Here is a 60,948-nt window from a genome sequence, read left to right on the forward strand (position 1 = left end):
CGTTGAAGAGTTAGGGTTCTGGTGGCTGCCACGTAATAAACCAATAATCCACGATGGCTGTCACGTAATATGTTTTTGACAACTCAGATTGACAAGTAAGCAAAAACATAACGGAGTTAGTGCTCCGTCAGTCGCGAACTGGTGGAAGCAACAAATGTTGAAGTTGGGACCGTTGCCAGCCAAAATGAAAGTTGGGACCAGCGCCGGCAAAAATGAAAAAGTTGGGACCAATAAAAACCATTTTTCTTAAACCAATAATCCACGGTGGCTGCCACGTAATATGTTTTTGACAACTCAGATTGACACGTAAGCAAAAACATAACGGAGTTAGTGCTCCGTCAGTCGCGGACAGGTGGAAGCAACGAATGTTGAAGTTGGGACCGTTGCCAGCCAAAATGAAAGTTGGGACCAGCGCCGGCAAAAATGAAAAAGTTAGGACCAATAAAAACCATTTTTCCAAAAATATAAGGCCCTAATATTAATTCCAATTATTTATTCCATCAGGGGTTAAAAATTATCACTAACAGGTGCAAATATTAACCACAATATAAAACAAAATTTCGATAACTTCAATAGAACAGAATTAAGGTGGTGTTCGTTTTTTGCCAGAAGATCTTAATGTCTGCGCCGTGCAGATCACGTGCAGACCTTTAGGCTTGAAGACTGTTTGTTTTTCTGAAGACATTTAATTAAAAAACGTCTTCGCACCCTCTTATACTAAAAGACATGGACTGACCTCTTTTCACATCTTCTGCATCTTCTATCTTATTCCAAACCCTAGCCCTTTTCATTCTACCTTCTCCTTCCCTTCATCTCCTCCCCTACCATCTCCCATTCATCTCCTCCCCGACCACCACCGCGAACTCCACCACCGACGACCTTCACTGTCGCGTCGCTGTGCCGCTGTTCCACTGCTGGCGACCTTCACCGCCGCTACATCCTCCACCTTCTTTGTCAAGGTAAGCTTCTTGAATATTTATTATGTTTTGGTTTGATTTCTTGTATTAGATTTGTACATTGAAACAATTATTGTTTTCTATCTTAGGATTAACTTATGAATCTTGTTAGATAGATACTTAGGTTTAGATTTTGTTGTTTATTAATGTTAAATGACCACTTGAATATTGATTATGTTCTTTGTTTGATTTCTTGTAGTAGATTTGTACATTGAAACAATTATTGATTTGTACATTGAAACAATTAAGGTTTGAGCGATGAGTTATTTGAATAATATGATCAACCCGATGTGTCATGCAGAAATACTCATGTACACGTTGCCGATGAAGACGAGGTTGAAGCGCATGACATTGCATCAGATTGTGAATATATGACGCATTTGCGAGATGAAATTGCGGAGCAGTTAATGAAAAGTATCGAATAGATTATTTGAAAAAAAAATGTTCTTGTTGTTTTATGAATATTATTGCACTGTTGTATGACTTTTTTTATTTATATTTCAACTTATTTAAAGATTTTTGTTTTATTTTAGCAGTCTGCAGACGTTAAAAAACAAACAGTCTTCTTCTTGCAGGCTGCAGAGGTTTGATCCACCTCTTCTGCTACAGATGACTGCAGATGTGGTTCGCAGACTGTAGACATTTTACCTCTGAAAAAGCAAACAGCACCTTAGTGCTAGATCCCCCAAATGAACAAAAACAAATCATTCTATATTATACAATATACAACAAAATCTTGTTAAATAGAGATGAAATTGGAACACATACCCGAGGGGGAGACGGAGGAGCAGCGGTGGCCGGCGTAGGTGTGTGGCGTCAGCGTGGAGCTGTGTGGTGGCCGACAGAATCGGGGGTGGAGGGGGAGGGACTAACGGGAGGTGAGGGTGGAAGAAGAGGCTATGTGTTTCAAGGGTGGAACATGTGAAATAAGCTGATGAAATAAAAGATGAGAAGAGGCTAGAAGATGTGAGAAGTGGTTGGTCCATGTCTGTAAAAGATGAGTATAAACGATGAGAAGAGGCCACGAGATGTGAGAAGTGGTTGGCCTAGATCTGCGCGAAGAAGAGGGCGCGTAGACATTTTTTTAATGAAATCTCTTCCAAAAAAATAAACAATCTGCAGACCTAAACGTCTGCGCGTGATCTGCGCAGCATAGACAAAAGAGGTAAAGAAGACTTTTTTTGAAAAGCAAACACCCCCTTAGCATTTCTGATCGGTTGCTTTGATCGAGTTTAATGTATAAGCTACTAGTATAGACTATAAATAAAGGGGCGTATGCAATAACTAGGACAACTTTTTAATTATAATGCAACTTCGTTTGTGGGTTTTATCTAATTGTTTGTTAGAATGTATGTCTTCCTCGGTGATTTTATCGCTTCATTTAGTTTTGCTTTGCATCTAACAAACATCGTGAATCATTTGAAACGATATTGCAGCGTGCTTTCTTGAAGAAACTTATATCGAGTAAACCATGCTATTGTTATATTTGAAAATCATTAATTTTGTAATACGGGATTTTAAACAGATTTCTTATTATATATTTCTTTGAAGTCGTCCACATATTTTATTTTTAGAAAGATGTTTTGAAATAAACAACTTTTATTTTCTTAAGTTTAAGAAAGATGGTTTTTAATTAAAAAAACTCAACTAAAATAATAGTTTTAACTTTTTAAGTTAAGATAGGAAGAGGATGTTGATAACGAGGCATCTTGTGAAATATATTGCCTCACAACATTGACATCATGTAAGGGTAATAGTCTACTGAGCTGGTAAAACATAGATTTACAAAACCATCATTTGGGTAGTTGGTAGATGCTTTCGTTTTGTTGGGAAGTCTCATGTTTAACCTTAGACGTCTAGCTAATTTAGAAAAAGAAAAGATGTAGTTTACTAGTTTCGTAGCGGTGTAGTTAACTGACCAAAAAAATCAACATTGCATAACCAAATATAGAGGTAGGTAAACCAGGTTTTTTAATGAACTAGGAAGGAAGTAAGTAAGAATGGGTTCTAGGCTTGGTCAACAAAGACAAGAACTTGGCCAGGTAGGATTGTAGAAACATATTCCAGGTATAATTGAGTTTTTGACCGGTTTTACGGGTTTTTGTCTGGTTTTGGCGGGGTCGGGTCTCCATGTTTTGCCCGGGTAGAGATGAAGCCGGTTCCATTTCGGTTTCTCTAAGAAACGTAACATGGTTTGTACCGGTTGGGTATACCGAGTTCAGTTCTGAAACCGGGTTTTATGCCCTCTTAACTAGATCTTTAAATTCGGCCTCTCCTAATAATTTTGGGGCTAACACTTAGAGCCCCATGAAAATCATGTTTTCTTATCTCCTTCGGTGACACATTTCTTTTAACCACTATTAAACCTTTGACCTCTAATTTCATACCCAAATCATCTTACCATCCATTAAAATAGGAATGGCCCTGATACATTTGGTACATATGTGGTAGAGACATATATACATGTGTATATCAATGATGATGCATTGTCGCATTGATTACTAACTTGACGGTAAAGACTGGTTCAGACACTCTTTTAGTTAGACCTTTTCTAACGAGTTTTATGTGATCTGGTAAATTTGAATTTTGACATGAGATAAAGACAAAGTGTGATGGTTTTTCTCTTTAGTTATCGTAAAAATTTGAAGCTTCACTATTCTAACGAACCTTTTAACTTTTAACGTATGATATGAAAACGTGAAGCACATGTCTTATGGATAAAAAGATATTTTTGTTCTTATTGTAACTAGAATACATTTTAACAAATTTCATTATTTTCCATATATTAATTTCCTTTTACGATACAACTAAATTCCCTATTATCCAAGCAAGTTGATGTCCATTCTTTATTCGTTATTATAAGGTGCACCATTTTCATATATTCTTGTCAAATTTGTTATTTTAGTAGAATTTCAAAACCCAACCACAAAACAAGAAGATTTTATTAATATTCGTAAAAACCTAGACTTCACATACGACTTTTTGTTAATGGTCCCATTTTCTTGGCCATTTCGCGAAGCACAAACTTCTGAATTTTCCCCGTAGATGTTTTCGGCAATTCTTCTCTAAACACCACCGTTTTCGGCACCATATAACCCGGCAACTTACCTCTACAATAATCCATCACCTCCTTTTCAGTCACTTTCCCCACCATCTCCGCCTTCAAACTCACAAACGCACACGGCGTTTCCCCCCAAAATTCATCCGCCCTCGCCACCACCGCCGCCTCATTCACCGCGGGATGCGTGTACAAAACCGACTCCACCTCCACGCTACTCAGATTCTCGCCCCCACTAATAATAACATCTTTCGACCGGTCCTTAATTTCCAAATACCCGTCCGGGTGCATTACCGCCACGTCACCCGTATAAAACCACCCATTCTCTCTCATACTTTTCGCAGTCTCCACAGGGTCTTTAAAATAACCCAACATTACACACCCGCCCCGTAACACCACCTCCCCGAGAGTTGACCTGTCCTGAGTCACACTGACCCCCGACTCAGGGCCCACAACATCCATCTCGGTAAACGCAGCCGTCCTCACCCCTTGCCTCGCTTTTAACCTAGCTCTCTCGGTAGCTGGGAACCGGTCCCACTCCCGCTTCCACGCACACGTCACTACCAACCCACCCGTTTCGGTCAACCCATACCCATGACTTATAACAAACCCGATTGCCTCGGCCCGGGCCAGCACGGCCGCAGGCGGCGGAGCTCCCGCCGTCATAATTTTAACCGGATTCTTTAGCCGCTTCACACCTGGGGCGTTCGATAACATGTTAAGCACCACCGGAGCCCCGCACATGTGTGTAACACCGTGTTTATTAATCGAGTCGTATATAACGCCTGCGTCGAATTTGCGTAGGCAGATATTAACGCCCCCCACCGCGGCCATGCCCCATGTGTAACTCCACCCGTTCGCGTGAAACATCGGCAGAGTCCATAAATACACGGGTTGTTTCGGAACAGACCATTCGATAAGCGAATCAACGGCTATAACAAACATGCCCCGGTGGCAGTGAACCACACCTTTCGGAGACGACGTCGTACCGGAGGTGTAATTCAACGTGATCGGATCCCACTCGGATACGGGTCTAACCCAATTAAACCCCGGGTCACCGTTTTCCACCAGTGATTCGTAACTACGTTCGAATCCGGACTTGGGTTTCATCGGTGGGCCGTCGTCGGTAATCAAGACTAGCTTCGGTTTAGGCGTGTCAGGAGAAAACAAAGAAAGAGCATCGAAGACAATAGAAACCGATTGGTAATCGACAAACAGGAGCTTGGATTCGCTGTGGGAGAGGATAACGGAAACCGTGCGAGCGTCGAGGCGAGTGTTAATCGAATTGATAACGGCTCCCGCGAAGGGTATGGCGAAGTAGAGCTCATACATGGCGGGGATATTTGGTGCGATGACGGATACCACCTGTTGTCTATTGATTCCCATGTTGGTGATGGATGATGCTACCCGAAGGCATCTTTCTCGGGTTTGATTCCAATTGTAGGTGGTGTTGCCGTAGACGATGGATGGACAGTCGCCGTAGACGGTGGCGCATCGGTCGAGGAAGGAAAGAGGAGTAAGAGGGGTGGAATTGGCTGGTCTTGGTTGGAATTGATCCATGGGTGGTTTTGGTTTTGGTTTTGGTTTTGGTTTTGGTGTGCATGTGAGGGGTGAGAGACCAGGTTAAAATAGCAAAGAGATCACTGTTATATATATATATAATAAATGAAGGAGTTTAGATTTAAGACTCTGTTAAAAGATAATAAAACTGTATTTGACTTCTTTGCATGTGGATCGAGCGGACAGCAAAGCCAATGGATATGCAAGGATCACGTGTCAGTTGTCCATAAATATTACAATAGATATCCTTGATATGAAAGCGTTGCGATTATCTATACAAATATATATATATATATATATATATATATATATATAATTTGTCAAAAATAATTGGTATGAAGGTACCACACGTATTGCTTATCGGTTTATCATCTACCAAGTAATTGGAAACGCATCGCAAATCGACTCAAAAAAGTAGTTGCTTATTTGGTGGGTTGGTGCCGGATTCAGAATTTTTTTCAGGTGGTGCAAAACCTATAGATTCTTCAATTTCGTAGAGTTGGGTATAAAAAATTCCGGATCGGTTCGATAGTTCGGGTAAAACTCATTACACAATAAAACTAACAAATTAATACTAAATTTAACAAATAACTTAACAACTAACAATTAATTAGCATTTAACAAATGAATGTGAACATACCTTCAAAGTGGGAGGATTCGAGCTTTGAGGAAGAGCAGAAGAGTTGTGTGGACTATGGACGTGTGGCTGGCCGGAAAGCAGAGGGCCAGCGGCGGTCGACGGTGGGCGGTGGTCGGAGAGCAGGCCAGGCAAGCGATGGTATGGACCATATGTCCATATGGTGGCAGCCACATGTGTGTGTGCATGAGAGGCGATGTGTGTTAAAACTTAAAACCCTAAATTGTTTTAAGGGCATAACACATTAACACATAAGGCTTAATTAAATAACTAAATAAATAAGTTCAAAAATAACGCATCAAACCGGATCAAACCCGCGACCTCACACATATAAAACCAGGTTCTTAATTACCAGCAGACCAGCACTGATAATATAATTTAGGTGATTCCTTTCTAATTTATAAGGTGGTCCATATAATATTTTCTATATAAAAGTACACTATCTTTGCGAAACTCGGAAGTCGGAACCACCCATTTTCTATATAAATCCACCCCTATGGTGTCTAGACCGGGCTTATATATAAAAGGGTGAAATATATCAAATAGAAATGAGGGCAGTTGCCCTCGATAAAAAAGGAACGAAAAAAAAACTAGTGTTATTATACCAAAGATCTTGATTGATTGATCCGATAAAATTTTGGATAAGCCTCACGATCGGCCCACATAAAGAGAAATTATTGATGCCTTGAAGGTGTTTGCTGTTTAAACTCATATTCCAAAACATCTAACCCTTTGACTATTGATTCAACATGATATGTTTATGAACATTTGAAATGATAGTTAGCTACTATTTTAAGTTAGAAAGCTCCACCTATGAACACTTAGGGTCTGTTTGGTATAACGTAATGGAATGGATGAACGAATTGAATGGACGTAGGAATAGAATAAACAAAGAGATGAAATAAACCATTACCATTTATTGTCGTGATTGGTTACCATATAGGAATGGAATGATCATCCTTTTTATTATTATTATTATTATTATTATTATTAATATGATAATTCATATTAACTTATTTTTAAAACCTGTGTGTTTCAACGAGATCATTAAACGAATAAAAACAATAATAAAAATGTTGAACCGCGCCTGCGTGTTGTAAAGCGCTGAGTCGTCAAATAATAATACTAATATTAATAATACGATAATAAGTCTAGTACAATAATTATTATATTATAATATACAAAAATAATGATAATATAATAAAATTAATAATAATATAATAGCCTTGATAATGTAATAATAATTATAACAAATGAATGTGAGCATACCTTCAAAGTGGGAGGATTCGAGCTTTAAGGAAGAGAGAAGGCTGAAGGCAGGAACTGTGTGGACTATGGACGTGTGGCTGGCCGGAAAGCAGAGCGCCAGCGGCGGTCGACGGTGGGCGGTGGTCAGAGAGCAGGCTAGGCCGGCGATGGTATGGACCATATGTCCATATGATGGCAGCCACATGTGTGTGTGCATGAGAGGCGATGTGTGTTAGAACTTAAAACCCTAAATTGTTTTAAGGGCATAACACATTAGCACATAAAGCTTAATTAAATAAATAAATAAAAAGTTCAAAAATAACGCATCAAGCCGGATCAAACCCGCGACCTCACACTTACAAAACCAGGTTCTTACCAGCAGACCAACACTGATAATATAACTTAGGTGGTTTCTTCCTAATTTATAAAATGATCCCTATAATATTTTCTAATAAAAGTACACTATTTTTTCGAAACTCGGAACCAGCCACTTTCTATATAAGTTTGTCCCTGTGGTGTCTAGACCAGGCTTATATATAGAAAGGTGAAATATATCAGACAGAAATGAGGGCAATTGCCTTCGATAAAAAAAGAAAGAAGAAAAAAAAAACTAGTGTTATTATACCAAAAATCTTGATTGATCGATCCGATAAAATGTTGGATAAGCCTCACGATCGGCCCACATAAAGAGAAATTATGGATGCCTTGATGGTGTTTGCTGTTTAAACTCATATTCCAAAACATCTAACCCTTCGACTATTGATTCGACATGCTATGTTTATGTACATTTGAATTGATAGTTAGCTACTATTTCTGTTGTGACTTATAAGTTAGAAAGCTCCACATGTGAACACTTAATATGACGAGCAATCGATCCATTTTTTATATAACTATACACTGATCAATTTTTATATGCATATTATATGATATGCCAATTCATTTAAAAACACAATTAAATTGGATAACTAGAGTAAGCATGATATTGTATATACAAGAAACATGTCGATAGTATTATACATTTCGTTTGATTATAAAATGTAATTGATTTGAATCAAATTAATTCTAACCTAACAATAACTCTTCTAAAAATTCTAATTAATTCTAATCAAATTAAAATGTAACTAATTTGCAATTAAACTATGGATGCTTCAACCTAACAATAACTCTTCAAAAAATTCAAGGCCGAATAACTTATATTATATGGTTAATATAGACATTTATCAATCATCATTTATCATAGGAAAAATGGTTTTTATTGGTCCCAACTTTTTCATTTTTGCCGACGCTGGTCCCAACTTTCATTTTGGCTGGCAACGGTCCCAACTTCAACATTCGTTGCTTCTACCAGTCCGCGACTGACGGAGCACTAACTCCGTTATGTTTTTGCTTACGTGTCAATCTGAGTTGTCAAAAACATATTACGTGGCAGCCACCGTGGATTATTGGTTTAGGAAAAATGGTTTTTATTGGTCCAAACTTTTTCATTTTTGCCGGCGCTGGTCCCAACTTTCATTTTGGCTGGCAACGGTCCCAACTTCAACATTCATTGCTTCCACCAGTCCGCGACTGACGGAGCACTAACTCCGTTATGTTTTTGCTTACGTGTTAATTTGAGTTGTCAAAAACATATTACGTGGCAGCCACCGTGGATTATTGGTTTATTACGTGGCAGCCACCAGAACCCTAACTCTTCAACGCTCACTCAAAACCACCGGATCCGCCCTCTCCGTATTCGCTTCCGGCGAATCCCTCGCTGTCGCCGACCAAACTCCCGCCGTCCTCCTCCCCACCCCTTCCTCCACCTCCACCAAACCCCCTTCACACACAAACACCACTGAGTCGCCACACAACACACAGAGAAAGAGAGAATGACGAAGTTCGATCCATGGCCCGTATTCTTCAAGCGAGAGTTCAACCGGAACTGGCCGTTCCTCGTTGGATTCGCCATCACCGGCACCATCATCACCAAATTCTCCCTTGGTCTTATCGGTACGCATCCAATTCCTCTTCAAATCAGATTTGATTTAAAACAGGTTCATTGATTTAAAACAGGTTCATTGATGGAGGTTAACGGCGGCTGTCGGAACCGATCTGGGTTTTGAGCTAGCAATAGATGGAGACCGGGTCGACGGCGCCGGTGGTGGTGGTGGGGGTTGGTGGCGGTGGAATGAAGAGGGTTTGGTGGAGGTGGAGGAAGGGGCGGGGAGGAGGACGGCGGGAGTTTGGTCGGCGACAACAAGGGGTTCGCCGGAAGCGAATACGGAGAGGGCGGATCCGGTGGTTTTGAGTGAGCGTTGAAGAGTTAGGGTTCTGGTGGCTGCCACGTAATAAACCAATAATCCACGGTGGCTGCCACGTAATATGTTTTTGACAACTCAGATTGACACGTAAGCAAAAACATAACGGAGTTAGTGCTCCGTCAGTCGCGGACTGGTGGAAGCAACGAATGTTAAAGTTGGGACCGTTGCCAGCCAAAATGAAAGTTGGGACCAGCGCCGGCAAAATGAAAAAGTTTGGACCAATAAAAACCATTTTTCCTAAACCAATAATCCACGGTGGCTGCCACATAATATGTTTTTGACAACTCAGATTGACACGTAAGCAAAAACATAACGGAGTTAGTGCTCCGTCAGTCGCAGACTGGTGGAAGCAACGAATGTTGAAGTTGGGACCGTTGCCAGCCAAAATGAAAGTTGGGACCAGCGCCGGCAAAAATGAAAAAGTTGGGACCAATAAAAACCATTTTTCCTTTATCATATGAAGAGATAGGGTCCCAAACTCCATGCGCGAGCTCAAGTAAACCACAAGATGGCCTTGAATCGCATTTGTGGGTATGACATTATCGCATTACAAGAAACCCGCGGGGCAAGCTAGAGACCATTCACTTACTAATGAGACAAACAATACACAACGGCAGGTCCACGAGCTAATCACAGTCCAAGATTCACCAATGGCAACAGACAGGATAATAAGAAACCACGATTTCATGATGGACCAAAAACAAGACGCCAGCACCGTACCTCCCGCTTATGGCCAGTGGCGAAGCTTGGACCAAGACACTTGGGGCGGGGGACGGACTCAAAATGTATACAAAAATTCACAAACGATGGGGGGCGGACTCAAATTTTCAGCTGAAAACGTCTAAATTTACAATACGCATAAAAATTTTCAGGCGAAAACAAGTAAATTTACGCTACCATGCGAAAAAACTGGGGGGGGGGGGGGGTCGGGGCCACCCCCCGCTCTAACTAAGCTTCGCCATTGCTTATGGCTATCCACGCCAGCCAGTTGTCACAACCAATCAAAGGCCTCGTACATGCTCTCCCTTGAGAATATAATATTCTTCTGGTTTGTGGCAACCCAACCAACCACCCCTTGACCTCTCCGACTATAAATATGATACTTGGATCAACGGTTTACGGATCCTCTCCTCCATACTTATTATTCTATGCAATTAGCGTTATTGATTCTCATGAGGGTGATTACGAGACGAACCCCCCATCTCTTCTTCTCGTAACGAGATCATGATGTTCTGGTTTTGCAAGTTGCAATAGGATAGAGCTTGTGAAGATTAGATTGAACCCCAACCCAATAGAGGCTTAGCCTTAATCCTTGGATTAAGTTTGTGTTTCTTAACTATTCGACACTTACAATCGAAACACCTTGTTCTCTAACAATAAAGATCGCAAAATGAATTGAAAATATATGCATAACAAAATCCTAAACCCGACCGCGATCACAAAAAACTTAAGCAGAAATATCACCGATAAAAATCTTCATGTGAGTGGTCCCTAGAGCGTAACTTCTGCCTAGAACGTTGCCTCTTGAAAAACTGTCGAAAATCCCTTTATTGGCTTATTGGTTCTTTCAAATAGTAATAAGTTAAACAAGTGTTTGACAATTACAAAAAATCTTTCTTATTTTAGCGTTTCGAAATGGTTAAAAAAATGTTTTCTAAAAGACATAAATTCTGGCTTTTCAAAATGGCTTTTTTGAAAAAGCCAATAAGTCATAAGCAATTTTAAAACTCAATCTCAAGCATGCTTAATAATCGATTCCCATTTGTTGTGGGCCTTGTTGTAATTTAAACCAGCTATAATAATTACTTCGGCCCCACTAGCTTAGTTAACCCAAGTTAATTATTTTTAGTCCACTTTAATTTAACTCCATTACTCCAATGTAGCCCATGAGAACGCCTAAAGACTTGAGACCAGGTATATAATAATTTTAAGTGTGCTCTTGGCCGCCTGCCAGAGGGCCAGTGCCATCCTTTTTTCTTCATTTCGAATTCAAGTTAATGGTTAGATAATAACAATCAAGTTCATAGTAGTTTACTTATGTTTAATTCATATTGTTCTTAAATTAATTTACATCTTCTTTTCTCATTTAGCTCAATTATATTGGTTTAGTTCATGGTGTAAAGAGCCCGATTAATACACACTGTTATATTTGACACATTATTATTATTATTATTATTATTATTATTATTATTATTATTATTATTATATCAGGATGAATGTCAAAAACTTTTTTCAGAATGCACAAACAAAGCATGTTCTTGTCAAATCTTGTCCATGCCGTCCACCCCTCACCCCATTATTGGTATTGCAAGTATGATATTTAAGTAGTATTTTATAATCTCCCAATAAATTTTGGAATATACAAATCATTTTCCTTGGACCGGGCGTAGTCGAATAGCGCCCCTAGCCACATCGCCAGGCAGGGGTGCTTAAAACCATCAAGCATAGGGAAGATGCAGTGTCAACTGTCAAGTGGCTCATGCGCTATGTTAAATGGCGGTGTGAGGACTCCATCGCTTTTTTGATTTAATTTTGTCATCCACTCACCATGGCCGGGCCGTAAGGTGTGGCTGGGTGGTCGACGGTCACAGGCCTGACACCCGCTAGGCCCGAACTTTTTTTTTAAATATATGTATTTTTATTAAAACAATATGTATATATAGAGTTTAAACTCAATTATATAACCACTAGATTGGTTTAGTGACAAAGGGGTATTACTCCTAACCAAAAGGTTATTGGTTCTAGTCTTATTTTGGACATGTTTAATCCTATACAACAGTTTTTTAAACAATCTAAATTATAAACAAATAAGCCCTATCAAAATTAAATTGTTTAAACCTAACAAAATACTCCTTTTAATTAAGGTCCAAAAAATTTTTCTTTTTCGTTCCACATTTTTTTTGTTTTCTCGAAGCCGGCCCTGCCACTCACAAACATCCACGTCACCCATCCTTTTTCTTTATTCTTTTTTTTTAAATTTATTTTAGTTAAACTAATACGTATTTTTTTAGAGAATAGTTTGTTAGAGTTTCATTGCTCACATGATACCGATATAACTGTAACTTTTTTCTAGTTTTATCAAATATTCTTGAACTTGTGGGACTTTCTCGTGTGTTGAAGAGTTTGTTGTGGCAACCCAATAGATAAATAAAACAAAAAATAATGTTTACAATAAAACAAACTTAATCAAACAAAATAAAGTTGTGAGTTATTGCTTTGGTACCGATAATGAAAAATTTACCAACATGGATTACAAAATTAAAAAGTTTACCAAGATGGATTACATCGGGTTTGTTGCTAGGCAGGCCGTACTAAGGACAAAATCAGGAAAAATTACTAAGCACTAGAAAGCGTGTGTCGAGAATCAACATGCCTTCATTCCTTTTGCTTTCAATACGTTTGGTTCTCTTGCCCCTGATGCTGCTACGTTTATGAAAAGAGTTCAGCAGGTGATGCATAGCAACTCATCAACACCGAAAAACGATAACTTTGCTTTCAGTAGAATCGGTTTTGTCATTCAAAAAGAAGGTTGTGACGCAACTTGTTATCCACTTACCTGACTCCCTGTTATAATTTACTCTTTATGAAACACCAAATTTCATTCAAAAAAAAAGTTACAATAATTTGATTACAGAAAGTTCTCTTGCAAGCAAGATAAGATAAAGAAGTTGGGATATGCGACTATTTGCCTATAGATATAAATTTTTTCTTATTATTATATTTTTTTTTTGCTTTTCAAAACCATAATCTAAAATGTAAATAGTTTCAACTCAATACGTCAACTTAAAAAAAAACAAGGGGTTACTTAGAAAAGTTGTATATTCCGTTTGTGAAAAGCAAGCGTGGATCATTAGATTGATTGCAATTATCCATCCAATCCAATCCAATCCAATCCAATCCAAATTCCCCCAAATTGTGTTCTCTCTTTCTTGCCCTAGTTCCTTCCTACTGCAATAATAATAATAATCATGGGGCGAATATCGGTAGAGTCCGCGAAGACGGTGTTGGAGGTGGCCGAAGTGGCTTTTCAAGCGGTCGAGTTCTCTCACAACCATCCGTTCCACAAAAAGAACGGACATCAACCAAAATCCCATAATAAGGAAAGAACAAAACCCTTGGAGGCTAAAGAGAAGGAATTAGAGGCATTACGCTTGGAGAATCAACGCCTTCGAGATCTACTCGAACAGAATCTCAAACTTCTTCAGAATATATCGGAGTCGCCTTGCTTGTTGGAGGATTGTCCTCCTGATGTATGTCTGTTATTATTATTATTATTATTATTAGATAGCACAATTGCACATGGCCTGCTTAATATTCCTCGAATTATTATGATTCAAGTGATGACTGGTATTACTGGTTTAGGTTAAACTTTGAATTTCATATTGATGATTTATTGTCAGTGTAAGCGAAACGAACCACATAAGACATTGTTCATGTTAGTTTCGTTAAGCTTTTGTTGGACAATCGAACGGTTTACCAACAGCTAATCTGACGAAATTTCTTGTTCGAGTTTGTTTGTTAAGGGAATGAACTTGTTTGTGAACGGTTCACGAACGTAAACAGTTGACCGCCAGTTAATAACCAGTATAGGAGAAACCGGTTACTAACTGATGGTTAGGAACTGGTTAACTGAAATAGGTTAATTAGGTTAGTATTAATAAGGTTCTTTTCAATAGGTTAGGTTATTATCCTAACTGGTTTGACTTTCTGAGCAATACCCAGGCACGGTTAGTAACCGATATCTCAAAAACAGGTATTTGCATCTTTACTTAGATATAGATACACAATTGCACATGAACTTTTTAATATTCCTAATATGCGGATCATGTTAAAATTGCGCATGCTTATAATTGGATTTAGATGGAATTGTGATTAAAGTGATAACTTGTATCACTTGATATCTCCAAAAGCTTTGTGTTACCGTTTTAGGTCAAAACTTGCTGGTTAAACTTAAAAACTGATAACTAACCGGTGGTTAGGAACTGGCTATGGATTTTCACATAGAAAATTTCAATAGGTTATTATCGGTTAGCTGGTTTACCCTGCTTGCAGTGCGCCCATATAATGTATATATATGTGAACCCTTGGGTGGGCAAAAGTGAAATTGCACTCATTTTGACGTTATTTTACTAATATCGTGAAAATAACGTTAAAAGTGGCGGAAGGTTAATCAGGCATCATGTGGTGGCGTTGATAGCCGAAAGACAAGGGTACACGCACTAATCGGCTGGTGTCCCGGTGGTTGAGTGTTATGTGCCTTATGTCCAAGGCTTGATGCAAAACTACTATCGAGCCGGGGGTCTCACAGGAAGCAGCCTCTCTATTCATACGGGGTGGAGGTAAGGCTGTCTACATCTTACCCTCCTCAGACCCTACTATAGCTTTGCTATTGGTGGGATTTACTGAGTACGATGATGATGATGATTATCGGTTAGCTGGTTATGACGACCGAATTCGTCACGTAGGTTAGGGATCTTCCACCCAATAACTGTAACCGATTAGCCAAGTATTTGCACCTCTACTTACATATAGATACACAATTGCACATGAATTGCTTAATTTTTCTGATATTTGTTTGTGGATTATGTTTGAATTGCGCATACTTATAATCAAATTTAGATGGAATTGTGGTTAAAGTGATAGCTAGTATTACTCGATTATGTCCAAACCTTTTTATTATCGTTTTAGGTTGAACTGTTCTGGTTTCATTTAGGCAAATTTGGTGGTTTTGTAAGTAATCTGACAGTAGTTTTTATTGCAGCTGCATACTCGTATTATAGATACTGTTGAATCTCCAAAGTTCTTGAGTCAACTTAAGACGCTCCATAAAGATTCAGTTGATGGAATACCTGGTAAATTTATCTTGTTGTTTAATTTCAATTTCCTATTCAGTTATCTTAACTGGATTCTGTTATTAGGAATTGATCTTCAAGTGGATGAAATCTTGATCAACGTTGGTATTGAAGAACCAAGTTTGTGGATATGGGTCTCGGATGAGATGGTGCATGGTAATACTGAAGAGAAAAGTGGGATTGATAATGAGAATTATATAGTTATTAATCAAGAACAAGTGGTTGACGGCATTGCGAATTTTATGGCAAGATGCATTCTTTTAAACCCAAAAGCTAAGGTACAAAACATCCAAATGCTTGATCGTGTTTAAAGTTTCCATAGGTCTCTTGCCGATTTAATCTTTTCTTGAAATGCAGAATTTGACACCAGAGGAGATGCAAAAGAGTAAGTTTGTAAATTGATGTCAATACATGAAATGGTGTGTATTTTTTATTGAAGTTTTAAGTTTTTGAATATGCAGAGCTGACTAAGGCCTTAGGTGGCATGAGCAAGTTTGAGAAGTTACTAGAAATATGGCATTGTGGCCAGATATTCTATTTGATGGCTACTTGGGGACTTGCTTTAGCAGGGTGAGTTTTTTAATTTATTTCAAGTAGAATAAACGATTATGAACTGTTTTCAGCTTAAAAATGTGTTCGCTTTAACAGGCTGTACCAAAGTCGAGCAGTGTTACGGGTTGCTGCAAAGGGAGTCCATGCAACAAGCAAGCTTGCTATGAGGGCACTTTAAGTTGTGTATTCATTCAGGATTCATAAGTGTAAATAATGATGTTTACTTGGAATTTGTATAAATGTTTGTTATCATGGTTCTTATATATATTCTGTTTGTAAGATTGGATTGCTTTTAACATTAAGTTTGTCATTGTAAATATATCATTGGCTAGTGTGTGTCACTTTGGGTTCCTTACTTCCTTTCACTTTTATTTCTGCTTTTTAAAAATCCAAGGTGTTTTGAGTTTGTTTTTAAAATGTGCATGGTTTATGTTTGTACGTTTATTATCAAAGTTTGTGTATACTATTGTAAAGGTTTTGTGAAGGTTTGATAGTAAGGTCGGAATGAGATGCACTAAAATTTGGGAAACGGAACAAAAGGGATAAATTTTGAAATGCTTTTTTAAAAGAACAAACAAAAAGGGATGACTAACAAATAGCAGGCTGCCCGAACATACAAAGAAAGGAAAATTCAACCAATGGCTTAACATGTACTGTTTTAATTAGAGGTGCACAAGAAAACCGGTTCCACCGTACCCTACCTGCGGGTATGGACCGGGCTTTGGGTTTACCCCATAACTGTACTGGACCTGGTGGAACCGGTTCCAAATACCCGGTCAAAACCCGAAAAAAACCCGGTGGAACCGGTTAAAACCCAGTCAAATACCCGACTATACCTGGAACCGGTTTTATTTTTGTTGACCATACTCCGATTCCTGAGAAAAGCCGGTTTGTGCACCTCTAGTTTTAATGATTTTTGTTCTGTTGTGCTCTGGTAAACATGCACATCAATTGTACGGTATGCATTGACTTCATTTTGAAGTCATAATACAAACATGTGAACGTGTTAGCTTCAGAGAACTTATAGATGTTTAGCCGTTTTCACAGAAAACAAAACTGAATGAATTTTCAAGTTTATAATATGCATGTTATTAATAATCAGGTGGGATTAATACAATTGTTACATGTAACGTCATAAAATCAGTTGGTCAGGGGGATTAAATGATTAATACAATCGTTACAACGCCATACAATCAGCTTAGAATATCCTTGATTTTATGACGCATTCGATTTCAAGTATGAACAAATTAATATTTATACTTATTTTATTTTGTTGTTTGCATGGTTTCATAGGCTAGCTGACAATGAAAGATGCGTGAAGAAACCAAAGACACGCATAGCTTGCTGGTGAAGTACTGTTTTTTTTCCAATCATTGGACTTCATCTCGAAAATTTAAGAAAGAAAGGGCATAAGTTCGTAATTTACAGCTTAACGCACGTAGAAATTGTAGATTTTGTATATGACGTGGATGTCTTTCTGAATCGTGTGATCACTTTCAAATTAAAGTATTTAAATTTTACTTTTCATGAAGTCAATTACTAGATGAGACAAAATTTCTTTCAAAGAACAAGAAATTATGATATGTGAAGGTCGATATCTCAAATTGATACTATGGGTTTGACAAAAGAAGGATCTTTTTCTTCATCGTCATCGAGGCTCGGCTAAAAAAACCAGAAATTAATAGTGATCATTCTTTTCAAGGGTATATAATTTTGTATGAAAATATTAGGAGACTTGTAAGAATTATGTTGAACATTTACACCCAGCTAATAAGTTGGGTCTGTTTGTATTTATATGGCCAATGATAATGTACTTAATGTGCTATATTTATGTGGCTAGTTCTAATTTTAAAGTGTTACTGCTTAATCCAAGTGACTTCAACATAAACTGAGCCAAGTTTCTATGCCATTTCTCCAACTGTAGTTGAATAATCAAAGACAAACATCAAGGATAAGTTCTAGATTTTTGAACTAAAGCTAGCATGATAGCATATATATGTAAAGATTTATACTAAGAATTATAGTTTTTAGCAGATGTTTTATACAAAATTTAAGTTTCACTTAACATCGCACGGCATAACATATTACGTGGGTGGCAAACATGAGGAAGTTTTGGGCAAGTTTACGTTAAATGAGACTGTTGATTTGGAAGAAACTGTTGTTCTTTTGGAAAGTAGATTACTTTATATTTCTCTTATTGACTAGGAGTCAACTTGGTATCTTCTTTCCTTAGCAGCCTCATCTTACTTTATTTTGTACCTTTTAATGATTAATTACTCTTTGGAGCTTTTCTAGATATAAGGCTTAATCTGGTGCCTATTAACATACCAAAAATTAAACTTGATCTGTTATTGGAAATGAAGAATCAAGAGTTGATCGATGTGGTGTTCGCGAGGTCGGTTAATGATGTACTCAACAAAGATCTTAACAGGAGCAAGGTTAGTTGTTTTATATGCATAAAAATATAGCCTGGTTTAACAAATAAGAAGTAATAGTTTTGCTCAAGTCTAAATCTAAATTATAATCTATCAACAGGTGACAAAAATCCCACAAAAATTTTCATCCTCAACTGATTACACCAGCTCGTTTATCCAACCACTACTCGAAGAAACCCGTGCACAATTAATGTCCGGTATGAACATTATCTCTCGAGCATCTACTCGTGGGATCAGGGTTAGAATGGAAGCAAAAGATATTAAATTTCCTAATTATCACTCCTATAGCATATCTTTGGAAAAGAAGAGTAGAAGTGAAAATTATGAGCCTGAGGTTGGAGATCTCATTCTGTTGACAAATGTAAAACCAAGATGCATTAATAATCTCAACCCCTATGTCATTGCCGCGGTCCAAAGGGTCAAGAATGAAGATCATGACGCAATCCAAGTTATATCAACAAAGCCCATACCATTTTCCGGGAAATTACAAGGAAGGGAATTCATGTTTTTTGCCGTTCATCTTATGAACTTGACAACGAATACGCATATCTGGCAAGCTTTGAACCCGAGATTGGACGGGAAGAACATGAAAATGATCAATAAAGTGCTTCAATGTGACTCAATGGTAAGAATCCCTTTTTCACATACTTTGATCTCATATGAGACTTGAATTGTGACTTCACAAGGCTAATATATGTGAAGATATACATATACGCCGCATATGTCTTGCATATATATATAGTTTTCTTTTTCTTGCTATTGTAACTTTTCATTCTTATGAAATACATTTATCTTTCTTCTTCTCTACTTTTCTTCTGTGTCATCGTTCTTCAACGATTACATGGTATCAGAGCAAGGTTCTTAATCCCGCTCTTCGTTTCAACTAGTTTCTCTCGTTTCGTCGGTTTTCTCTCTTCGTATTTTTTTTGTTTTGAGCTTTTGATCATTTTCTTTGATCGCTCGTGTTTTTTCGGGTACTGATAGCGTTATCTACTTGAAAAACCACAAATTCATCTCTTTTCTACCTATTTTTCTTCATTTCAGAAGATTTAACCGTTCAAATGTTTCCAATAGTTCACAACATGTCAATTTTTGGTTTGAACAATTTATCAAAGTGTCAGACATTTTCATCTTCTTTCTCACACAAAAAATTGCAAAAATGTTCTTTTGTCACTTATATGGCGTATAATAACTTTTTAAGAGTATAAGTTTACATGCTGTATCTCACTTCCGTATATCTTATGCGCTGATCTTACATGGCGTATAACATATGCCCTGATCTTATACGCCGTATAAGTCCATATACGTTGTTTGTTCTTTTTCGCTTATCCTTCTCGTGCGTTTGTTTCGTTTTGATGTGTTCAATGGGAGACTCGAACAGTTCTGTTCCTCCGAATATGCCCATCGATTCCTCGAACCCTCTTTACCTTCACCCTTTGGATCATCTTAGTATGATCCTTAATTCAAAATTTTTTGATGGTACTGGCTTCGGTGCATGGAAGAGAGCAATGATGATTGCTTTGCCTGCTAATTAGAACAAGCTCGGTTTCATTAACAATACTTTAACTATGCCAGTTAACGAGCTACATCCTGCAATTTGGCAACGTTGCAATGATAGTTGATATTAATAGAATGGAAATGATACGAATAGAAGGGAAACAATACAATACACCTTGTATAGATTATTCTCTTGTTAATGTCATGATTATACCCAAATATAAAAGATTCACCTTGTATAGTATATATATAGGAGGATTTGTAATGAAGAGGAGAACGACTGTGATTATCTTTCTTATATGGTATCACGAGTCTAATAAACCCTACGCCACCGTCCCTATTCCGGCTGGCCTCCACCCATCGATCCTCTCACTTCTCTTCCTCCCTGCTTCCGTCTTCAACCCTAACATCCCTCGTGGATCAAAAACTTCACCCCGCCATTACGTCTCTAATATAAAGAACTTCATCCATGTAGTTCTAGAGATGGAATCTGCTCAATACTCTTCTTGGTCTGAACTATTTAAAATCCATTGCAAAGCTTTTAAAGTCTACCATCATCTCTCCCCACACAAGCCACCTCCTGTTGCCCTCACTTCATCCTTTACCGAAACAGACCCGAAACTCGAATCACAGATTGAAGAAGATTGGGAACGCATTGATTCCATTGTCCTACAATGGATATATGGAACAATATCATCAGATCTTATGCACACTATACTGAAGAAAGACACCACCACCGCGGCTGCCTGGTCCACGCTAGCCGATATCTTTCAAGATAATAAAATTGTTCGGGGTATTCACTTGAATACTAAACTCTCAAACCCCCGTCTGGACAATTTTTCCAATGCCTCGGCTTACTGTCAAGAGTTGAAGATGCTTGCAGACCAACTCGCCAATGTTGACGCCCCCGTTGACGACACTAAACTGGTGATGCAACTAATCGCCGGACTTAACGAGCAATACGAGTCGTTTGCCACCCTCCTAGCAAACACCAAACCATTACCCACCTTCTATGAAGCTCGTTCCCAACTGATTTATGAGGCGGACAAGAAAGCTCAGTACGCCGCCGCAGCTGCCGCCGCCGCCAACATAGCCCTCCTGGCTTAAACCAAATCGGACAATTCGGGAAACAACAACAATGATTACCGTGGAAACTCACGTCCGGACACTTTCACTGATCACAATCGTGGGGAATATCGCGGTCGCGGTAGTGGGCAGAATCGGGGAAGGGGGCGCGGCAGAGGTAGTTGGGGTCGTGGTCGTGGTCGTGGTCGTGGTCGTGGGTCCGGTTACAACACAGGGATCTCATTCAACAACACAACTGGATATCCGAGTCAGACATTTAACGCTCCATGGGCTGGCACACAACAATTTTGGTCACACAATCAATAGTGGCCCGTTCCACCGTGTCCATACCCAACGTATCCAAGACCCGACAACACTAATTCAATGGGTAACGGAATTTTGGGACCACGACCTTCTGCTCCGGGTCAAGCCCACCTTGCGGCTTATGCTCCAACGGACATAGAACAAGCGATGTATACTATGTCACTTCATCCGCCCGAGACGTCGTATATCATGGACACTAGAGCAACTTCACACATGACAAATAACCCGGGTAATTTCCAGTCTTTTTTTAATAATAGCATTTCTCACAACATCGTTGTTGGTAATGGCACGACCATTCCGGTAACTGGTTACGGCCACAGACTTTACCCCCACCCCTCCCCCCTCTCAAATTAAATAATGTTCTTTATGCACCTAAATTAATTAAAAAACTTATTTCGGTCCGTCGTTTAGTGACCGATAATTGGATTTCAATAGAGTTTGATCCTTTTGGTTTTCTTGTAAAGGACTACAAGACTCGGACCCCTATCCTCCGGTGCAACAGCAGCGGTGATCTCTATCCTTTGTTACCATCAATAATCTCCGGGCTCAACTCTCCATCCTCTTTTGCAGCTATCTCTCAAGAACTTTGGTATTCTCGCCTTGGACACCCGGGCCAAGATTTATTACATTTTCTTAGACGTTCGTGTGACATTAATTACAATAATATTAATAAGACTATTTGTCCTTCATGTGTGTTTGGGAAAAGTACTCGTTTACCATTTGTTGAATCCAGCAACTTCACATATTTCCCATTCGATATCATTCATAGTGATCTATGGACCTCCCCGATATTAAGCACCGCGGGGCACCGCTACTATATTTTGTTTTTAGACAATCACACCAATTTTTTGTGGACTTTCCCACTTGCAAAGAAAACCCAGGTGTTCTCGGTTTTTTGTCAATTTTATAAATTGATTGAAACCCAATTTGAGAGAAAAATAAAAACTCTACAATGTGATAACGGAACCGAATACGTAAATAACTTATTTAAGCAATTTTGCATCGCCAACGGGATGCAATTCCGTCTATCGTGCCCGCACACTTCCCCACAAAATGGCAAAGCGGAACGTAAAATCCGATCTATCAATAACATTATTAGAACACTTTTAGCCCATGCCTCCCTCCCACCCACCTTTTGGCACCATGCTCTTGACATGGCCACATACCTCCAAAATATTCTCCCAAGTAAGCTCTTAAACTACTCCACTCCCACACAAGTTCTATATAATCGGTCACCCGCATATGACCATTTACGTGTATTCGGTTGCCTTTGTTATCCATTGGTCCCCTCCACCGCCATAAATAAACTTGAGCACCGCTCCACACCATGTCTCTTCCTTGGGTAGCCTTCCAATCACCGGGGGTATAAGTGTCTAAATCTCAAAACTAACCAGGTCATAATTTCTCGTCATGTCATTTTTGACGAAACCATCTTCCCCTATACCTCCCACACCACACCACCTCCTTCTTATGATTTTTTATCTACCCCCACATCCATATGTTTGGTCACACATAAATCCCAACCCCACTAAAACCTCACCAACTTCAACTCCTATAACCCCAAATCCCACCCCACCGTCCCAAACTCATGCATCCAACCCACACATGGCCCAAACTCATACATCCAGCCCATCTCCAACACCTCCACACTCACCACCTGAGCCCATTCCTCTGGCCCAACTAAATACCCACCCAACAGCCCGCCACCCTCTTCCTAATTCCCTTCCAGCCAACGACATATCCACGTCCCACCCCCCTGTTCAAAACTCACCACAAACCACCGCCAATCACTCACCCACTCCAAGTCCGGTACCTCCCCCACCACCGACTTCAGCTCGCACGATGCGAACTCGGGGTATGGATGGTATACACAAACCTAAACGTTTCCTCAATCTCCACGCCACCTCCCTCACCCCTATCCACGCCCTCTCGACACTGGAATGGTCGACCGCCATGACCAATGAGAGTTTAATGCTCTTATTAAGAATGAGACTTGGGAATTAGTTCCTCGTCAACCACATATGAATATTATACAAAGCTTGTCTGGTGTGTGACGGGTGGTTGCAACAGGTACATGGAATGTAACAAGTGCTGGGAGTTAAACCTACTAGTCGCTTTGTTTGTATATCGGATACAAATGTCAAAGATTAATCACGAATGAGCCTTGTCAAATGAATGGGAATGTTTGGAATGCATATGTCACGTGAAGCATGCATGGCTAGCGAATGAGATGCATAAGAGAAGTTAACGAATGTGGTGCATGCATGTACAGGATCTTAACAAATGTGGAAGAATGGGAGATATTCAAGGAGTAACGAATGGGTAATTAGCTTTTGACGAATGATAGGTTAGGATTAGCGAATGTGTCCCCTGTGATATATAAATAGATTGAGTTAAGACAGTCACACACAATCACACATCCAATATTCTTACGAGACGCCGTTTGTAACCAAACTCTGACGAAATTTCTAATCGAGCTTCAACGAGTTAATATTTACATATCGTCTACGTGTTCGGTCATTTTCGTTCATCGATTAGCACCGAAACGCACCAAAACTAACTCTGTGCGTTTTCGGTTTCGTAGATCAATATCGAGTTCATCGATCCTCATCGGGAAAAACAAGTGGTATCAGAGCTTTTGGTGCTCGATTCTACGTCTAATCGCTGAATATCGCGTTAAAGCGTTAACTGATTGTGTTCGATTTTGATTCCGAAGCTTTCGTGTTCTTCGTGTTGAGTTTTGATTGATTCGGATCAAAATCGGTTAATATTTTACGTATATGATTGTTTAGGATTCATCTACGAGTGATTTCGAGTTCAAATTTGTGTTCAATTTGACTTACAGTTAAGATTTGAAGTTTCAGGTAACGAAAACCGATATTCCGGCGAGTAACAGAAAATTCCGGCCACATAACAACATTTCGGTGAATTCTGTTTTCCGGCAAACTAATTCCGGCAACGTTTTTCCAGCCAAAACTGCATTTTCCGGCAACATTAATAATGAGTTCATGTATATCCATTAATTCAACAATTTTCCGATCATTTCATTTTTCCGGTTACGTAACAGAATTTTCCGGCTACTAACAAGTTTTTCCGGCCATCGGAAACAATCACAAATTTGTTCCGATTCCGTTCAATTTTCGTCACCAATTCCGATTGATCGTAATTGTTTCAGATTCATACACTGTTGGTTCAAACGTAATTGTTTCCGATTAATTGTACTGTTCCTCATGCTCATGCGTTTGTGATTAAATTTCCGTCGCCAATTAGGTTTAGTATCGTACAAATCAGTTTGTGATTTCTCTTCTCCTGATTCCACCGCATATGAAATTTGATTCATATTTCGGTATTGATTTTGTGATTATTCGGATATGTTTTGGTGTTTCAACTCGTGCTTTAGTGCTCCTATTATATTCCGCGTGGTCCAGTCCAGTTTCATAATCGTGTTTCAGTGTCTGATTCAAGCTCGTGTTTAGTTTGTGTTCGGTATTCGCTCCAAGTTCAATTTCATTCCGATTATATTTCTCGTTCTTGTGTTCAGTGTTCGATTTGTTTCGTTATCATTCATACGCTTCGGTTAAAGAGTTAAGTTTGCGTTTGTGCTAATTTGAGCTCATGTTCTTACATTCGAAATTGTGTTCTGAATCTATTTGAGTTCGTGTTCATTGGCGTTTCGTTCGAATTCATTTCATTCCATATTTTTGTGTTTGATTCAAGCTTGCGTTTAGTGTTCATATTATTCGAGCATTCGGTGTTCGACTCTGCAATTTTGTATTCAAAGAGTCATTGGCTTAACAAGTCTTCAAAAGCTACTGTTGGAAGTTTGTGTTTTTATTTGGTTATGACTACACTCATAAATTGCTCATGTGTATAAAAGAAAATTAGTTCATGCCAGATTGTTAATTCAAGTGCTATACGGTCTGATTAAATACATCATGTTGTGTTTTTAGTACACCCTCGTTGATCACACTTGTACATCATATTCAGTTTTGGGTGTTAGGAGCATTATTGGAAGTTTTTACAAAAGGTTATTTTGGGAATTAACGGAAACTTATTTCTAAACGAGCTATTGTTAAATTCTGATTGCGAGTTTGGTTAAGATATTCGGATTGAACACGAGAGAAAATGGGCCAAAACGAGAGAAAAAGGGTATTTTCGGAAGGTGTTTGGGATTTTTTTAAGTTTGGGTCAGATTCTAGTCTCGACATCAAGAGGCGAAGTTGGACGTTTGTTTCGGAGATTTGTTGTTTGACTTTATTTGTCAAGCGGGCCAAGACGAACGAGTTTTTATCGAATTTTTTTTCGGTGAAATTTTTGACAAGTTTTTCGTTAACGTGGGTGTGACTCATTCAAAGGGAGATACTTGGAAAAAGTTTGTTTCCGAGTCAGCTCGTACGCTAGATTGTTCGAGTGTTAGCTGCTGGTGGCGTTTTCGTAATTAACTGCAGTGACAGTTTGGTAATATTGCTGCAGTGGCAGTATTGTAATTAACCGCAGTGGCAGTGTAGTAAATATCAATCAGTGGCAGTTTGGTAAATACTGTGACAATCTAAGCTGAAAGTTTTAACAAGCTTCACGAGCGTCTTTTGATCAAACTTTTCAACGGGACAAAGTTTGTTTCGATCAAAGACGTTATTACAAGTTCGGATCAAGGAAAATTTTCAATTCTTATTTCAGTGTTCAGCTCGCTTATTTGTTAAGCTTTTCAAAATGACAAGCTTTTATTCCTTAGTTGCTCAAAACACAAATGATTCTCTGACTGGGTCTCACACTAAGTGCCCGAAGCTTTTTAGGTTGGTTGATTTTTCCAAATGGGAACCGAGATTTAGAGATCACCTGGGTTCTTTTCATCCAGAGTGTGTTCGCAATTTGAAATATGTTTATATAAATCCAACTGTTGGCAATGATACTACAGGAATTACTGAGGAGTTCAAGTTTTATGATATTGATGAGAAGAAGAATCTTGAAAATGAGACGAAGGCATATTCCACTCTTACTATGGCACTATCTGAAAACATCTTTCATGAGTTTAGCCATATCAAAAAGTGTGCTACCCTGTTTGTTTAACTAAAGGCAAGAAGTTTGGGAAACACACTTGAAAGCAAGAAAACAATGTTGAAGTTTCGATTAAGAAACTATTCACTGCTGAAAAATGAGACTGTGGAAGAAATGCTAAATCGGTTCTGTCTATTGATTGCTGAAATGTCCAATGTGAAAATGGAGCCGAGTGAATGTGATCAAATTGACAAATTAAAGAATGCATTACCTTCTTTCTACTCAACTTACTTGATGGGTCTCACAGAAAATGGGTATTTCAAAACGTTAGATCTCAAACGTATAGATTTTGTTGAAAAATTGAGGAAGCATGAACTAGAATGTCAAAGCTCATCTAAAGCTAATCAAGAGCCTTCATTATCTGATGAGTTTTCATCAGTGGAATATTTTGAATTTGAAGTTGATGAAGGATGGTTAATGGATTTGAAGAAAGCTCATGTAGATGATGGTTGGTCTATGCTTGCAGATGAGATATCCAAGACCACCTCATCAATGAATGTTGATAAAGATCCAAATGCGATGGAAATTATCATGCCAACCCAGGTGATTCTTCCTGATAGTCTTTATGAATCTTTTGATTCCGTGCCAACGTCACCTGAGGTATCTTCTAAACCATCTGATTCGTTCGTTTGTGAAACTTGTGCTAAGAATTTAAAATCATCTGTTATTGATGAACCTTAGAAAATTGATTGTTCTCAGTGTGGTGAATACAAGTCTAAACTTGAATCAATTCGTCACCACAATGAGCAATTAATTTTTGATTTAACATGTATTCGTGATAACTATCGACAAGTGGCTGAAAATAATAAAAAATCTAAAGATAAGATTGATGCCATGTCGATTAGTAATCATGACTTGAAAGCAAATTTTGAGTGTAAATTAATAATCATCGAAAAACAATTTCAAAAAATTTTGGAATTAAGAACCAAAATAACTGAGCTTGAAAATGAGGTGCTGGAGTTAAAGAATAAATTGGATAAATTTAGAAATTCATCTTTTTTACTCAATGAAATCATTGAAGTTAACAGCAATCACCAAAAGGGTGGTAAAGCTGGTTTAAGGTTTGTTGAAATCCCTCCTCATTTTCGAAATGATTACACCATGCGACCAGACACGGTTGATCTAAAAGAAGTGGACATTGACTATCCACTGACAGTAGATCCTCCTATGACTGTTAGTAAGGTTAAAATAATCAATGAGAAGAAAGTTAAACCAGTTGATCCAAAAACGGCTGTTAAGAAAGAAACAAAGTGTTTAACTCCAAAATCTCATATTCAAAGCAATCTGGTTTTCTATCAGACTAATGATGATGTTCTTATTGAAGATGTGGTTGAACCAGTGGTGGTTCACAAGAATGATAATATACCCATTGAAAATTCTTTGTGAACCACAAACTGCTGAGAAATCAAAAACTGGTAAACCAAAATCGAATGGTACACCAAAGACATGTGAAAAGAAAGTTGTTTCTGAAAAGATATCAAAAGCATTTTCAAAACTGAGTGTTAATGGTAAAAACTGGAAAGTTTACAAGTTAAAAGGTGTTGACAAGATGTTTACTGATGAGCTCTTTCCGATAGCTCTTGTTAAACCTGAGTGTGTTGAAAAGGTTTATAATTGTGATCACTCAGATTTTCTTAATCGTGATGCATCTGTGATGCCCATTGGGGAAAAGACAAAGTTAAAATCAAAACCCCAAAAGGAATCTAAACTAGTGTTGTTTCAACAAAACAAATTTGTCAAATCTACTGGTTCTGATGTATTGGAAAATTTTGCACATTGTTCAAATCTTGAAGTTTTTCGAAAGAAGAAAAATGAGAAAATTCAAACCTACGCGTCTAAGCTTGTAACAGAATCATCTTCGACGTGGGTTGAAATGAGAAAATGTTTTTATTGCAATCTCAAAGGACATTTGATTGTTGATTGTCCTTACAGGAGAAAACTCAAATTGCCTGATGCTTTAAACAAGGTTTCTTTAACTTTTGGGCAATTTGAGACACTTGAACGAAAAGCTAAACAACAAAGAGTTTATCTTAATTCATTGTTAAAATGTCCTAAAACGTCTCACAGTTCTGATAATGTGAAATTTCTAAGACAACAAGCTGATAAACCGTTACCAGCTTGGAAACCAAAGATTCCATCAGCATGTGCTGATCATGTTGAGGATATTGGTCGACCTAATATGGTCTGGGTTCCAGTTTCTCATTAATTATTTAGTTTTTGTGTACGGATATCCAAGAAGATCTATCAACGTCATATGGATTGTTGCTAAATCAAATTTGTTAATAGTGGATTATCTCGGCATATTGGTTTTGTTTAGTTTGATTTGATTGATACTTGCAAAGATTTAAAATTTATAAAATTTTCAATCGGCAAACCTGTTCACCATTCATATTTTAAAATGCAAGATTTCTTTTTAGTGAACAAGATTTTCAAAAGAGTTATCCATGTTGGAAGATCATTTTTTATTTTTCGTTATTTTTCTGCAAATTTTTGTTATTGTTTATATTTTTAGGGGGGAAATCAGAAAAGTACAAAAATAGTGTGTTTTCTGTCTAAAAAAAATATAAAAATTCAAAAATATGTTGTTAATTTTGAAAAACATAAAACTTGAGAAATGTGATCCGACATATATAGGAAACGATAGTACATTGATTTAGCGGACTTAACACATGAATAAAGTAGACTAAAAACTGTCGTAAGATCAATTGCATGATGTGTATGATAGGCTTAACAGATCGTATATGTGCTGAAAAGATATAAACATAAATGCTTGCCAAATCCTGTGGTGTTACATATTGATGCATAGTTAATATCTGTATTAAGTATCAAAAAGTTTAATATTGCTGTGTGTGCATGCGTTCATTTTTGACGAAAATTCTGCTTTGTTTTATCTTTAATTTTGCAAAGAAATTCAACTTCATTTATTTTTATTCAAATATTGGATCCTCTCCTGCGCGATAAGATTATCCGACATGAGGGTTAATATTTGAATATTCTGCTTTATTTTCTTGGTGCTTCGTTTAAAATCTTGGACTTTCTCTGCGCGATAATACGGGATTATCCGAATTGAGAGTTAAGATATTATGCAACTTCTGCTTATTTTTATCTTTTTATTTTGTTAAAATGGAACCTTATCTGCGTGTAGTAATACCGATCTTAACGGAAAATTTTAACTTTCTGCTTTATTTTCTTTTTATTATTTTTGCATGAGTCACAGCTAATTAATTTAAAGAAAAAAGAAACACGTACATGTGAAATTTACTGTATAAGAGATATCAAATTGTGTCCGATAGGTGGGATTCACATAAGATTTGTGCTTAACTGAACCTTAATACGTATCATAAAGTTACTGAAGAATCTGTATAAAGTTTAAAGTGGACAATTATATCTGCAATCATCATTGGGTTATGTGCATAGTAATGTCAAAATTGAAATGTAGTCTAGGACGTTACTAGTCAATATGATCCCATGTCGCGATCTTTCTCACAAAAATATTTACTGCTTACATTTACTGCTTTAATTTTCTTTTCATTATTTTGAGAAAAATACAAAAAGATTTTAGGTGTGTTTTGATATAAATTTTGAAAAATCAAAAATATTTTGGGTGTGTTTTAGCATAAAGTTTGTAAAAGCCAAAAAGATTTTTTCTTTCCAATTTATTTTTGATCTTCCGACAAGCGATACATATTTTCAAATTGTTTTGCCGAGTTACAAAAATGTTTTCACCATTACACATTCTTGTTCATACATTTTGTGCTCTAATGCGAAATCAAGATAAACTTTACAGTTTATTGATGGAATTTGTTGATTGACTGCAGTTTCAAAAGAGTGATTATTGTTCAATCCTTGAATCTTCTCAAGATGGTGAGGTTAAGGTATGGCAGAGTATTCGAGTTAACGATGAGTGAAGATATTGATCGTGTGTACAAGCTTGCTACTGATCAAGATTGGAAACGTACAACTAATGCTAAGGGGGAGTTTGTTAGTGCATTTTCTTCATGGCATTATATGTATAAAGACACACGTGAAGACCAACTTAAAGCGACAAAGACTAAAAGTTAAACGAACTCCAGCAATTGTCAAGCGGGAGTTTGTTAGTACATGGAATGTGACAAGTGCTGGGAGTTAAACCTACAAGTCGCTTTGTTTGTATATCGGATACAAATGTCAAAGATTAATCACGAATGAGCCTTGTCAAATGAATGGGAATGTTTGGAATGCATATGTCACGTGAAGCATGCATGGCTAGCGAATGAGATGCATAAGAGAAGTTAACGAATGTGGTGCATGCATGTACAGGATCTTAACGATGTGGAAGAATGGGAGATATTCAAGGAGTAACGAATGGGCAGTTAGCTTTTGACGAATGATAGGTTAGGATTAGCGAATGTGTCCTGTGATATATAAATAGATTGACTTAGACAGTCACACACAAGACACATCCGATATTCTTACGAGACACCGTTTGTAACCAAACTCTGCCGAAATTTCTAATCGAGCTTCAACAAGTTAATATTTACATATCGTCTACGTGTTCAGTCATTTTCGTTCATCGATTAGCACCGAAACGCACCAAAACTAACTCTGTGCGTTTTCGGTTCCGTAGATCAATATCGAGTTCATCGATCCTCATCGGGAAAAACAACTTCACTCTTGATATTAGTGATAGTGTCTTATATGCTGAAATTGCTCAGATTCTTTGGAATGATTTGAACACTCAATATGGTCAGGAAAATGGTGCTTAGTTTTATCAGTTACAAAAGAACCTTTGCCAAATCACTCAGGGAAGTAGTGGTATTACTATATACTTTACCAAGATGAAATCAATTCGATATGAGCTGAATGCTACTAATACTATTCCCTCATGTAAATGTGAGTTGCACATTTGTTTGCCAAGAGAAAAGAAGATCAGAGGCTAATTCAATTTCTTGTTGGTCTTAATCCTAGCTATGACACGATCAGAAGCAACATTTTGATGATGCAACCACTTCCTTATATCAACCGTGCATATGGTGTTCTCATGCAAGATGAGAAGCAAAAGAAAATTCACACCATCATTGATTTCACTGCATCTTCTGCATCTATGAATGCAATTAGTAGAGGTCCCACCAGTGGAGGACATGGGAGAATAGAAAAAATCTGGTGTACACTCATTGCAAGAAGAATGGGCATTCAGTTAACAAATGCTGTAAGCTGATTGGTTTTCCCAAAGATTTCAATTTCACCAAAGGAAAGAAGTTTGCTAACCTTGCTGAAGATCAAGAAAAAAGTGGTAAAAAACAGTCTGAACAACAGCAAGGTCTAACTCAGAAACAATATAATGATTTGATGGTTTTATTATAGCAAACTAAAGTTCAATCTGGTACTTCAACTGCATATGTTGCTTACAGTGCCACAACCATCAATCAGAATTCTTTCCGAGGTATAATGTATCGTAATTCTTCAAAATATTATTCCAAATGGATCACTGACACTGGTACTAATAATCATATGTGCCATGATCAAAAATTGTTTCAAGCGTTTCTTTTCTTAAAAATCCAATTTTCATCACTCTTCCAAATGGCACATCCATCACAGTCCATTAATATGGGATTGTTGCTTTGATTGATGATATTTCTTTGTCAAATGTTCTTTTGATCCCACATTTTAACAATAATCTTCTTTCTGTCTCAAGATTATGCATTGACACTGATGGTATTGTTTTTTTCTCTTAAAATACATGTGTTTTGCAGACCCATTCTCTGAAGAGGCCACAGGTTCTTGGTGATATGCTAAATGGTCTTTACCTTCTCAAGGCCACTAAGCATTTTCCTGTTAATTCTTTAGTTTCGAATAATGTTTGTAATTCTGTTATAAGTTGTGAAACTTGACACAACAGACTTAGTCATTTACCAAGCTACAATATGAAACAATTATCTTTCATTTCTAATGCTTCTTTGAAATCTATTGAACATTGTGATATTTGTCCTAAGGCATGACAACATAAACTGTCATTTCCTACTAGTACCTACATCAACTAGTAAAATGTTTGAGCTAATTCATATCGATGTTTGGGGGCCGTATCACACACCTACATACAATGGTTTTAGATATTTTCTAACCATAGTGGATGATTTTAGTAGGACCACATGGACACACTTGTTTTCAACAAAAAGCAATGCTTTTCCTATACTTCAATCTTTTATTGAAATGGTTAGCAACCGGTTTGGCAACACTGTGAAATGCATTAGATCTGATAATACTTTTGTACTTGGGTATGGATTAATCCAAAGTGCTTACTTGTTGAGTAAAGGAATTATTCATCAGACAATTTGTGTAGCTATCTCTCAACAAAACAACATTGTTGAAAGAAAGCATCAACATTTGCCTGAAACCTCAAGAGCTCTTATGTTTCAATCAAAGCTCCCGGTTCAGTTTTGGGTGATTATGTGTTAACAGCAACACATTTAATCAATCGGTTTCCTACCTAAATTCTTAACAATAAAACCCCTTATGAGGTTTTAACAGGAAAGGCTCCTTCATATGATCATCTGATAGAAGTCTTTTGGCTGTCTTGCTTATGCTTCCATATTGTATTATGGAAGAGATAAATTCAAATCAAGGTTTGTACCTTGTGTTTTCCTGGGTTATCCTCTTGGTAAAAAGGCTTACAGATTATATGATCTTGACGCAAATAAAGTTATCATATCAAGAGACGTTATTTTCTTTGAAGCTTTATTTCCTTCAATAACCAACGAAAGTTTCATTTTTCCATCTATCGATCTCATCAGTCAATTTTTTGATGATCCTTTGTCTACTCCACATTTAGTTCATGATCCTATTTCTCCTTCCCCTTCATCTTCAGTTCCTATTCCTAATCCACTTCCTAATGATCTTACTGAAACTGTTCGAAGATCTTCGAGAACTTCTATTCCTCTTTCATACTTAAATGACTATGTTTGTAATAACTCTGAATCTTCTCATCATTGTTTCCACACTGTCACTAACTCGTGCTGCTCTTCTGATTGGTGGTGAGAGGAGATACTCAAAAAGAAGGGATTAATTACACTGTAACCTTTTCTCATGTTATCAAGATGACCACTATTAGAAGTCGACCACTATTAGAAGTCTTGCAACTATTGCTACAAAGAAAAGTTGATCTCTGTTTTAGCTAGATGTCAATAATGTTTTTCTTCATGGGAATTTAGATGAATATATATATATATATATATATATATATATATATATATAGGATTAGGTTCATTTCAGAAGTGATTCTTATAACGAGAAGTGATCTCAACCATTAGATTATTAATCAATGGTTGAAACATTATTGCAGTTATTGTAATTAATAAAATTTGAAAGAATTAAAATAAATATGAAAAGGCTAGTTTAGGTAGAATAAAATAATCAATTATTTAATTTATCTCATCTATCCCTAAATAAAAGCTCAAAGCATAAATATCCAAAAGTTGTGTTTTGTAAGTTACAATTTATTTATTTCGTTATATGTTAGTGTAAGATCTAACTTTGTTCTTTTTTCACCAATAAACAACTTTTAATTTATAAGATTTAAGCAAAATAGTATCTTCATCATTGATTACTCTTTTGAAAAAATAAATAAATAGATTGAATATTTGTAAGACGGAAAAAAATGTGTACGAAGAAATTGAAAACGTGTAGGAAAAAAATATAAGATGTGTATGAGAAAATTAAATATGTGTAGGAAAAATTTAGATGTGTATAAAGAAATTAAATATGCGTAGGAAAAAATTAAAGATGTGTAGGACGAAAAAAAAGTGTACGACTGAATGTAGATGTGTAGGAAAAAAAATATGCTGTGTATGAGAAAATTAAATATGTGTAGGAAAAAAAATTAAGATGTGTATGAGAATATTAATGTTGTGTAGGAAGAAATTGAATATGCGTAAGAAACAATTGAAGATAATGTAGTTGTGTAGGAAAAAAATATATTGTGTATGAGAAATAAAATGTATGTAGGAAAAAAATTAAGATGTGTATGAGAAAATTAATGATGTGTAGGAAGAAATTGAATATGCGTAGGAAACAATTGAAGATGTGTAGGACGAAAAGCATAGGTACGAAGAAATTGAAAATGTGTAGAAAAAAAATTAAGGCGTGTATGAAAAAAATTAAAGATATGTATGAAAATTTTGAAGAGGTATAGGAAAAAATTATAGTTGTGTAGGGTGAACTTAAGAGATATGGTAAAAAAGATAAATTTATTGTGTTACAGATTTATTGATTTTTTAAATCTTTTAGTTATTGTGATTAGATTAATATATTAGTTAGAAATGTAACTCATGTGGTTTAATTATATATATTAATTAGAGAGAGAATACATTTATATTACTTTAATACCCTTTTCATATATTTTTAATGATGGAAGATTGAAAATTAGATGAGTGGCCCAGATTGACTTCTCGCACTTTTCACTGTAACTTGACTTCTCGCAAGATCCATGCCCTATATATATATATATATATATATATATATATATATATATATATATATATATATATGATGTCACCACCTAGTATTCAGCTTCTTGATAATCAAGTGCTTAAACTTTAGAAATCTTTGTATGGTTTAAAACAAGCTTCTAAACAATGCTATGGGAAATTGTCTTCCACATTAAAGTCAAGAGAGTATGTGGGTTCTCATCATGATCATTCTTTGTTTTCAAATACTGTGGGATCCTCAGTGGTATATGTTGTTGTATATGTCGATGACATATTGGTTACTGGGAACAATTTTGAAGAGATCAGTAATCTCAAAACTTTCCTGGACTTAACTTTCAAAATCAAAGACTGGGAAGTCTCAATTATTTTTTGGGTATGGAAGTTCTTTACACTATCAAAGGTGTTATCATGTGCCAACGAAAGTTTGTTAAGGACATGCTTTCTGAATTTGATACTTCTAATTTTCCTGTCACAAACTCACCATTGCCTCATCATGTATAACTTAAAGCTCATGTGGGACTTGTTCTTGACGATCCTTTACAATACAGGAAGCTTGTTGGTAAACTTAATTACCTTACTTACACAAGACCTTATCTTGATTTTGCTGTTCAGTTTTTAAGTTAATTCATGCAAGATCCGAGGATTACTAGTTGGAATGCTGCTCTTTATGCCATCTCTTATGTCAAATGAACTTTATCTCATTGATTATTCTTCAATAATAATTCTTCCTTTGATCTGCAAGCCTTTTGTGATTAATACTAGGGCAACATGTCCAAATACTCGCCGATCGGTTAGTGGTATATGTTTCTCTTGGGGGCTCTCCGATTTCTTGGAAATCTAAAAGGCAACCAACTGTTTTTTTGAGCTCGGCTGAAGCTGAGTAATTCCTGAACTTGCATGATTGAAAGGACTTCTCTTAGAGTTCAATGTTTCTAACATTACTCTTGGCACGCTTAAATGTGACAGTCCGACTGCAATTTATATTGCCAAAAATCCTATTTTTCACGAGCGAACAAAACACATTGAAATAGATTGCCATTTTGTTCGCGAGAAGTTACAAGACGGTATGGTGACTTTGGTGCAGGGGCGGATTTAATTCAATGGCAGGAGTATCATCCGCTACCCCTCAACTTTTCTGACGATGTGGAAATTTTTGCTATCATTTTACGTTTTATGTATGACGTTACCTCTAAAATTATATTATGCTACTCCTTAAACATCGACAGAACCAAGGGAATAGTTTAGATGAAAAGAACTCCAAGTAACTAGAATGTTTTTATTGACATAGCATATATAGAGCAGCGACCGGATTTTTTGAAGACAATGAAAAAGATGACATATTGATGTATTGGATTCACCTAATATATTATAATATTTGGGTTTTGTTTCAAAAAGAAAGTTGCAAACCATTAGTCAAACCAACTTTTAATAATATTATAGTTTAATAATTTTCTTTATCAATTTATTTAACATAACATAAAGAAGATTACAGGTCTTTTTAATGTTTCGATTAACTTTTTTATTTGATTTGTTTAATCTTTAGATAGTTATAATTTATTTACATTATATTTTATTTACATCTTAAACGAGTTATGCAATTATTTTTTGTATCGTTTCAATTTTATCGGATGTCAAAAAGGTACTAAAAAAATCATTCTCGCATTATAGTATATCAACTGATAAAAAAAATTTATTTACATGAGAATGTAAAATCAAATTCCATTGGACCCCAGTAAAAAAACATGCTTTTGCCACTTCCCTAAAATGTTTTTAAAAGTCCAACACCTTAGCTCTAAAGTTTTATTAAGAAACACAACTTAGATAAAAAGCCACATCTAGCTGATGATAAAAATCCACTATTTAATTAAAACATAGTAACCTAAGTTGGATAAAAAGCCCAACTTGATGAGGGTTTTGAAAATTGAATTAGGAAAAACAAAAGGACAGAAAATAACAATAGAAACAACATTCGACCAACAATCATCTTATCTGACGGTTTACTACTCGCCGAACCACCTGCTGCCACCATGTCGATGTTGGTTTTGCCGGTTGCAACCACAATCATTGGTCTACGTATAATGAAGTTAACATTGGTTTTACCGGTTGCAACGAAAACCGTTGAAAGATGTTCTCTAAATTGAAGCTTATCAAGAAGGATTACGTAATCGAATATGTGAAAGAGTATTTGAACAATGCTCAAGTTTGTGTGGTCAAAAGAGAAATATTTGATACATAACAGAAGACGATATAATGGCTCGATTTTAGGCTTTCAAATGCCTGAGAGTAGGATTCTATTTAACTTTATGTATTATGGTGTTGTTTTTTAATGTGCGGTTAAAAAAATTATGCTACCCCTGAAAATATTGGCTAGATCTGCCATGGCTTTGGTGCATACGAACACGAAAGATCAGCTTGCTGATATTTTTACTAAGAGTTTATCCCGGACCTCATTTTTACCCGCTGTTGTTTAAGTTGGGGCTTTCTCAACCTCCAACTTGAGGGGGGTGTGAAGACATACATACACGCCATATATGTTATACGGCGTATAACATATGCGCCACATATGTCTTGTCTATATATATAGCTTTCTTTTTTCTTGTAATTGTAACTTTTCATTCTGATGAAATAAATTTTTCTTTCCTTGCTTCTTCTCTAATTTCTTCCGTGTCATCAATTTTCAACAATTACAATATCATGGAGTGTTTATTTCAATTTTCAGAGTAACAGAAGATGTTCAGTATGTTCCATTAAAGTTACTAAGAAATCTGCTTCACCGAACTTGCAAGAAGCCATGCACACTTTTAATTTGAATTCATCCCAAGAAGCCGCAATATGGAGTTGCATTACTGCTAGAGAATGTCATTACCAAGAGACTATAAACCTGATATGGGGTCCTCCAGGGACTGGAAAAACAAAGACAGTCGGTTGTCTTTTATTCGCTCTATGGAAAATGATATGTTGCACACTAACTTGTGCTCCTACAAACAATGCTTTGCTAGAAGTTGCAAATCGTTTTGTGAATCTTGTAACACGTTCACTTGAGTATGATACTTACGGTTTTGGAGACATAGTCGTGTTCGGGAATGGCAAGAGAATGAAAATTGATGATTTTCAAGAACTTGGTCAAGTGTTTCTTGAAAATCGCATATCTGTTCTTGCTACATGTTTGTCCCCTACTTTCGGTTGGAAAAGCAAGGCGGAATCAATGATACGTTTGCTAAAATTCCCAAATAGTGAATACAGTTTGCACGTAGGCGGTGGAAGAAAGGTGGATGACGATGAAGAAAATGATGTTCAGAAGCTTGACATGTACGGAAGAAACATAATTTTGAAGGAAACGCTGGCAAAAACATGAAAACCAATGATAATAAGTTATCTATTAGAGGGCTTATCACAAAAAGATTCAACGTTCTTGCAGAAAAACTTATAGCTATGCTTAAAAACTTGTACACACACATGCCAACTTCTTTTGTTACTTTATAACTAGCAAAGAAAATAATGAGAGTTATCAGCTTGGTTCAATCGGTAGGTATTTCAGTTATCCAACCGCTTGGCATTTCTAAAGAAATGGTGAAAACATTCACTTTCACCGAGTTTCTGGTCACAAAGGAGTTTCTTCAAACAATCGAGGAAGTCCTTCATGAAACCGTTTCTTTCCCTAGATTCACAGATGATCAAGAAACTGGAAATTTTTGTTTGAGAAATGCATGTTTGGTCTTCTGCACTGCCTCGAGCTCGAGTAGATTGCAGACCCTTGAGACTAATATTGAATTATTGGTAGTTGATGAAGCAGGTCAACTTAAAGAATGTGAATCTATTATCCCTTTGCAACTCTCTGGTCTTTGTGATGTTATACTCATTGGAGATGAAAAACAACTCCCTGCTATGGTTACAAGCAAGGTATGAGCGGGTTGGGTAACAGTCCAAAACATTTTTATGTGTTAAATGAATTATTTTTATGGGTTGAAACGAGTAAGATTGGACTGGCACGCAAACAGTTTTTACACAATTTTGTGAATATTTCACCATAAAAATCTGGATTTTGTAGATAAGTGAGAAGGCGGAGTTTGGAAGAAGTTTATTTGAGAGATTGGTGTTGATAAAACACACAACACACTTGCTAAATGTCCAGTACAGAATGCATCCCGATATAAGCTTGTTTCCAAACAAAAAGTTCTACGGAAATAAGCTACTTAACGGTCCAAATGTACAAGAAAAAAGTTACAAAAAACAGTTTCTTGATGGAGACATGTCTGGATCATACTCTTTTATTCATATAGCCCATGGGAAAGTTGAGTCTGACCAAACTAATAGTAAACGAAACATGGTGGAAGTAGTTGTGGTTGCTGAGATGGTCGCAAAACTTCATAAAGGTACATACCGCGCTTTACTATTATTGATTTAACAATTTATAAGATTAAATGACAACAATTACGACAAACTCTGACACGTATATTGTCTCTAATAATATATACAGAATCCGTCAACAAAAAACAAAAGATTAGTGTCGGTTGTATTACGCCATACAAAGCTCAAGTTACCGCAATACAAGAAAGACTTGGGGACACTTATCAAACTAGAGGAGGAGGTAATTTTTCAGTGAAGGTTGGAACTGTGATGGATTCCAAGGTTGTGAAGAAGACGTGATAATCATATCAACTGTGACTGGTGTCGGGAATGGATCGATTGGTTTTCTTGGTACGCGTCAAAGAGCCAATGTAGCTCTAACCCGAGCAAGGTAACCTATATAATCATTTCAATTTTTTACGGTGAATTACTTGAAACCATGTTTCCATAATCGGACCAGTCATCCAAATGGCCGGCGGTCATACCAGTTCACTTTTCGATAGATCAAACGATGTTGACTAGCATTTGACACAACCCAGGCCATATCAAATTTTCAAAGTTTGTTTTTAACCTTTTAACCTTCGCTTTTCTCGTTAAATCATTGTGGCTAATTATTTCCAAGTGTTAAATTTGATCTAAATAGGATATAAACATTAATTTAACCTATGTAAAGTGCCTTTTAAACAATTAAGTGAAGTTATTGGACTTCAATTTCGTATTAAGCCGTTAAAGATTTTACTGAAATTTGTAGATTTCATCCAAACGAATCAAGTTTGCAATTCAACCTTAGTGAGACTCGTAGTCTCAATATTAGAGACAATGTAAATATGATAATGTTAAAGATAGTATTAAATGTGTGGTTAAGTATATAACCCGTTTCCTTATAAACCCTAATGATACAATCAGTACAACAAATCATTTTACACACACAAAGGTGTTTTACTCTCAATAAACCTTCACATGCAAGTATGCAACCCTATGTTTAGTGATGTATAGGAGGTTTTACCTAATAACAAAATGAAATGTTGATAACTTTAAACTCAAGTAGCTAAAAATCACATATTAGCATGCGTTATCACATGATCATATCGCGACATGTTTTTAAGCATATTGCGAACATTCTTCAAACAACATCATTTAACAAAAGTTATACAATATGTATTCATCTCCATGATTCGAAGTTCCTACTTCTTGATCCTTATTCACTTCTTCTTGCCCTTTTAAAGTCAAACATGTCATAGTCATTAGTATGCATTTTGCGCACAATGACATAACCATTTGGTTAATAATATTATTTTAACATCTACACACTCATTAATTGTGTGTACTATGTCGAGATTTATTTTATCCCAAGCCAATCCATATCAAAGAATATACACTTAGTTCCTATTTAACCCGGTGCAATGATTTAAGTTGCATAGTTTGCTTGGTTCACCACCAAAATATGTTTTGATCTACTGGAATTAGGAACAACTTTAATCTTCAATTAAGAGTTGAATTTATATTTTTGACATTTGGGACAAATTTACGAAACGAAAGGTGGACAACGGTTCAACTACACTTAAATCGGATCGGTTATGTAGTTTGTGGTTTACTTAATCTCTTTGATTTATTAAGGCATTGTCTGTGGATACTGGGAAATGGAGACACTTTGAAGGGTAGCTTCCCGGTCTGGAAGCATTTAGTGGACAACGCCAAGGTTCGGGGTTGCTACCATGTGGCGCACCAGGACAAGTGTTTGGGTCAATTGATCCCAAATAACTTAATCGAGCTTGACCAATTTTATAATGATGAAACATTGAACCGTCGCAAAGAAAAGCACAATGACGGGTACATATTTTTATTACAAAAACAAAACAAAAGAATCGACTTATTAATTTGGTTCAAAGCAACGTTGAAGCTATAACTTCAACTCTTAATGTGTTTTTTCTTTCTTTCTGTTGTTATATTTTCAAAGAAAATCGGAGGCACCAAAGATTAGGCCGAAGGTGGAAGAGAATAGGTGCTTATCAAATCAAATGGCTGCAATGAGCTTGACAAAAGAAGTAGGATCTTCTTCATTATCGCCATCGAGTTCAACCAAAACGAGTAATTATTATTCTTGTCAAGTGCTATAGTTTGTGTGGAATATTATGAGACTTGTAAGGATTATGTTAAACCGTGTTCAAAATTAGGCACGCTTGTATTTATATGATGATTGGTGATGTATGTTTTTATAACGGTAACCTATACACTCTAATATTACTTTACACAGTTTTTACCTTCATGAAACTTGAACCCTCACCATGTAAAAATACAAATTAAGCTTTATCCAACATACTGTTACTACCACAATACCATGCCAAAAGCCCTTTAGTTGATTGATGATGCACTTGATGTTATATTAATGTCAAGAATTGTTTTGTTTACAAAGTGTTAATACTTTACTTAAGTGACTTCAACATTAGACCGGTCAAAAGGTGGTGGCATCATGTGGTGAACTGGTGATCATGGCATTGGTGGCATCAGTGGCGGTAATAACGGCAACAAACAATGGTCACGGAGCTAAATAATCCTTTTCTAACCAGATACCTGACACTAGCTAATAGATATAACAAACAATGATGCCATGTAATCCTGATTTGGTCCTTTGAAGTTTGAACTATCATAGATTTTAAGGGAAATTTTTAAAAACTAACCCATATTTCTTTTGTTTTTACAAAGTACGGTAACCTAAGATTCTCAATGATTTGGTTTTAAACAAGATTTAGTTTTTCTAACTCTAATAATTTGTAGTTTGTAACATTTAATAAAAATCCTAAATCTCATGTATTGTTTATTTTGTTGGAAACCAACTATTTTTTAATGGGGAAATCTCAAAAATTCCCTTTTTTATGAGAGAGATTCAGGTTTTGTCGTCACAAACAACGAATTCCAAAATTGTCTACAATCTCGTCGATGGCACGACGAGTTTTTCCGTCCATCAAGAAGACGACACCTTGTCACCAAACATGACAGCCCTACCAAAAACTTAAAAATTTATGTGGCTTAACCAAATATTTGAAAATTTTATATGATCTGGCTAAATATTTGAAAATTTTATACGGTACCACTATATATTTGATGTGGACTGACCAAATAAATATTTAAAAATTTTATGCAGTGCAATCAAATATAGGAACAAACTCCTGACTTTATGAACAAAAGATTATGCAGTCCGACCAAATATTTTGCAAATTATCACATTACGTCAAGCCGATTTCTTTTGTGACATATGTCGTCTTCTAGTTGGATAAAAAATTCACCTCCCGCCTGGAAGACACATCACTTGCGACGAGTATGTAGGCAACAAATCTGGAATGTCTCTTTTATTCGGGGGACAAAATGTGAATCTCTTTATTAAAATTAGACATTTTGGATTTTCACTTTTTAATATTTATATTGAAATATAAAAACTTGTAAATTCTATGTTTTAACTTTTTATTAATATAAATTACTAGAATAAAATTAATAAGTTTAAAATAAAAATAGAAACCTATTATAAACCAGAGAGAAATATAGAGAGGAAACCGTTCATTCATTAGACATTTTCTTAATACCAATACAAACGTCATATATATACACATACAACTAAGCCCACAAACATTTGGGTCAGACTATAAAATGGTATTCATTCATAACACTCCCCCTCAGACATTTTATATTATACATTATACACTATTAACATTATACTACTGGATAATGTTGGTCTGGTTCTTATGCACCGATAATTAACTAATACTACTGAATTAGTTATGTTGCCAGCTACCTCATTAAAACCTTACTAAGAAAACCCAATGGGACAAAACTTAGTTAAGGAAAAAGAGTACATGGTGTGTATTTCTCCCCCTGAATTAAACATAATCTCTAAGTCTTTAGAAACCAATCTTCTATTGTTGCTGCTTGACTTGGTTTTGATGTAGTCGTTTGCAATCGGAACTATACAAGTTATATTGTCTTCATGCATAGTCTTTGCGTTCTTCATTCTAAACCGCATGCCTCTTGTAAGTGCTGGATCATTGATCTTTATGAGTGAAAACGTAGTTGAATTATAGTTGAGCTCAGTGCAAGTCTGATGGATATCCTACATAAACATAACATGGGACTTGTATTTTCTTTGTGGAACAAATCCATATCTCGAGTCATTTAAGGATATTAACTTATCATTTAATACGCTTAACGATGTCGTCTCATTAAAAACATTTCTAGAAAAACCCAGTTGGACAAAACTGTAGCTAAGGAAAGAAAATGTGCATCGTGTATGTTATATAATAAACGGCATGCTTCAAGATGGTGTTAAATCAGTACTTCAAGATCTATAAAATAAACTGATGCTACTGGATCAACTATGTTGCCTCATTAAAAACCTTACTAAGAAAACCGCATGGGACAAAACTTAGTGAAGGGAAAAAAGAGTACAACGTGTTAAAGTAAAACTATGTTTCACTAGCACATATTGAGAAAGCAATGTTAATATCGTGATATTTATAAGATATATTAGGACATTGATCGCGTTTAACCATGGTACTTCTGGACCAAGTACATTTTCCCCTCTTCTTAGGACAGTACGGATCATATGTATATCTAGTAATTGATCAATCATGAGTGTGCTTAGTGAATCAATTTTGCTTGTATTACAATTTGTTAACATCTTCTAGATGTAATTTAATTGATGGATAAATATACAATTAAACATATAATCGATTCGCATGTCGATGAATAATTTAGTTGCGTCACGTTATCTGTTTCAAAATTTTTTTCTTAAGTAGTTCGACAGAGTCTCTCGATGATGTAGGACATCATTACTGTAAACTACGATTATATGAACTTTTAAGAGTGAAATTTTGATAAATACATATAACTCGTTTACCAAACTTATACCCTTCTTTATTAAATATAGAGTCGTTTGTACCACACACGACTATATAGTTTTATGGTGACCATTTAAGGATCTTGAGATTTATAAAACATATCTCGGGTTATTGTTTTAATGCTTCAGGCATTTTTATCCATACAAGGATATTCATGTAAATGTAATGTTCAATTGCCCCGTACGACTATACGGTGATTACATATATAACTTTTATCTGAAGTCCTTCTGAGATTGAAAGGCTGATTAAAACATATAATGTTTATCACATCCACTACAGAGGAATACGTTTCCTCATAATCAACTACTGATTTGGGCAGTACGTGACGGATTCAGAAAAATTTCTTACAGGGGTCGAAAAAGATTGTCTATTGCTGAATACTAATTTTTTTGGGTATCTTCAGATCGAGTCGGGTCGGATCGGGTCAAGTCACATAAAATAAACATAAAACAAAATTATATTATAAATAAAAAACAAAATTGCGTCAATCGTGAGACGCATTGAGACCGCAAGGGCCTAATTCGGTGCACAAAAACACACCGATATACATATGCGATAAAAAAATGAATAAACTTTATATGTTTGTTATATAAACACAACGACAAAGCTAAAAACTTTTATATATATATATATAATATTTTTTATAAAAAATGAAAATATAAAATAATAAATAACAAATTAAAGTAAAAGAAATCTAGTTAATTCGATCAGAAAAAGAAAATTAAAAAAAGGTTTACAGTAAAAATACTTTAAAATTATTTAAATCATTTTTCATTTATGACTTATTATTAGAAATAAATAAATTGGAAAATAATAAGAAAATGTGCAGACAACGAAAAAAATCAGTTGATAAAACATCAATTTTATCTACTTCTCCCCTTCATATCCACTTCTCCGTTCCCGTGGTCGCTGCAACTCCAGACTCGCTGGAAAATTTTCCGGTAGTGTTTATACTTCTACATTCTAACGTTTCTCCTTCTTCTTTTCTTAGTATTTCATAGGGGTCGGTGTTAAAATTTTACAGAGGTCGATCAGGATTTTTTCGTATATAAACACTAATTATGTTTTTATCATAGGGGTCGGCCGACACCTTAGTCAAGCTATAGGACCGCCCCTGGTTTTGGGAAAACAACCATTATGTTATAAGTCATACCATTCATCGCAAAATCTCATACTATTCGTTTCTTTTATATATAAAGACACCCCTTTATAACCTATTGGTTTGACGTCTATGGGTGTTCAAACTACAGGTTCGAAAACGTTTTGCTTGTCATATTCAATTTAGCCTTTTAGGCATCTTGCCATCTATTTGGCAGTTATCTGTTTGTATGTACTCGTACAGAGTTTAAGATAGGGATTTTTACATATTTTCCCTTCCTAAACAAAGGAAATTACATATTTCCCCAAAATACAAGTTTTTAATGCAAAATGTACAATGTTCTTTAAGCGTGGTTTGGGAAAATATGTAATTTCAAAGTTTAGGAAGGGAAAATATGTAAATGCCCCTTTAAGATACGTAACCTTTCTTATTGATTACATATGTTTCCATAGCATATGCAAGTATTTCATTAGCGCGCGTTTCATGTCGGTTCCATATTGTACTTTTGTACATAATTTGTAGAAATCTCATATCGATTTAATACCGGTGTTTCTTCTGGAACTTTATAGATTATATTAGTTTCTTCTAGGACATTTACCTCTTCTGGGGTTTCATTTATAATCGTTTGTGAGTTTTCACCAGCTGCGTTATTCTGCTCTTTCGTTTTCGGGGGATTTTATGTTTGGAACCAATTTATCTTCCACGTTTTCTTTCTATGGTAATCGCTTCCAGGATTACTTCAATTCGAGCAGATAAAATTTGATGCTAGTATATGTGAATTTGTCACTCTGTTAGTGTTTATGAATGCATCTAGTAACTCATTAGTTACTTTTTACGAATGTATGACATATTTGACTTCAGATTCATATTGACCTCTTCTAGGATCTAAATTTGATATTTGTGATGCATTTCATATTATTTCATGTATTACCAGGCCTTTCATTCTTATCTCCTCGTAAGACTAGAAATATAGTCAGATATGAATGACAATTAGCATACTGAGGTGCTATAAATATTTTTCCAGACAATCTTATAAGTGATTCCATTGTGATATAATATAGTGGCGGTATATAGATCGCACAATCAAATATCTTTATGTAGAACATATTTGTTTCTCTTATGGAAATTAGTTATTATGAGGAGTATTTGCCATTAGTAGTTGTATATTATTAGAATATTAGTATAACAACATGCAAAATAACATGCCCTCATGTAGAGATGAAATGGTTTTCTGGCCATACTTGTCATATAAAATATTGAAGATATTTAGTATTATTTTTGTTCATAGTTTCAATGTGATAAACAGAACTATGTATCAAGATACTATGTTTTTATTGATGTGCTTTATGATTAACACATAAATTTTGTTTGCTACTTCCTATATTGCGATTGAATTAAGTATCATTTGAAAGAAATATTGCCATTTAACATGAATTTAGTATTATCCACTTGGGCTTAGGATGTAATCATCAATTTTAAATGTGGGTTTCAACCTAATGGACATGTGTATACTATCAATTTTCCTTTGAGATATATCAACCGCAAAGTTTTAAGACTTTGTGGTTTCAATTAAATATTTTAAAAACCCACATATCTAAATGTAATCCTTTTCTGATGAACGAAAGTTGCGGGGTAAAAACGAAGATACCGTTTTCTCTTTATCGGAGAAGATTAGGATTCCGGCGATATATTTCATCGTTTCTTTTCTCAAACTCGAACAATTGATATGATGATTCGCGTTTTAATCTACTTGATTTTGATTTCTTTTCCATTCCGATATCCGTTAATTCGAAATTGATTTGTAAATTCAACTTCTGGGTTTCGGTTTGATGATATCAAGTGAAAAATTCTTAATTGTTCTTGATTCAGATCGCGAAATTCGATTTGAATGTGAAGGGTCTATTACTCTATTATATTATTGTGTGAGAATGGTGAATTTGATTATGATGTATAGAGGATTTCATGGGTAACGAGCGAATTTGATTTGATTATGATCCAAAAACCCGTTAGAGTTACACCTTGGGTAACGAGCGTGAAACCCGTTTAAGTTAGTTAACCAGGTATGGCATAAATTAACGAGATTTCATGGACCGGGCTTTTGGAAATGAGGGATGGGCTTAGTAGTCCATATTAGCTTAACTGTCTACCTATTCTAATAAAGTAAAAGAATTGTGGACACTTGTCATTTATTGGTTAATTCTTTTTCTTTCAAAACTAAGATCTTAATTAACCCTAATATATATATAATATATCAATAATTATTCACTTTTCTTTTATACTTTATTTATATTATATCTATACATCTTTATAAAAATAAATATTAACATATTATTTTACAATATGTTCCAAAATACTTTGTGAAATCCGAAAATCAATAACAAACCATGTTTGTCAAAGATTGAAAAGAATATAATTTCAAATGTTATAATTAACATATTTTACTATGTATATTATTGAAAATTGTAAATAAAAACAAAACTCGAATATGCTTTCAGTTTACAAAGTAATTTTTTAATCATTAAATTATAAATATATGCTTAAAAGTCAATCCAATTTTTTAAAATCAATCAGTTTGTCTATTATTATTGTAAATTGTCATATAAATTTAAAAAATATAAATCTATGCTTTAAATCTATCAATTTATTTTTGGTTAATTTAGTAAACTATATATATATGTGTTAAAATGTAAGGATAATATATATATATATATATATATATATATATATATCAATCACTTTCAGACATAACAAAGTTTATCATATTTAATTTCTTAGTTTATTTTATCAATGATTGTTTTTGGATTTTTGTGCAACTTAAATTTGATTTCTATGGGTTAAAAGTTGGTAAATACATTGTTTGGTACAAGTTAAATTGATTTATATCAAAATTTGTTACGGGTCAAAAATGAGAAATCTGAATATTTTTAAAAGTTTGAGAATGCAAATAGATTTATCATCAAATTTGTTATGGGTTCAAAGTATTGACTTGAAAATATCAAACGGATGAAAGTTAGAATTTTAAACATGATTCGGGTTTCAAAATTATTTTCAAGGGCAATTTTGGAAATAATCAAAAGGTTCGGATTTGACAAATTGACTATTTTTCCCTAGACTATTAAAATTTAAAAAAAGATTGCGAACACTTTCGACATGCCACTCTCGTACCTATCAATGCTTCTAACTTTTATCAAATTTGAAATATTTGTTTAAGCATTAACTTTTCCTTCAATGGTGATCAGAACGTTGTATGGGAAGCAAGTCATGCAAAGCTATGCTCAAATGAAGCAAAATATTCACAAAATTGAATGAGTTAACAAGTTATTTTTTATGTTGTCATTACGACAAAGTCGAGAAGCTTCCTGAAACTTATCAAAATCTTTTTCATGATATAGCTTAGAAAACCATAATTCTTGAAGAGCATCCGTCGTTACAATTGAATTCTCCTTTCCTTCGATGGTGGTAAACTGATAAATATATCAATAAAGATAACACTTATTCTGTATTTAGTCTGAGTGATTAAAACTACTATTGTATGAGAAGTCTTATTCCCGAAATTGGTTAATGACCAAAATTCTTTCAATTATACATATATGACACTAAGTATGAAATTTTTAATAGAAAGAGCGTTCTCGAGTATGTTTCTGCATGTGCATTTTTTTTATTAAGTTCATTTAAAAAAATTATTTTGTGATATAAATAAAATTAATTTATGTACATATAGTATAGATACAAGCATAGATGTAATACATTTTTCATATACGTTATATAATTATTTACTTTAATTTTATAATTTGGATCATCCCGTGTGTGATACGGGCTCTAAAGCTAGTTTATTAATAAACTAGTTAACCTATTATTTTTCTTAACCCTAGCCACCGAAAAATTTTTCCCTCTCTTCCCTCACACCACACCACCGGCCGTCGGCCTCCTATCTGCCGCAGCCGCCTGCTGTTCCATGGAGCCCACACCACTGCGGGCCACCTTACTGTCACTGCTGTCCCGGGGCACCACGCCACCACCGTTGCTGCTCCTCTACTTCTGCCAGCAACTGTTATCCATCGGCTGCCACCGCCACTGCGCACTGCCACTGCCACTACTGTACATCGCCGCTTCCGCTACCTAGTGCACCGCCACCGTCGGGTCTCGTTTGGCGCCTAGCGTTGCTCGTAAACTCTCGGTGTCTCGACCGGTTATTTATTAACGAGGTAAAATTATATGTGTGTGTGTATATATATTGTCGGTTTACATTTATATATATTTAATTGGTTTTCTTTGTAACTGTGCTTGTATAATTTATAACTGGATCCTGTCGAGTTTTGTTTTGGTGCTAATTTACTCGTTTATATTCCGCTGCGCATTCATTAATTAATAAGATTAATTATTATTTTTTATATTTATTAAACCAGTTTCAATAAATAAAATTTTAACTGATCACCACTGAAACCTAACAATATGTATGTGTGGATGCTCCTAAAGAAATTAACTAAAATTGATGCATGTCTAATGGGTTGAAAGTTATATGAACTTTGAAGTTTACTAAAAGGCAAAATACCTCAGAAACCGATTCATTAGAAAAGTTAGATAATGAGGGTGGTTGTTGCTTGCGCCTTTTCTGTAATTTGGCGGGACATTCTGTAATTTGGTGAGTGGTGTCGATTTGTTATGGTGAGTGCCCGTTGCGTAATAATTAGTTGATATGCATTGCAGATAGTTATTCATCATTCACACTATTTGCTTGTCATTTATATTGAAAAGTTGTTTGATGAAATGCGGTGGCATGCCATTTTTATTGAATATTATGTTATGGTTGGTGCTTACAAGTTTTTTGATGAAATGCGCATGTAATTATGTATTTTGGGGGACAACAAAAAACATTTTCTTTTTATCAACATCGCGATCTTCATTGGTTCTTTATATGGTGACATGTGGTTTTAGTATTGAAGTGTGTTATTATGTGTGTGTGTGAGGCCAAATTGATTAGGTGTTTGTTTTACTTCTTAGCTTTCAAATGTTAAGTGACTTAAGTGATTGTTTTCATAAATTTTTTGTGGCATTTGAAGTATATATGGTGTTTCATTATGTGCTTTTGTGGCATATGAATTTTACATGAATGCATAAAGTTAGCTGAATGTGAGGCTTGGTCTGCTTCATTTGTTCTTTACATGATAGACATGTGGTTTTAGTATTGAAGTATATGTTATTGTACTAGCTTTTGAACCCGTGTATTATACGGGATTTGTCAAATAACAAAAGAAAGTGGTTCAATTCGTTTATTTTTGTCAAAAAAAAATTGGCTCGGTATTTTTGTTAAAAAAGGTGGTTCAGTTCGTTTATTTTCGTTAAAAAAAGTAGTCCGGTTTGTTTATTTTGTTAAAAGCTGGTTCAGATCGTTTACATTTGTTAAAAAAAATAGTTCTTTAGTTTTGTTAAAAAAGTAGCTCGGCTCATTTATTTTTGACTGCAAAATTAAGTAAATGGGAAATAAAAAAATTATTATTTTACCCTAGCTTAATGGAAAAAACAAACAGGGTTAACGAAAAGTACTAAAATAGCATGATTTTGGAAACGTCAGGTGCTGATTTGCAAGAAATTTAAAAAAAATGTACTAAAGTTGCATGGTTGGTCAAACCTAGGTATAAAAATGACACTTAATTCAATAAGGAATAAAATCCACATTATGTTATAACCCAATTGATAAAATGGTTTTAACCCATGCCCCATGAATAGCTAAAATTAATGAGATGAGAGATTATGAATTAGAAGAAATGTAGACTTGACACCTAAGATTCAATATTTTCTTTTATTAACATAGTAAGATAAGATAAGATTTTCTTTTATTAACATAGTAAGATAAGTTAAGATTTGTGTATGAGGCATTACAGATTAGCCATTGTTTTTACTTAGCATTAAGCTTTTCAGTGTGCGTTATGTGATTGTTTCCATAAATATTGAGTGGCATCTGAAGTGATTTTACTTGCATTTTAGGACCCTTATTTGTGTCATGTAACATGTATTTTGCCACTTTGGCGGCTTGCAGCTCATTCGGTTCATTTGGTTGGTCTTCAGGCTTCTTTTTTTGTATGCCATTTGTGCATAAAAGAATCACGTTTGGTTGCATATTGTCTTGCAATCTCATGTGAGAGGCCGCTAGAGGTGTAGAATACAGAAGAAAACAAGGTTAGAAGAAAGTTGAAAAGGAGTGAGAAACTTTGAGCTCCAAGAAAGCAGATACGTTTTAAAGTTTTTTGTTTGTATTGTAATTCGTTTGAAAATGTCTTTGAGGCGACAATCTCCTATGTCTCAAGTGTTTATAGCTAGCTATTTTAGCGTTTCAAGTGTTTATGGCTATTTAATTGGTGTTACAAACCTTGCTACACAAAGAAATACAAAAGGTTACACCAATTGAAAAAGAAATACAAAAAATTACACCAAACCACCAACTAGGTTTTGATATAAAGAGGACACAAGGTTAATTGGCAGTTCAAGCCGGCGACATGTGTGAAATCTTTTCTATTTTTATATAATTTGATAAAATTCGTGTGTAAATTGTGTTCTAGAAAATCTTTTTGTCGTTGAAAAAATTGTGTTCTAGAACGTGTGTACAGAACTAGTTGTAACATATTCTGAGTTTGATTGGTTGTCATGATTTATGTTCTTTAGAATAATGTCGGTGGTCAACTCGAATTTGGCAAATGGTGAGAAAAATGGAGAAAACGGTCAAGCGGTTAAGTAAACCACCAAAAGTGCAGAACGCCACCGAGCTACCGAAGGCGACCCTCATCAACCCCTGAAGTTTAAGTATATTGTATTTCAAGTCCTCCCAATTCGAAACAAGAGTCTGTCATCAAATGTATTTAAAATTGGACTGGTTGTTAAACCGATCGCTCTATTAGTTTAATCAGAATACGGGTAACTTAACATGGAGGGAATACATATTTCTATGTAAAAATAACTTTTTAAATTATAATTTCTGAATTTATGTTGTTTTAAACCATTTTTTTTTTATTTTAACTAGTTTTCAACAGTTTTATAACAAAATACAAGTCTTCAAGTAATCAAGTTTCTATAAAAGTCAGAAACTTTTTAACTAGTTGTGTTTTTTTAAAGGCATACTATTAAAAGACATAACAGCAGCCAAATGAGTACATAATATATGTTATTAAAATATCTAGTTAGTTTTATTTAACATGACGCAGTTACGTGACAATGTGCTTATATAAACTTTAAACTTAAGGCATTGTTTATATTTTGCGTAATGTTTATATATCATTTAAGCTAATTATGATGTAATTTGGTTTTTGAATTCGGTTCAACCCATTTAATTGGTCCCAAACCAGGTAGATAGTTAAGATAGACTTCTCTATGTGGTCCGGACCCAAAAAACGTGGATGATTTATTACGAGCGCTGTATGTACGATGTGAACCCAACTATTGATATATGAAGTTCAAGTATATAAATACAACAGTTTAAATAATATAGATTTATAAATACAATAAAATAAACAAGAAAATGAACGGAACATGGAGATAAACAAATGGAAAACAGGATGTCATGCAAATGAACGTGGGCGTGATGTCTTCTGCACGCATCAATGTGTTTTTCTTAATTATAAGTTGATTTATATTAAAGTTTTTAATCTAAAAGTATCTTATAATTTATGAACTTGTATTATTTATAAACCATTTTCTATTTGTATATCATTTTCTGTTTGTATTTATCTTTATAGAAAATTACAAAAATTCAAGCTTTCTATAAAAAAAATCCAAACTCTTCTATCGGTATTATAAAAATACGAAAACCGAAAACAAGAAAAATGAATAAAGCATAAATACGGAAACCGTAAACATAAAAAATGAATGCATGCTTTATTCATTTTTCTTGTTTTCGGTTTTCGTATTTTTTATGGTACCGACTTTGAATGATATTGGGAGAAGTATAATCCTTATGTAAATGACATCCAATCCAACTTTCATGCATTAAGGTATTACAAACATGGATGATTATCATAAGAAATTCCTAATATATCATAAGATTCTCATTCTGAAAATCCATACTTTCTCAAACCAAGAAAACATATGGAAAATCCCTTATTTGGATAAATGCTATTAAGCGTACGTTTTCTAGTTGATACACATCATACACTATTCCAGTAAGATGATAAAAACCAGTTCATAGTCCACTAAAACTACATTATAGGCACATTGTGAGTGACGATCATAATGTTCAATTTCTACTGAGCAAACACAATTGATACCGTTTTAGGTACCGGTACTAAATTCGATAAAAACGATACGATATTCGGTTTATACTTTCGATATCGATAATGATATTTTTTGGTCTTCATTCCTTGGTAATCAAAGCGCAAAAATATACAAACAACTTATGCTCAGCTAACGAGCACCATAGTTTAAATTCCGAACACTAAACCGTAAATCATCATATTCTACTTTACATTTATACGAATTCAATATAAAAATTATATTTCTGGAAAACATTTCACATACAATACCGATACATTTTCTGATTTATCATTGCCTAGAAAGTCCATCACATCATCGAAATGATGAAATATACTAACCCAAACAAAACGTAAGGGTCATACTCATACTTTTGCATTTCTAAAACAAAAGGGGCATCTTTGAAACTAATCAGAACTACAACAACTTTTCAGCAATTAACCCAAACTCATGCTACAAGTACAAATAGTGGTCAATTGGCCATCCTTCATCAAACTCTCTCTCAATCAGTTAATGGTTATCAGCCCAAGCCCATAATCCAGTTTCATATCACAGTCGGAGAAAATGACCGGAATAGTTGACCTTCTGCCGAAAGAGTACGGCTACGTCATTCTCACCCTCGCAGCCTACTACTTCCTCAACTTCTATATGGGATTTCAAGTTGGCAGGGCTCGAAAGAGGTTAACAATTTAATATCCAATTCCTATTGTTTTAATTATATCATCATCATCATCATCATCATCATCATCGTACTCAGTATATCCCACCAATAGCAAAGCTATGGTAGGGTCTGAGGAGGGTAAGATGTAGACAGTCTTACCTCTACCCTATAAGGATAGAGAGGCTGCTTTCGGTGAGACCCCCGGCTCGATAGTAGTTTTGCATCAAGCCTTGGACATAAGGCACATAGCACTCAATCATCGGGACACCGTCTGATCGGTGCATGTACCCTTGTCTTTCGGCTATCAACGCCACTACATGATGCCTGATTAACCGTCCGTCACTTTTAACGTTATTTTCACGATATTAGTAAAATAACGTCAAAATTAGTGCAATTTCACTTTTGCCCACCCGAGGGTTCACACATATATACATCATATGTGCGCACCACAAGCAGGGCTAATTGTTTTAATTATATGTTAACAATTTTTTGTTTTAATATAGGTACAATGTTGCTTACCCTGCACTCTATGCCACCGAAGCCGATACCAAGGATTACAAATTGTTTAACTGTATTCAGGTTTGTACGGATCATTTCAGTGTAACTGGATTGACTTGTTGACCATACCAAATCATATCATAATATACATCAAACAAGGCGGGGTTTTCTGGTCCAGAGTGTTTCTATGTCTCGTCCTCCTTTCTAGTTTCTTACTAGTCAGGTTTTTCTTAATAAAATCTTTGCCGTTGAAAAAAAAGGCTGTTTGTTTAAGTTTTATTTTATTTTAAGCATCTAGGAATTTTTTTTATTTAGTCGTTGAAATATTCTAAGTCTTATTCAATCAAGACTTTCTTGAGTACGATTTAATTGTTTCAATCTGAAAGTGAAACACGATTCTCAGATAAATGATTCAAGTGTAAAATGATCTAGAAAACAACAATAGTTGAAAATTGATTATTTTGGTTTATTTAATTATGGATTTTTTTGGGATATGCAGAGGGGGCATCAGAACTCGCTGGAGACGTTGCCGATATTCTTTGTTATGATGGTGGTCGGAGGGTTTAAACACCCGCTTATTTGCAGTGGTTTGGGAATAAGTTACACCGTCACTCGGTACTTCTATTTCACCGGTTACTCATCCGGTGATCCTAATGGCCGTCTTCCAATTGGGTATGTTGATTTTGTTTTTAAGTACTTGTGTTTTGTGTTTAAGATTTCTAGTCTGGTTTGATTTGTTGTTGAAATTTTTTTGGTCTATGGTGACTTTTTGTTGCACACATGGTGTGAATTGAAATTGATGGTGGCCTACTATGGACCGATTAAAATAATGTATTCATTTGAGACTGGGTTAGTCTACCTTATTTTTATCGTATTGATTGTTAATTTGAGCAGGCCATTTATTAAAGCTTTGGTTATTCACACGTCAGTTGACCTATTCAAACACTCCAACCATACAAGTCGTATGAGACCTGTATGACTCGTATTGATAGCGATGAATCTAATCAAAATGGAATAGACGTTAAGAATTTAAACGAGTCAGCTGTTAATTTCCTTGGGCCTGGGCCGGCTATTATATATGGATCGAGTGAACAGAATGGGCCAGTGGGCATTGGGCTCAAGCTGGTCCAGATGAAAAGTGAAAATTGCCGATGACACATACAAAGGGTGTACGAATATAACATTCTTTAATTAAAAGTTTAAACATGACAGCCCAAAACCTTTTTAAAAAATTGTGTTGTGTTACAAATGGTTTTACACACGTGGTAAATCAAAACTTAGACAAAGTAAATCAAACAAAAAATTCGTAAAGATCGATTATTTTCATGTTGAATTCGTGTTGGGTTACGGGTTGCGTAAAGAATTACAACTTCATCACTCACTAGGCTGTTTTTGCAGGGGATTCAATAATTTGGCACTATTGGGACTAGTGGTAGTCAATATATGGTTCGGTGTGACTCTTGTGAAGGCATAAATAAGAAGCATTGTGAAGAATTATGTGATTTGGTGATAGTTAATTACTTAAATCAGACCATTTTGTTCTTGTGTTGTTTATTGAGTGTTAGTTGAACTGTGCGCCATAAAGAAGGTGTTTTGGAATGATTGTTCCAAACACCTTCTAATTACAATCGTTTGATTTTTCATTAATCACACTTTTCCTTTTCTTAATAATTTAATATTATTAAATGCACCACAAAAATCAAGACTTAAAAGAGACGATTTAGGGTTGATTGGGTGTTAAGTAGGAGTGAGCAAATAACTAGATCGTAACCAAATTAACTAGACCGGATTAACCAAACAAACAACTAACTGACAGTTTGATGAAGCCATAACCGATTAACCCATTATTGTGGTTTGGTTATGGTTTTGGCGTGTGGATAATTAGTTAACTGATTATAAATTTAAGATTGAAAGAATTCTACGAATGGTCCCTGTGGTTTGAATCAAATTTTAAGTATGGTCTCTAATGTTTAAAACTTGCATGTATGGTCCCTAATCAAATTTGGTTTCATTATTGGTCCAAAAAGATAACTCAGTTAACTTTTGGTGTTAAATTTTACATGTGAGGGGTAGTTTAGTCCATTTAATTCTTTCGTCTTTCTCTCGTTCCTGTTAGAGCATTCACATCCCTTCCACTAGTTTTAAATCTAAAATTATACTAAAAATCATTACATTTTTTTTAATTAAATAATATTTTTTTTATACCTTTATCATTACATTTTCTCTATCCTTCACTCACAACCACTTTAAAAAAAATAATAAAAAATTTATAGGATGCTACAAAAACTTTTCAAATATACAGAAAAATCGTTGCGTAATAGTTAGGACAAAGCAGACACAAGCAATAATGCCAAATTACATAGTAATCAAATATGGCAAAGATTTGGTACATTTCTTAACGATGAACCATCTTTGATTTTGGGATTAGAAGATCTAGTCTTGAGGTTTGAGGTTGGGGATAAGTGCGAAAAAGAGTTTTTGTTATATAACAACATTCATATCCTACCGATCAAATTATGTGAGTGGAGTTTTATAAATTAAGGAGTGACTTATGGTGTTGTGAGTAAATGAGAGAGAAAATGAAGTGATTTTTCTGTATATTTGAAAAGTTTTGTACCTTATAATTTTTTTTTTATACTTTTTGTAAGTGGTTGTGAGTGAAGGAGAGAGAAAATGTAATGATAAAGATATATAAAATATTATTTAATTGAAAAAAAAAAGAGAAAATGTAATGAATTTTAATGTAATTTAGATTTAAAGTAGTGGAAGAGATGAAAATGCTCTAAAAGGAAAGAGAGAAAGACGAAAGAATTAAATGGACTAATATGAGAAATCGAGTCAAAACAAGTGTTTAAATGAGAACCAGCTGCCAAAATCTGGTCATCCTCGTCGTGCTACGCAACGGGTAGGTTACCCAAACTTTTCCATAATGCCAATTTAGTCCCACATCTTTCCAGAAATGCAATTTTAGCCCGAGATAAGCGATTTTATGAGTTGTTTAACATGTTTATGTGACTTAACAAACGAAGTAAACACAATAAAATACTAATAAATACTCATTTTCATTGATAATGGAATATCCGAATTACGTATCCAAGTCGGGTAAACAAATACATTCAAAACCAAAAATTGACGAATGCCACGGTTTTCATTAAGGACTTTGAGTTCCTTTGTACATAAAGACAAGTGCTCATCAATTTCTACCACGTGGTTTGTAAAGGTGTTCTTAAATCTTCCGAAATCTTCTTCCCCTAAGCCATTTAGTTCAGATAAATCTTTGGTTGTTTCCCCTAAATTCCTTTCTACTTGAGTCTTTTCCATCCCATGAACTAATTTAGATACACCAAATGTTTCAACTATAGCCTCTACCAAGGGCCATATAAACTGAAAACGTTCATTTACCAGATCAAACGTTTGTGTCATACGCGCAATCTTGTCCTTCATATCCATGACTATGTTTTTCAACCTAGCCGGACCCATCTTGATCGTTAAGTTCATTTCCTCTGCAGTATTGGATTTAGGTTCAGGTTTAGCATGGATGACTCTACTGATGTCATCATGTATAGCCCAAACCATCTTCTTTGATCCCTCTAGTTCAAGCTCGGTCGACTAAACATCGACTTCAGATAGAAACAGTCCCGCCTTAACGTCCTTAAGGTGATCATCCATTATATATATATATATAGGAGAAGTATAGTTTGAAAACCCTCTTGAGTTGAGAAAACCCGTGAAAACCCTATGTAACATCGTTTTTTTTTTTGTTACATGTAATATATGTTTTCACATTTCATACAAAACATCGAAAACATAAAAAAATGTTTTGCTATTTTTTTTACATTTTTTTAGTAATTTTTATATATGTTTTCAGGAGAGAGAAAATGTAAATAAACTTTTACATTTTTTATTAACTTTAATTGTGAACCACAACATTTAACCTTTAATTAAAAACATATGATTAACAATGAGTTTATAGAGTTTTTATAATTCAAGTGGGTTTTTATTCTAACCCAACCCTATATATATATATATTAACAATTGTAGTTTTTTTAGAAAGACTAACAATAAGAGATAGTTCCATTATACCATCGAAGAATCGTGTGTATCATCCAATGTTTTGAAACCCGGTCCGGTTCGAGTATTTAGCCCGTTTTCTAAAAACCCGGGTGGTTTTTACGGTTGGGCGGTCGGACCGGACCCGGTGACCCGTCGGGTGAACCGGTAAACCCACTTTTATTATTATTTTTTAATCAAAATTGATCTAAAATCTAGCCCATAGACTATTAGATATCATAATCGTCGCTCTCTACCTTTGGCCGGACCTCCGGCCGACCAAGGTTTGTGTTGATAATGACAAGTACCGCATGTATTTTTGTAGATTCACCTGTAAAATACCACAAAAAAAATGGTGGCGGTGATCGCTGCAAGTTAGGGTGAGGCTTGGTGTGCTAGTGAAAGAAAGAATACAAGGGTTTGGTAGGGTTCAGCAGAAAAGATGTAATAAGCATTCATTTTTTAATTGGGCTTTTCAAAGAGTTTTTTTTATCAAAATAGGGTGGCGGAGAAAATTATTTATCGGATGATTTGAAAATTATTTATTAAAATAGGTTTTTCTTTAAAAAAAATTATTTTTCCTTTTTTAAATTTATTCAACATATGATCCCACCACCACAACCTCTACCCAGCCCCACCCCAAACCCACCTCCCCTTGACTTTGTTTTCAACCGTTTTTCCGATCGTTGGTGACTGAACAGCCAAGAAGTTGGTGGCAAATCCTCATGAATCTTATCTCCCCCTCCCACTATACCACCATTATCATCTGGCAACACGAAAAGCTCACATTTTTCGTGATTTTCCGGGCAGATCCGGCATGTATGACCCCCCAACAGAACTCGTTGTTGATTTTGATTTGCACCACTCGCACCACCGCCACTGCAACAAACACAAATTTCTTGTTGATTTGGATTTTGAGAGGAGCGAGAGGGAGACGTATTATTGTGGCATGAAGTTGCAGGTTTCTCCGGCGATGGTGAACTCGTTTTTCCGACACGGGGAGGTGAGGGGGTGATTTGGACGCCTTGGGTGCGACGACGGTAACCCGCCAAGAAGGCAAGGCCTCAAAGTGGTGTTGGGAACATTAGTTCAGCTGATGATGTTGTTCGCCGGAAAAACGTGACTCGGGTTTTAACCTAAAAGATTCCCGGAATCTCTGCAAAATCTTGGGTGTGACGTGCGTATTAGCTTCAGAATGTTGTACAATGGAGGAAGAGAAGGATTATTTGGCTGAATTAGTGATTGTTGATGAGCAGTTTGTCGGGAAAAAAGAGGGTCACGACGTCACGCAACAATGGATTGCTGGCCATTTTGGTTAGAAGTTAGAACGGGGATGACAAAAGTCAAATTGTGGCAGGTGCTGAATTTAGTGTTTTTTTTCTTTTTTAAATTAAAAATGATGGGGTCCTATTTGGTTAAACCCAATTTGGTAAATACTTTCTATATCACCCGTACAGGTAAATATTTTTCTCCACCAACCTATTTTGATAAAAAAAAACTTCTTTTCAAAGCCTAAAGCCCTAAATAATGTGTAGAGCCCACCATTTAATGCGTGAAACATAAAAGTGTTGGTTCCAACGTCCAACTTTTTATGGTAAAAGTAAAAACTAAAAATTAAAGTCATTTATTTCTCAACATATTTTGTTCAACTAACACATTAACATAAATTCTAAATTTATATTATATTAGTTTTAGAGTCGTGTCATACACAGGATAATTCAAATTATAAAATCATAAGTAAAACAAATACTTACATAGCGTATATGAAAAAAAGTGTATTACATCTTTGCTTGTATCTATACAATATGTACATAAATTGATTTTATTTATATCACAAAATGATTTTTTTAAATGAACTTAATAAAAAAAATATTCGTGCAAAATCGTACCCGAGAATGCTTATTTCTATTGAAAAACTCATTCTCGGTGTCATATATGTATAATTGAAAGAATTTTGGTTATGAACCAATTTCGAAAATAAAATTTTCATACGGTAGCAGTTCTAACCACTCAGTCTAAATATAAAAGAGGCGTTACCTTTATTGATATATTTATCAATTTACTACCTATAAAAGGAAAGTATGATATTAAATTGTAGCAATGGATGTTCTTTAAGAACTATGTTTTTCTGAGCTACACCATAAAAAAAATTTTGATAAGTTTCA

The 60,948-nt window shown here is 35.4% G+C and overlaps 3 protein-coding genes and 1 pseudogene across 3 annotated transcripts; 3 read left to right on the forward strand and 1 right to left on the reverse strand.

Moving 5' to 3' along the window:
- Window positions 1-3,924: 3,924 nt before the first annotated feature.
- LOC143554485 (2-methylpropanoate--CoA ligase CCL4 pseudogene) lies at window positions 3,925-5,581 on the reverse strand (annotated as a pseudogene).
- Window positions 5,582-13,717: 8,136 nt separating this feature from the next.
- LOC143554486 (uncharacterized) lies at window positions 13,718-16,434 on the forward strand. Its single transcript, XM_077044229.1, has 6 exons — window positions 13,718-14,009; window positions 15,521-15,611; window positions 15,678-15,889; window positions 15,969-15,996; window positions 16,073-16,181; window positions 16,260-16,434. Exons 1-6 carry the CDS (start codon window positions 13,728-13,730, stop codon window positions 16,339-16,341), a joined length of 804 nt encoding a protein of 267 aa, XP_076900344.1. The 5' UTR covers window positions 13,718-13,727; the 3' UTR covers window positions 16,342-16,434.
- A 1,910-nt stretch (window positions 16,435-18,344) lies between these two features.
- On the forward strand, window positions 18,345-39,183 carry LOC143554488 (uncharacterized). The gene is made up of 4 exons (XM_077044230.1): window positions 18,345-18,601; window positions 18,699-19,223; window positions 37,721-38,901; window positions 39,050-39,183. The coding sequence occupies exons 1-3, from the start codon at window positions 18,521-18,523 to the stop codon at window positions 38,354-38,356; spliced, it is 1,242 nt and encodes a 413-aa protein (XP_076900345.1). The 5' UTR covers window positions 18,345-18,520; the 3' UTR covers window positions 38,357-38,901; window positions 39,050-39,183.
- A 14,907-nt stretch (window positions 39,184-54,090) lies between these two features.
- LOC143554489 (uncharacterized) lies at window positions 54,091-56,285 on the forward strand. Its single transcript, XM_077044231.1, has 4 exons — window positions 54,091-54,254; window positions 54,739-54,814; window positions 55,233-55,405; window positions 56,132-56,285. Exons 1-4 carry the CDS (start codon window positions 54,139-54,141, stop codon window positions 56,205-56,207), a joined length of 441 nt encoding a protein of 146 aa, XP_076900346.1. The 5' UTR covers window positions 54,091-54,138; the 3' UTR covers window positions 56,208-56,285.
- The last annotated feature ends 4,663 nt before the right edge of the window (window positions 56,286-60,948 follow it).

Source organism: Bidens hawaiensis, unplaced genomic scaffold, assembly GCF_021521415.1.
Source record: "Bidens hawaiensis isolate Kalapana, Puna unplaced genomic scaffold, B.hawaiensis_p1.1 tig00017718_1, whole genome shotgun sequence".
Lineage (NCBI taxonomy): Eukaryota > Viridiplantae > Streptophyta > Magnoliopsida > Asterales > Asteraceae > Bidens > Bidens hawaiensis.

Excerpts from the sequence above, each read along its gene's own strand:
- LOC143554486 (XM_077044229.1), top strand. The coding sequence starts at position 13,728 with ATGGGGCGAATATCGGTAGAGTCCGCGAAGACGGTGTTGGAGGTGGCC. Across the intron at positions 15,890-15,968 it reads TTTTAAACCCAAAAGCTAAG|AATTTGACACCAGAGGAGAT; the intron begins GTACAAAACATC and ends CTTGAAATGCAG. Across the intron at positions 16,182-16,259 it reads TGGGGACTTGCTTTAGCAGG|GCTGTACCAAAGTCGAGCAG; the intron begins GTGAGTTTTTTA and ends TCGCTTTAACAG.
- LOC143554488 (XM_077044230.1), top strand. The coding sequence starts at position 18,521 with ATGAAGAATCAAGAGTTGATCGATGTGGTGTTCGCGAGGTCGGTTAAT. Across the intron at positions 18,602-18,698 it reads AAGATCTTAACAGGAGCAAG|GTGACAAAAATCCCACAAAA; the intron begins GTTAGTTGTTTT and ends ATCTATCAACAG. Across the intron at positions 19,224-37,720 it reads TGCTTCAATGTGACTCAATG|AGTAACAGAAGATGTTCAGT; the intron begins GTAAGAATCCCT and ends TTCAATTTTCAG.
- LOC143554489 (XM_077044231.1), top strand. The coding sequence starts at position 54,139 with ATGACCGGAATAGTTGACCTTCTGCCGAAAGAGTACGGCTACGTCATT. Across the intron at positions 54,255-54,738 it reads GTTGGCAGGGCTCGAAAGAG|GTACAATGTTGCTTACCCTG; the intron begins GTTAACAATTTA and ends GTTTTAATATAG. Across the intron at positions 54,815-55,232 it reads AATTGTTTAACTGTATTCAG|AGGGGGCATCAGAACTCGCT; the intron begins GTTTGTACGGAT and ends TGGGATATGCAG.